General features: G+C 39.4%; 4 protein-coding genes across 5 annotated transcripts in view; 1 reads left to right on the forward strand and 3 right to left on the reverse strand.

Moving 5' to 3' along the window:
- Window positions 1–7,598: 7,598 nt before the first annotated feature.
- LOC131313290 (glutamate receptor 2.7-like) lies at window positions 7,599–24,274 on the reverse strand. The gene is made up of 4 exons (XM_058341526.1): window positions 23,880–24,274; window positions 9,407–9,713; window positions 8,369–8,739; window positions 7,599–8,240 (listed from the first exon to the last, which is right to left on the reverse strand). The coding sequence occupies exons 1-4, from the start codon at window positions 24,213–24,215 to the stop codon at window positions 7,812–7,814; spliced, it is 1,443 nt and encodes a 480-aa protein (XP_058197509.1). The 5' UTR covers window positions 24,216–24,274; the 3' UTR covers window positions 7,599–7,811.
- LOC131313285 (uncharacterized) lies at window positions 11,538–16,076 on the forward strand. 2 transcript variants are annotated; one of them, XM_058341517.1, is made up of 14 exons: window positions 11,538–11,586; window positions 11,985–12,070; window positions 12,160–12,765; window positions 12,876–13,010; window positions 13,107–13,994; window positions 14,091–14,147; window positions 14,243–14,352; window positions 14,433–14,517; window positions 14,966–15,061; window positions 15,138–15,242; window positions 15,323–15,460; window positions 15,535–15,644; window positions 15,733–15,799; window positions 15,879–16,076. In XM_058341517.1, the coding sequence occupies exons 1-14, from the start codon at window positions 11,574–11,576 to the stop codon at window positions 16,023–16,025; spliced, it is 2,643 nt and encodes an 880-aa protein (XP_058197500.1). In that variant the 5' UTR covers window positions 11,538–11,573; the 3' UTR covers window positions 16,026–16,076. The 2 variants fall into 2 exon arrangements, with proteins under 2 accessions (XP_058197500.1, XP_058197501.1); XM_058341518.1 differs by having other exon boundaries at window positions 14,246–14,352.
- LOC131313287 (protein FAR1-RELATED SEQUENCE 5-like) lies at window positions 19,098–21,701 on the reverse strand. Its single transcript, XM_058341521.1, has 2 exons — window positions 19,493–21,701; window positions 19,098–19,376 (listed from the first exon to the last, which is right to left on the reverse strand). The coding sequence occupies exons 1-2, from the start codon at window positions 21,667–21,669 to the stop codon at window positions 19,250–19,252; spliced, it is 2,304 nt and encodes a 767-aa protein (XP_058197504.1). The 5' UTR covers window positions 21,670–21,701; the 3' UTR covers window positions 19,098–19,249.
- Window positions 24,275–70,029: 45,755 nt separating the features above from the next.
- The window catches only part of LOC131314068 (glutamate receptor 2.7-like), a 5,396-nt gene continuing 3,336 nt past the window's right edge, over window positions 70,030–72,089 (reverse strand). The window contains exons 2-4 of the mRNA XM_058342562.1: window positions 71,606–71,912; window positions 70,559–70,929; window positions 70,030–70,413 (exon numbers count right to left, since the gene is read on the reverse strand). Of these exons, the coding sequence (XP_058198545.1) occupies window positions 70,030–70,413; window positions 70,559–70,929; window positions 71,606–71,912 (1,062 nt within the window). The remainder of the gene's footprint in view (window positions 70,414–70,558; window positions 70,930–71,605; window positions 71,913–72,089) is intronic.

Genomic DNA, 72,089 nt, shown 5'->3' on the forward strand with positions numbered 1-72,089 from the left:
GCAATCGTATGACTCCCCCACCCTTTATTACAACCTTTTCCTCAAGGTTGGGTAGCAAATAGCAATAAACTCTGGAAATCTCTCTCCTTCTGTGAGTCATAAGGCTCCCAAACTAGCATCCTCTACTGGAAGATTGGCCCACTAGACTAAAACATCAACATCTGATCGGTTCTTCCGCTTGATAAGCATCTTGAAGAAGAGATTAGGTTTAACGAATAACAAAAAAAAAAAAGACGAATAGGCACATTGCTGTCTATTTATACCGTGAGTGGTATTTGCCATGGGTGTGCCGAGTGGGCTAAAGAAAAAGGGTGAGAGGGCAGCCCCTTTGGGGAGTACTTGCCGGGTATACCCACACCGCACCTCACGTGAGAGGAGAATAGATGAGGTGAGAGGAGAATAGATATATGTGAGGAAAAATCACATACAAGTATACAACCCACACATGCATATAACACACACTCACGCGCACCGCACCTCTCTTTCTCGCACAAGAACTCTATCGCACTTGCCACACGCAAACCCCTAAAATTTTGCACAAGTGAAACCCCTCCTTCCGGCAAAGAGTTCAAATTCGGGAGTTACCATAGTAATTTGGTTTAGGAGCAAAATCAATCTTGCATAAAAATAGGAACTTAGAAACCTAATTTGAAATTCATTGTTGTTGTTGTTGGCTGACTTTGGTTAAATTCATTGGGGTATTGGAACTAGATTTGAGGTGTTCACTTTGGTATCTCAGATTTACGTAAGACGAATAGATATATCTAAAAATTAGTAGAGATTTAGACTTTTAGTGTACTGATTGACCCTAATTTTTTAAAAGAGTATTCTGACTTCTAAAACTAATATGAAACTACCCCAGTTATGGACTTTACCACCTAATGTACTTAGTTTAATTTCGGTTGCAGGATTCTTAACTAACACCAGCATATCATGTGTTCAGGTGAAGTTCTGTGGAGTGAATTGCCGTGTGCTAAGTTAAACCCTATTTTTTGGTGAGTTACGGATACTTTAATTACATGCATTTTTCTAAATTATTGGAATGAAAAGTCATTGCTTAATTTTGTTGAAAAGTGTGAAACTCGAGCCTCTTACTTCGTTTAATTGATGTTAATAATTGGGAGTACATGTGATTCTAGCTAGTCTGTCACATTGTACTCGATTTTAGCTCCCATTAATTCCCCAAAATGCTATGGGTACTGACCCATTGCGTACAAATTATGTACAAATGGCCGGCGTGTGCGGGAGGCTATAGGATCCCACACGAATGATTTGAACCGTTCAATGATTCTAAAATACTTTTTCAAGTGGTCTCATAAAAAGTTGGCTCTATTCAATATCCGTAAGTGCTTCATCGGACATTTCAAATTTTCAATCAGAAGTTGGAATTCGGAATTCTTAATAAAAATTGAAAAATTGGATCAAAAACTTACATGTATCCTTTTTTACGAGACTAGTCGAACAAATATTTTAAATTCATGGTATGCTTTCGGATTATCCGGGTGGGACCATTAATTAATAAAGGGTCGCACGCACCATAAGTACATGATATTTATCCTATGGGACGTCAGTACCCATAGTCGATCTTAATTCCTATGTCATCCCTACAACAGGACTACTCTCTCCATCCGAAATTGTTGGTCATTCTTCCTTTTATTAGATGTCCCAAAATAAATGTTTATTTTGAAAAATCAACATAAAAAGTTGTGCAACATTATTCTTTCACCATTTCTTTTCTAAGTATCATGTCAAAGCATAAAGTAGGGACAAATTGAGAAAGTTAATACCAATTATAATTCCCATCATTCTACCCATAAAAACTAGTTTTTTCAAAACGGGCAAGCAAATTGTGACAGAGGGAGTATTATAATTAAGAGATGGAATTCATGAGCACGTTATTGGGATTCTACTCAGGCTCTGAATGATCCCTTGTAAAACTAGTTGCTCGGCTAAATAAACCAAACGGCTTATTTTTTTGTCCTTATTCAATTTTTTTTCCGCATTTGTTAGTTTTTCGTCAATTTTTTGTGGGTTATTGATTCTTCTTAACGAGAGGAATCTAAAAAGTAAAAAATTATGATCGAAACATAAATTTTTTGAATAAAAACAAAAATAAGCCAATTTTTTCATCTTTATTCAAAATAATTTAGGTTTCGATCATAATTTTGTACTTTTTAGATTCCTCTTGTCATGACGAAGTAATAATCCACAAAAAGTTGACAAAAAACTAACAAATACAAAAAAAAAATTAATAAAGACAAAAAAAAAATTCATTTCGCTTATTTAGCCGAACAACCCTTGGTATTTTCGTTTTTATTAAAAAAAAATTTGATTATAATTTTTTACTTTTTAGATTCCTTTCGTCATGATAAAATAATAATTCTCAAAAAATTGATAAAAATTAACAAATACAAAAAATAAAAATTGAATAAGAACAAAAAAAAAAGTCAAATGGATTATTTATCCGAATGAGATAAGATAAAGTAGACAAAGAATACAAAAGCTAATATCATAAACGACTAGGTTTGTGGACAACAAGTCAATCAAAGCCCGGGTAGTCAAGATGACTACGGACCGACATAGCTAGACTGGGCACGGGCCGGGAGACTACCATGGGCTGGCCTGTTGCAGGTATCTCGTGCATCCATCTAACTAGAATGGGTCACAAGCACGAATTTGATCAGATTGGGTTCATAAAAATTTGATCAAATACCGAACATGATCATGACTTTCAATATTAATTAAACTCGATGTTTTTTTCTATAGACAACAAAATTTTTATTAAAAACTTGATAAAGAGTACATCGAGATGAGACCAAATACTAGCCACAGAGGATATGACATAGTACAAAGCCATGGAAAGGAAACAAAATAAAATAAAAATACATCCAATGGGAAAATTGATTGAGGCATAATGAAACTCGATGTTGATAGGTACTAAGTCTTGAAATCTAATTTTCTTCTTTTTCTGTGATTTCCTTTTGCTCTTCTTGTTAAATAAATAGAGTCACACATCGCTTGGAAGTAGAATAGGTGATCACTTAATAACATTTGAGACCTTTTTACTTATTGTCAATTGATTTTGCGATGGATGTAAAGTTTCTACATGATATCAGAGCGGGTCCCCTTCCACTTCACATTTTATAAAATTCATAATTCACACCCCATGATGATAGACCAGCAAAAATATTGTACGATGATAGGACTTATAAAATTCACAATTCACACCCCACAATAACAGACCAGCAAAAATGCTATACGATAATAGAATCCAAAAAGTGGTCACACATGACAGACCTCAAATACGGCTGCACGTGATGAGAGATGTTAAGGAAATAGAGTTTCCACATCGCTTGAGAGTGAAATGGGTGATCACTAAATAACATTTGGGACCTCTCCATTCATTGCAAATTAATTTTGAGGTGGATGTAAAGTTTCTACACTTCTTTCCTTTCCACCCCATCCATGGCTTGCATTCATTTCTTCACCTCTCCGCCGAGCCTAATCAAAATCAAATCCATTATCACCTAACCAGCTCAGGATATATAGAACCAAGGCTCTAGATCTAGCGCTGATATTTTGTGGCTTAAAAAGAAAGAGAAGAAGTAGATGGCTTCGAGGGGATCAATATCCTCTAAACCAGAAGGCATGCAAAATCTTATTGATTGCTTACCCATAGCCATACGGCATCTACATTATACAAGTAAAAGGAGCTAGTTGCGAGGAAAGGAGATAACAAAATTACTGGAATAAAATGTGAGAAAACATATGCCCCTAAAATTCTGAAAATCAAGACAATACCAAGTTGGATAGCAATCGTATGATTCCCCCGCCCTCTATTACGTACAACCTTTTCCTCAAGGTTGGGAAGCAAATCTCTCCTTCAACGAGTCATAACTCAAAAGGCTCCCAAACTGGCTAGCATCCTCGGCTGGAAGATGTTGGAGTTTTTCAAAATAAAATTGAATTTTAGTTTGGAATTTTTGGAAAGTACTGAGTGAGATTTTTGTGAAAGGTTGCTACACATTTTCACATGAGTTGTGACTTTTTGTAAATGATTGTAACACCCATTAAATTGGGGTGTGTACGTTTGGAAAAAATTGTAATTGTTAGGAAGGGATGTGAGTCATGAGGTGCCTCAAAGAGGCATGATCCTTCCTAATTATTTGTTTAAAGGGTGCCTACTAATAGGCATGTTCTTTCCATTAATTGTCTTCAATAGACATGACCATTTCTTATGGTTGTTTACTAGAGACACAACATTTCACACAATGGTGCTTATAAGTCTATAAATAGGCTATTTGTAAAGTCAGTCGATAGATCGAAAAATTTCATATTGAATTGCTCTCTCTCTCTACACATTCTCTTCCTAGAATGGCAAACCGATATTCTATTATTCCACATAAATAAAATATCAGTCCTTGGTTCTCTTACATTCGCTTAGCGGATATTCTGTTTGTCTTTGTTTGTGCAAACGCAGACAGAAAAAACCTAGAGTTTGGATTTGATTTATCTTGAAGACGGATTTGCTGTAACCTGGTGCACACCTTCTGGTGAGGGCAAATACTGTCTTTAGGAAAAGCATTCTCCTAACGCGACTCGAATGGTTTCTATCGTTTCCAAATCTTGAAGAGACGACCCCATCACTTTCATCATTTTAAAGACTGGATTTCCAACACAAATTGGCCCAGTACTAGACTAAAACATCAACATCTGCTCGGTTCTTCCGCTTGATAAGCATCTTGAAGAAGACGAATAGGCACATTGCTGTCTATTTATACTGCGAGTAGTATTTGCCATGGGTGTGCCGAGTGAGCTAAAGAAAAAGGGTGAGAGGGCAGCCCCCTTGGGGGTACTTGCCGGGTACACGGGCCATGAGGGGAGAGACGAATAGATGTGAGGAAAAATCACATACAACCCACACATGCATACAACACACACACAGTACTCCTGCGCAATGCACCTCTCTTTCTCGCACAAAAACTCTATCACACTCGCCACACCCAAACCCCTAAAAGTTCACACAAGTGAAACTCTTCCTCCCGGTAAAGAGTTCGAATTCAGGAGTTGCCATCGTAATTTGGTTTAGGAGCAAAATCAATCCTGCATAAAAATAGGATCGTAGAAACCTAATTTGAAATTCCTTGTTGTTGTTGTTGACTGACTTTAGTTAAATTCATTGGGGTATTGGAAATAGATTTGAGGTTTTCACTTTGGTATCTCAGATTTACGTAAGAGGAAGAGCTATATCTAAAAATTAATAGAGTTATAGACTTTTAGTGTACTAATTGACCCTAATTGTTTAAAAGAGTATTCTGATTTCTAAAACTAATACTCCCTCATTTTCTTTTTAAGTGTCTTGTATTCCATTTTGGATAATTCCTAAATAAGTGTCCTTTTGTAAAGTTAGTGGATAAAAGTTGGTATATTTTCTATTTTGCCCCTAAAAGTAAATTCTTTTTTGAAAAGTTGATGAGTAAAAGTATAATGATGATGTGTCCATCGAGGGTAAGTGTGGAAAGTAATATTTTGGAGGAACAATTATGTTGACTCCTAAAACTGCGTGAAAGTCAAATTGAAACATTTCAAAATGGACGGAAAGAGTATGAAACTACCCCAGTTGTGGACTTTACCACCTAATGTACCTAGTTTAATTTCGGATGTAGGATGCTTAACTAACACCAGCATATCATGTGTTTAGGTGCAAGTTATGTGGAGTGAATTGCCGTGTGCCTTCAACGCAACTTTTTGGTGAGCTACGCATGCCTTAATTACATGCAGTTTTCTAAATTTTTGGAATAAAAATGTCATTGCCTGATTTTGTTGAAAAGAGTGAAACTTGAGCATCTTACTTGGTTTAATTGATGTTGATAATTGGGAGTACATGTGATGGCTTGTTCATAAATTTTACATGTGTTACTATTAAAATTAGACTATGGCAATGTATTTTGAAAACTTGAATCTTCTTTGTTATTGGTGCATGCTTGTAATAGTATGGTTCGTTCAAACGGTATTCTGAGCACTAGGGGACATTTAAAGAAACTAGTGACATGAGGTTATAAGGTACGTTGGAGATGCAGCGAGGCACCACTGGTTAATGATATCATACCACTCTTCAATGTGGTCGCTGCCCAACTGACTGGCAACATATACCGTTGAATTATATTATTGCTTGAATGTGCAAAAGTGAAAGAGAAATGAAAAATTTATCTCCTGGACCAAAGGAATGAGTGTTGGGATTAAAATGCATGTTACTAGAAATTCAATGAAAATATTTGAATGTGTGTGTGTTGTTTTACTCATGAACTGTTATATGATATGAAGTATTTCCATGGTCAATTTTAGTATATGTATCTCACCCGAGTTGACTTATGCAAAACGTTTTACATTTTTCCAAGAAAAAGCATGTCTAGCCATCGACTCATCAATGCTCGTCGGTGCTATGTAGACAACCATAAGTAGCCTAATGGTTTGTAATTATTATACTTGTACACTTAAAAGCTCTTATACTTGTACACTTAAAAGCTCTGTGACTAATTATGTTATTTATTGTACACTTCTGCATACCCTTTCTAGCATCATCGTCATTTTAAAACATGCATATACTCAAAAAGTATGGGGTGGGGAAAATGCCATGACAATAACTTTCATCTCCCAATTTTGCCCTCCACCAGTCACTCTCTCTCTCTCTCTCTCTCTCTCTCTCTCTCTCTCTCTCCTAATATTGTGTTTGCCAGAGGAAAACCCAGTTGTAGATGGTGAAGCCAAAGTAAGAGACCAGGACAGGGAGGTTTGAGGGCCTCTGTCACTCCAAGACCCACCCGACTTCTCATCCCTCTTCTCTCGCTACAAATGTGCCAACAACGTCACTCCCATTCCCCTCTTATCACAGAAGACAAATTGCTTGATGGGAAGATCAATTGGTAGGGGTATTGCTTGATTCCAAGATCTCCGATGGCAAAGAAGGCGGCAATGATTTGGTCTTGTTCAACGAAATTTGCTCCGGTGAACACACACACACACACACACACACACACACAGAGAGAGAGAGAGAGAGAGAGAGAGAGAGAGAGAGGAGTAGGTTTGCCATAAGAAAAGAGAGGTTTGATGTCATGTCTCTGACGTCGAAAGTAAAATTAGGAAAGTTCTGTCGGTTTGATAATTGATGTAGTGATGTAGGATGAAGAGAATTCTTTTAGAAAAAGTGAAGGAGAGAGACGATGTTAGCTCAAGAGGCAAGGGTTTAAGGGTAAGACACTAATAAAATTTGTAGCATTAACAAAGCCACTCGTGGCATTATCAGTGCCCTGCTAGAAATTCCTAAACTAGAATATGAGAAGGCCTTCAGCGGCTTAACACCCACTTGGCCGGTCATTACTTCCAGGGTCGGTTTTGGATTGTGACAAGAGGCATGCACAAAAAGAGAGAGATATCGACGTAGTGGCAGTTTCACATTAAAACATTCACACGATACTCACGGAGAAATCCTCTCCCCAGAACATTTATGAACAGGATAATATTTGCTCCTTGATTTCCAACAGCCAAGTAAAATGGCTGTGTCCTTTAATTGCCATTGACAATAAAATAAGCAGAAGATGAGAGCCTCCCAAAGACGTCCATATGCCCATACGCGTTAAAATATGCAAAATATCCAACATGTATAGTTTTCAAGTTGAATCTCAGCTTTGATGGATACAAAGGAATTTGCAGTACAAAATAGATGTCTACTATAACGGCTTTTTAGTCTTTGAGATGACAGATAGCATTGTTCATTACAAGGTTACAGTACTCTCTACCGGACACAATCCGCGTTAGATCATTTCAGTTTCAAGCCCTACTCGACGGGAGGATGGAGATCTCCATGGACTTCTAATTTCGGCATTCATCAAGTAACGTGCAACTCTAACCGTCTTGACTGAAACGCTCTCATTACTTGCATTCACATCAGCCACTTGAGATGAGTGATGATGGCAGTAGTTCCTCAGTAAGTGCCCAAGGAATAGGAGAAAACAAACAGACGAAATGCCAACAGAAAAGAGGAATAGGCCCCAGAAGCTTCGGAGGCTCAAGCTATCAACGTTCTCCTCCGTCGTACTCTCTGTCATATTCTGATAAGATTTTAAACACACTTTGTTGGGAGTTAACCACTTATCTTCTAGCTTTTTCAGAGTCCCGTCCTCTGAGAGTTCGAGAATGGCTTCCGATATATTAACAACTAACAAAGAACCTTTTTGGAATATCTGCAGAGAAACATGAATGAAGATATATTTGTATTAGAGGTTTGTGCATGTTCCTATTTGTAGTCATCAAGTACTATGAAATAAAAGGAAAAGAAAAAGAAAAACACTAGTGCATGTTCAATACTCACAAAGCCAAATCCTCCAAATTTGTATGTGGTTCCAATGATGGTAAATTTCCTGCAATGTCTATTGACAAAAACTTCGGCATAAGGGATCTCAAGAAACGCTGTCGAGATATTGTCGGCCTCAAACTCTCGCAGATACTCATCCCCATCGCTGATGAGACTTACATTCTTGTAGTTAAGCACATCTCGAACGTAATTGTGCATGAATGTATTTTTATCACAACCGACTTTTGATGGAGACCAGAGTTTTGGTCGGAGTCTTGAGATTGTGAGCATCGACGTGAGGTTAGCAGTGTAGCTTTGGGTTAAGACCAATGCCAGAAAAAGCCACACCACCACCACAATCCGAGCATAGTTGCTTTGAATCTTCTCCCCTGCATAATTAACATGGTAAACTTTTCTTTCCGAGCATAGTTACCCCGGTTCTGCCAACTAAAAGAAGTATTTATTTTTTAAATTAAAGGTGATATATTGTGAGAGAATAATCTGTCTCGTAAAACAGAAAATAAATACTTACAAATAAAAACCTTAACAGAATGGAGTGGTTTAGTTAAAAACGGTATCCATAACAAATTTTTTCCTCCCTCTGCCCCTTTTTTAGAAGTTCTCTACATTTTTGCGTGCCATTTTCAATAGCTTACATCTCTCGACGTATATTATATTTATGTTTTTAAAATCATTGTTTTATAAAAATATGGTGAAAGTACACAGAGAACCCCCCTCAACTATCACTTTTTCTCACGGAGAGCCACTAACATTTAAACCGCCCACATTACAAATAAATTTTTTTATAACCGAATTTCTTTGGTCAGCTTGCGCGCACTTCGACTAACATTTAAAACCGCTCATATTACATAATTTTAATAATATACATTGCGAGTTATAGGCAATTGAAAATGGGTCGCAAAACAATAATGGACATTTAAAAAGGAACGGAGAGAGTAATAAATTGATGGTATGTTACCGTTGATTGGATATGCGTAAACTCGTATGTTTACGCTACACGCGTATAGAAATTAATCTCGTTATATATGTACTTACTGTGAGCAAGGAAGAGTGAAGAGAAGGTGAACCAAAGAGCATTTCCGAGTTGATCATTCCACGGACCACTGAAATCTGGATTGGACCGATGTTCGACGAACCAAACTATAAGCATAGTGTAGACCAAAACAGCCGCTGTAGCCAACCACATTCCCAGAGTGAAAGGCTCCAGGAAAATCCACGCCTTCGGGCTGGGCTTCACCGGCACTACCATTGACACGCCCGACTCTGTAAACGGTACGGTGAATTCCACTTTCTTCGATCGTTTTGCTAATATTGTTATATCACCTACGGCAGCGCAATAAGTCTTCCATGTTTATAGGAGAAATCTTCAATACACACCCCTTTAAGGTGCATATCATATGCACCTATTGTGTGGTCCATATTGTGCCACCTCATTAAAAATTACCTGCTGAACCGGTCATTCATAACATTTTAGGCCTATCGTAACTTTTATACCAAAAATTCGTAACTTTTGATTCATAACCTTTTAGTGTATATCGTAACTTTTACGAATGAATCGTAACTTTTTAGCAACAGATTCGTAACATTTTTAGAATCGTAACATTTTCAGTTCGTAACATTTTCACTACGGAATCGTAACATTTTAGTCTATTTCATAACTTTTCTAAAATCAATTGTGCAATCAATTACTCAATCAAAATTTTTTTTTAACGGTAGTTAATCAAATATGTAATCTATTATGTGAATGTTCAATTCCATAATCGATTAGACTTTATAATTGATTTTTCAATTGATTAGACATTATAATCAAATATATAGTAATTGATTACATATTCGATTGGACATCATAATCGAATATGTAATCAATTCAATTATGTTCAATTATGTAATCGATTAGACAATCTAATCAATTTTATAATTGAATTGAGTACGATTGGATAACAATGTGAAGTCTATTACTCAATCAATTTGCTAATTGATGGGCCTCAGTAAGTTCTCTAATCAATTGCGAAATAAGTTAAAAACAACATTGCAATAGATTGAAAAATCAATTGTTCTGAATAACACAAATAACTGATTACATGATAGATTATATTTCTCTGCGGTTTCAATTACGTAATTGATTGGTATTGATAACTCTTGTAATCGATTACATTATCAAATACGAGTATTAGTTATTTGTAATTCGGATGGTTGCACTAATTCACAAAACATTAGTAGTTCTATTGACCAAAAAATAAATAGCACGGCCTAAATATTATTGTCTTTTACACATAACCTAAAATGTATTGGTAAATTTATCTCGTCACCATCACTCTTTTGATCACCCATATTAACTTTTTTGTTAGTATTTCCTACTTATTAATACAGATGATCGACTTCTCTATTCCTTTTAGTTAGACTATTTATGTGAAAGTTTACTATGCAATTAAAAATATTGTGAAAAATATTAAACATCATAGTATTTCAAAAAAATTCAAAAAAAATGGCTACAAATATGAAACACTTTAAAAATCGTGTAAAAAATGCCTTGACTTTTTATTAGATTATGATAATGATAATATCTTTTTCTTTTAGTAATTATCGAGAACCTATTTTAAAGAAGTAAATTATTTTCACTTGAAATAATTTTAGCTTCAAATTTTTTAAAAATTAAAATAATTATTTTTAACATAAATTAATTCTCAAAAATAAAATAGGGCCTAATTTTTCTTTCAGCCCAAACTTATGGCCCAACTGTTACTTAAAATTTAAACCTCAAGTGCACTGAGTTATGGTAACCCCTCGCACTCCTTAAGAAAAAATTAAAATAAATCTTTTCGTTGCAGACAAAATTGTCGTCGGGTGAACGCTCCCCCGAAATACGCTAACGGCAGGAGCACTCGCTGCCTTGCAGCGCCATTTTCATCAGACGAAGAACTCTACGGAGAATTTGCCTCGTCGGAGTTCGCCTCGCCGTTTCCCTCAACAGTCATCAACTGATCTGCCCTATTCCCAGATTTGTCGGGTAGACTATAACTCTAACCCACGATATTGGTTTGCTTCGTCCATCATCATCGGAATCAGTGATTCCGTTCAACGAAGGTCTCTCTCTCTTCTCTCTCGCTGTGTATCAGTACACGAATACAGACTAATGTTTGATAAATTTTTCTCAAATTTTACGTATATTTTACAGACTAATTTTGTGCATGTCAGTACACACATGACTCCTAATGGTTATGTTACTTTACGACTTCATTATGGGGTGAAGTAATGAATAATAGTTATTACAATGGTGGAGAGGTGGGCATCTCTGAGTAGACCTGGATAAGTTGTCTTATTTCGAATGTTTGGATGTTTTAAATGAAATTGGGTGTCCTGACAACTCTCCTATATATCAAAAGCTTGAAGCTTCCACCAATATATGAGAATGGAACAATGATTAAGATAAATTCTGATGTAGCTATGAGAGATATGTTTGCAATGTTTGCTAAGAATGAGGTCATATATGTATACATTCACTGTCCCACAATGTTTGATTATGAAAATAACACTATTGAAAATGACACTAGTGCAGAACATAAAGTAGATGGTCCATATCGGGCCATGACTGGTGGGTCAATGGATATACAAGGAGGTAACCCTCTGGGTGATGATGAAAGTTTTGATCATGATGAACGTAAGAAGGTTCAAGGTTCACCAACTCCAAAACATAAAAAGGTAATTTTTTTGCAAGGATTTGTTATAACACGTTACCCGTTGAGTCAATTTTTTCTTTGAAGTGTTCTTTTTATTGTGTTTTTGTTCAGGATTATATTCAAGCCCGCATATCCCTACGTTCAATTGTGAAGATAATAAGCAAATTAAGCCTTGAACAAAGTGAGGCTATTAGGGAGATTGGATTGGGTGGCCTACTGGGGTTGAGATGTATGAAACAAGATCACATCTTGACTCGATGGTTAATTAAAAACTTCGATCCCGAAAGTTCTTCAATGGATGTTCATGGACAACAACTTCTACTTACACCGGTTGAGGTTCATAATGTATTGGGTATACAATGTGAGGGTAAGGACGTACAGCTCAAAGGGTCAAGGGAAGGATTTATGGATCTCTGTAAAATGGTTGGAGTAGTTCAAGGCTCTATTCCTTTGAAGGGATTGAAAGACTATCTAAAGGAAACAAAAAGTGTTGGAGATGATTTCAAGATGAAATTTGTCCTCTACGTGTTAGGTGCGTTCTTATGTCCAACAACAAAACCTGCGCTCAAGAAATCCTATCTCCATGCTATTAAAAATGTCGAAGCCATGAAGGAGTGTAATTGGGCAAAGCTAACCCTTGACTTCCTTATTGGCAGCGTTAGAAAATGCAAGCAGAAAGGTCATCTAAGGGCAAACGGATGCTTGCTTCTTTTAGTGGTATGGTACTAAAATCTTTTCCAACTCTGTGTTTGTAGAGTATAATTAGTTTCATTGTATAAATCGTTATGAGTTATGATAATAACACTAAATTTCTACTTGTTTGGTAGTTGTTTTTCTTAGATCATGTTACGACGAAGGAGACATGCACACCTTGTCCACGATCAACTCCTTCCTTGGCTCATTGGGGGGATGTAGAAATAAGTGGTACTATGAGTCTGCTTGGAGATTACCAAAACAAGAAGGTATTTCACTCTTAGTTCAATTTTGGTTTGTAGGTTTTTCACTTTGTAGGTTGTTGATTTTCCATTCTAACTTGTTTATGGTATTTTGAAAATTAGGTGTATATGAAGTTCACCCATATTGAAAAACAGAACCAAGCATCTCCTGAGAACACAAATTTTGAAGAACAGAACCAAGAATCTTCAAATGACAAAGGTTTTGAAGAACATAAGCAACCATCTCCAAAGACCACATGCATCTGTAATGATAGTCGGATAGCAAAAGTTGAGTTTGAGCTGGCTGAGTTCAAGAAAAGCTTCGATCAATATCGTTATGACGACAATCGGATGACAAAAGTTGAGAAAGAGATGACAGAAATGAAGATGATATTCATTGAAAATCATTGTGATGGCGATCGGATGGCAAAAGTGGAGATTGAGCTCGTTGGGATGAAGTCACTTTTAACTCAAATGGTCAATAAAGTTTCTGGAAAAGAAACTGTTTCACTCCAACCGGTAGAAGTGAACCTTGCGCCCAAAAAAAAGCCTGATGTCACTATATCCATCGACACTAATGAAAGTTGTCTTCCATTCCAACCGGTGGAGGAAGTGAATGTGAAGTCCCTCGTTAAAAAGCAACCCGCCCAAGGTCTGAAAAGAGCAAGAACTTCTGGAATGACGGATTTGAATACAATTTCTGCCGGTGTAGATGTTGAAATTGTTGATCCAATTGCAAGTCGAAAAAATCCACGCATTAAAAAGCCAACCAAACAACTTCGAAGGTGTTCTTCACGACTTGTCGAATTTGATTCATTTTCTCAAAATGGTATTGGTCGTCCACAAACTCGACCTTCCAATGAGTTGAAGCGAAGTCAATATTTGTGCTCACCTTATATCCCTTTGGATATCGGGATGAAAAGGATGAAAGGCAATAAAAAGGCTACCATAACGAAGGTAAATATGGATGAAGAATCTGAGCTTGATTCAGACGACGTCAAATGCCAAAAGGTAAACTATGTACATTTGTTAGTGATGTTTAATTTGAAATGATTAGAAATGATGTTTGTTGGTACTTACTCGCTGCTCATTGCAATTTCTTATCAGATTAGCACTGCACTGGATTTACTTTGTGCAACATTTAATGGTCCCTCCATTCCTAAGGTTAATTCTTTCTTGATGTTATTACCCACTATGAGCCCCTTAATAGAATTTACCTAACCTTGTTTTGCCTTTGTTTTGTTCCACCTTATTTTAAGAAGTCACTTCCACAGCCAAAGCCAATACCTCCACATCCTCTATCATCAGATGAGAAGGTCCTTGTGGCATATTGTTTTGATAAAGAACTAGATCGAGACCTCTCCTTCAGGTAAAATATGTTATTATTTATGCAGAATCTTGGATGTGCCATTACAATTTTTCTTTATTCCTGATTGATAATTGCTGCAGTGAAACTATTGTGAGTTTTGCGATAGATCTTGCTACCCGTCGAGATTTGTGTTCATTAAAGCCGGGAGTTTGGTTAGACAGTTCTGTACGAGTTTACTTTTTCATGTTTGCATATGAAATTCCACTTTACAATATTGTTTCCTACACCTTATCAATATTCACTACTAGAAAATTTTCAATAGGTGACGAAAGAAGTGGTGACGAAATTTACTATTTTACTATAGCTGACGAAAAAGAAAAAAATTCGTCACCAAAAGTTACTATAGGTGACGAAAAATTTATTTTTTGTCGCCAAAAGTGACTTTTGGAGACAAGCTATAGGTGACGAAATTTACTATTTCAATCGTCACCTATAGGTTGTCTCCGAAAGTCACTTTTGGTGACGAAAAACAAATTTTTCGTCACCTATAGTAACTTTTGATGACGAAAATTTTGTTGTTTCGTCATCTATAGTAAAATAGTAAATTTCGTCACCACCTTTTTCGTCACCTATCGAAAATTTTCTAGTAGTGATTTCTTTGCATGCTATGTAGATTATTACTCTTGTGGCAGTGCAACTAACAAGTGTGCAGAAGAAGAGACATCAAGATAAGTGTCACACAACTTGGTACTTGCCAACTTACATTTCGGTGAGTTATTTTTCAGAGGTTGTTTACCATTTTGGCATTGAAGGTATTGGTTTATCACTTTCACATATGTATGTAGCAAAGGATTATTAATGACGAAGTCAGTGAAGATGAGTACCCACCTTTAGCACAGTGCTATTTCGGTGAGACTAAATATACTGGAGAAATTCATGCTTGTCAGGAGGTAATCTATCAATCAAAATGAGTTTTTTTCCCCCCTTATTATCATGCATGACCCTTCTTTGTTTGTCTTGTGATTGGAAGATATATATTCCAATGAACGATGCGAACACACATTGGTTCTGTTTAAAGTTGGATATGGTATACCAAAAGATATATCTACTTGACTCCCTGCCAACTTGCAGAGATAACAGTGAACGAAAACAAATGGCAATAAAACTGGTGAGTGATTTATTACATTATTTATTTTAACTAGTATCCTTGGGTTTTTTGTCTAACTAGGCATCCACATACAGGTTCATGCTCTGCATTTGATGCTTCAAACAAAATATGGGCACTTTTATGTTGCTGACGTGACTATGTTTGATTGGATTACACTTGAAGATCCTCCTATCCAAGATAACTCGTATTGATAATGCTCCTTGTTCATTTTTTAAGTAGGCCTATTGCTTATGATTTTTGCTAACGTATAACCTACATCAATGTTCATGAAGATATGATTGCGGGATGTTTGTCATAAAGCATATGCAGGGCATCCCATTGCCAAATGGTGTACAAGGGGTGAGATATTTGTAAAAATAAAATTGTTCATAGTCATGAATGCTTAAATAGTTAAATCTTTATTTTGAATGTTTAATAGTTTGATCCTCTAGAAAGGCTAAGGTTGCTGGTTGACTTGGTGAGAGATCCAAATAACTTGAAGTGGCCAGAGATTTCTGTTAGAATTGAAAAGTATAAGCTAAGGTGGGTATCCTCCACATTATATTCCTTAGTCCCGATAATGTAATCACACTAACAATATATAATTTTGGTCAGGGACAATTTAATTCTGGAGTGAAGTTCAATGTTTGTTTGGCAAAGACATCTACGAGGTTGTTTGGCGAAGACATCTACGAGGGACCATTCGTTATGCACAATGTCAGAATGTTATGTAGCAAAAACTTAAATTGTAAATGGTCAGTTATGTTTTTTGGTAGGTAATTGCTGGGTGGCATTGGCACGTGGTGCTCCAAGTTCATTGTGATTTGTTTACAGGCCAAAACGTTTATGTCTGTAGTTAGCCCAACTATATTGGATGTGTCATGAACTGGTGATTATTGCCGAGATTGGTCCAAGTGCAAAGCAATAATTTTTCGTTTCTGAAATTAGATAAATTGAAATGTTTGAAAGCACTCCAAGATTTTCCATCATTTTTCACATACGATTCTGTCAAGCAAAAATATACAACGTTTTCGGGAATCAGAACCCAGAAAACAAAAAAAAAACATGACAGAAAGAAGACTCTAAATTTGCTTTAGATCTTGTTCATGACAGGAAGAGCTGCTCACTGTGCAATCAAATCCCCACATGCTAGTCCACAGAGTCACAGAGGAAGACAACAAGCTTGGGGTAGGACAACCGATTCCTGGAGGGCACCCCGCGTCATTCACGAACGTCGACCTCTACGCAGCAGAAAAAGAGCTTTACTTGGGCTCAAAATACCAAGTCAAGGACACCCCAAATCCATGGCGAACATGGAGAAATCATGGAGAACATGGAGAAATCTCTATTAACGTTATTCTTGCCTCTCTCTCCCGTTGCCAAAACATAAGATAGCCTAAAATAATGTTTCTAGCGAGTATTTATACTTAGGGCCCTAAATATTACATAAAACGCTTAAAAATAAATGGAGAACGTCGGTCCCGATGGTCTGGACCAAGGCACAGCTCGTCCAGACCAAGGCTGTTGTGAACTGGGATTTTGCTCAGGAGGTTCTGGTCTGGACCAGAGATTGGTCGTCCAGACCAGCAGTGCTGCGAGCTGGGAAAGTGATCGTGGAGCTCTAGTCTGGACCAGAGCGACGTTGGTCCGGACCAAGCTCGCTGCAACTCAGTTTTGACTCCTTTTCTTCTCGGTTTTCACTCTTTGCTCCTTGTCGCATCTAGCAGCCTCCAATTTGCTACTTTTCACCTCCAATGGTCTACAAGACCTGCTAGCACGAATTCGAACACAAAACGTATTAAATAACAACGGAAAGGACATGCAAAGCGTAAATTAAAGGGATTGAAATGGGTGCTTTTCATTTTGCATTCTGCAACTTTTGGCAGCTGCAAGAAAGCAAAAATGCCAAATACACAGTGGAAACAATAACTCGCACATGGGGGTTGAACCCTTGGAATTTCTAAACTGCAGAAAACCAACTTCACAAATAGAACTTTAAGACACCAGATCCATTCTTAACAGGTTATTGCCAGGAGAAAAATAACTAGAAAGACATCTAAACTGCAGAAAACCTATCCAAGCAAGGAAGAACTTTACAAAAAGTGGCAGGAATAACATCTAAACTGCATCTTAACAGGACCTATAAAATGATCAAAATACCTAAACCATCCAAAAGAAGGTTGCAAAAACATTGAAAACATAAAGGAATAATAAAAAAACTTAGATGTTCAACAATTTGTATCCGTTTATTCATCTCCATCTTCATTGTTATCTGTATCTTCGCTATCATCTCCACATTCACCCTCGGTTCCATCTTCTTCCTTCTCGGTCCCATCATCACTCTCCGCCTCATTTTTGCCCCCAGTCCCATCTTCACTCTCTGCTCCATCTTCGCTCTCATCAGTGCTTGAATCATTTTCACAGTGAAGGAGGGCTTTTCGCATCTCCTTCACCTCTGCCTTGAACTTGTTCATATCCTTCTTGTGGTCTGACTGCATTTTTTTTATCAAGGCTAGTGCCTCATCCAATCGCGCTGCAATGCTCTCCAAAGAAGCGGGATCAGTGCCTGCACGATGTTTCCTACTCTGGCCCTGTGTCTTACCCAGGGTGCCACGTGCTATTGCATTCATCTGAGGCTTCCAGCTATCTCCCTCTATACCATCTCGAACAGGCACATCATTCTCAAGCAAAATTTCCGTTATCAGTAGACCATAAGGTAGTGCAGCAGTTGCATGCTCTGCCTTGGAAGCCACCTCCACAACCTTCCAAATAATCTTTCCCACATCAATAGGGTCCTTCTTAATTATCTTGTATAACATTCTTGCTTTCTCCAAGTTGAATGCATTCTTGACTCCTCTAGGATCCAGATTGTACCACACCATGACGTGGAGCACCGAGACATCTGGTTTGAGAAAACGCACACACCACTCATCTGTTGGTTTAATCCCGTTGATGTACAACACCTTCGCAATTTCAAGCTTATCTGGGAGCCTGACGCCGGACAAGAAGGGATATTGCCTTTCGTCATACGGGTTAGGGCGATCAATCTTTAAGAACTCTGCAATAGAATCCGCTGAAAACTCCACCTTCACCCCCCTCAAAACAGACACCATCTTGTGGTTGATTGTGTCATACGGTCTAATAATTCCGTGGAAGAACTCACGGACCATGTCCACATTTGCCTGTCCTTTTTGTTTCATTAAGTTCTCAAGGTTGGAGTCTATGATCAAATTAGGAATACCTGTCCGAGCCAATTTATCCGTGTCAACAAACCTCTCAACAGTCACAGCCCTTGATCTGAACCTTCCTAGGTCAAGTGGGGCATCAATTGTTTTAATCTTCTTCTGCTTCTTCTTACTAACTATTGCCTTTCTTTTGGTTGGCATCTTTGATTACCTGTGTGATGAACTGAACAAAGCAAAAAAAGAATTTACTAGCCAAAAAATTTAACTACACATCCAATGCCACCAAGAGGGCTATTAAACAAACATTCATATAATCACAGAACCGTACACATAAGATAATCAAATTGTTAAAGGCTTATATACCCATGAGTAGCAAGACTTTTAAGACTAGTATTGAAACCAAGTACCACTAGCATCCACTGAAACATTGAACATGGGAAAATGATTCTAAATGAAACACAAAAAATGAAAAAAAAAAGAAAGAAAGAAAGAAAGATAAAGAAACTCAGTTCCCAAAATTGTTAAGGCTTAGTTCCCTAAAATTCTGCCTAAAGTTCCTCCAATTCAAACCAACTTAGATCAACGACTACGGACTTATGCATTGCTAGTTCCCTGCCCTGTTTTGTCAACGTCCGTCTTCATCCTGATGGGGGAATAACTCTGGATTTGTGAATGCAGAAAAGTGCTCTTCGCAACCCTCCCTCTCCTTCGCTTTTACTTTTTTACAAGTTCGCTTCGTGTGGCCAATGCTCCTGCGTTACCAAACAAAGAGCTTTGCACTTAGAAGTAGTGAAGCTATAAAAAAAAAAAAAAAACTGCTCAAGTAGTGACATAAAGCATCATAATCTTTGCTACTAAAACACCACACCTGCAGTTCCCACATTTTCTTGCTGTGGGGAGTTTACTGGCAGAAGAGGGTCCCCCAGGATTGCCTTTTGTCTTGACTACCTTGGGGTCCCGAATCCCAAATAGTTTGGTGGCACTATTTTTTTCCTCGCCCTTATCCGCATTTCTCAGTTCCCAGCGCTTCTTCATCTCGGACATCATTTGGAAACCTGCTTCCCTCGCCTCCATAAAATCTTTGTCCGTGTGCGACGCATAATAGGACAATAAATTGAATGATGAGCTCAATATGCCATATCGTGTGGTTTGTGTCAGTAGGTTGGGAATTTTGGTGAGACTAGGTTGTGGATTGCTTGACCTAGCACTCCTAGTCCACCTCTGAACCACACAACTCATAGGGATAGATACAAGTTGTTGAAATTTCATGACAGTAATTATGTGGCAGCAAGGTATCCCAAATGACTCAAGTTTCATGCAAGGGCATTTTATGCTGCCATCGAATGGATGAAACTCAACTCTCCACTTATTTTCAGTTGCGTACTGTTCTAGAATATAGATATAATGATCCTCCTCTTCAAGTTGTTGCTTCACATAAAACTTGGCCTCTAGCTCCATTTCCGCCCGAAACTTTAAAAAAATCTTCCTCGTATACAACTCTGCTGCATTTTTCTCAAGTTTCTTTAATTGCGTTGTCAACACCGGGAAACTGTTCTCTGTTACACCCTCCGCGGCTGCCTCATTAACACGCATTCGAGCAATGGCCCTATCATAATGCCAAACAAATTCATATAGTCTAAGCCTCACTTTTAGGAACCTATTAAAATAAGCGTGCATGCCTTCGCAACGCTGACTGCTGCTCATACCGGCAAAGAAATGTCCACGAAGATAAGACTCAGCCCACTTATGACGATTGCGATAGACCTCTACCACCCAACTATTGTTTTCAATATTGTATTGTTTGACCAAGACAGCCCAAGCCTTGTCAAACTCATCCCTATCACATTCTAATGACTTCAACCGCTTGAAATCCTCATGAAATTTGGGTTTGTGGACATTTGACACAGCATTTCGTTGTAGATGCCAAGTACACAAGCGATGCTTAGCGTTTGGAATGACAGTTATGATGGCTTGACGCATAGCTTTATCACCATCTGTCACCACTGAGATGGGTTTTTTACCATCCATGGCCTCCATTAATGTTTCTAAAACCCACATGTATGTTTCTGTAGTCTCATTTGGTAATAGAGCACAACCAAATATGATTGACATGTAATGGTTACTCACGCCGCAAAGCATTACAAATGGCTTTTTGTATGCATTTGTCCTATAAGTAGTGTCAAAAACAAGTACATCACCGAATGCAACATAGTCTAGGCGAGACCTTGAATCAGCCCAAAACAGTTTGTCTAAACAATTTTCATGATCGACGTCATACTTGTAAAAAAACATTGGGTCGTCTAGAGCTTTAGCAGATAAGTATCCCAAGATAACCTCTGCATCCCCATCCTTGAGTTCTACTTTTCGGTCAGCTTGAACAGTATTATGCAAATCTTTTCGAACAAAACCCACCTTATCGAAACCACCAGACTGAATGGTCATAAGGTCCATTATCTGGCCAGTGCTAATGCCGACATTACGCATAGCTTTTGTTTGGGCTTTGTCAGCACTTGTTACAGACCTATGTGACCAAAGAAAAGGGACACAGTGGGGTGCGACCAAGGGATGGTTGTGTTCGCTTACAAAGTGAGTCACTATATATTCTCTCATTTTCACATCATAGCGCACACGAAAGACAGCTTTACATCCAACCCTAGTTTCTGCCCTTGGTGCTCTCAATCTATCAACATGCTCCAAGTATTTCTTTGCACGTACTCCTTGCCTAGAGCATACCCATTTTCTACTCACCACCACATTCTCCCTACGTACCTTTTTTCTATCCTTTCGGATGCTAAACCCCATTACCTTAGCATAGGCATTGTAAAAAGCATGCGCATTTTCCTCAGAATCAAACTTCATTTTGAAAACATCCCTTGCAGTGAGCATATTCAAACCTTCTAATCCTATTTGGGAATCTAAACCTTGTTTCCCATTAACACAACCATCTTCAATTGAGTCTCCTAGATCATCTTCTTCTTCAGGAAATTTATTCATATCATTTTTCACATTGACATCTTTGCTCGTACGACTTGAGGATTGATCCATCAAACCTAAACAAAAAAAACCCACAAGTGACAATGTTTAGAATGGTTACTTTTTTGATGATTTGGGTGGGGGAGAGTTTCTCATCTATTGCAATTCAAATAATTTTATCCTAACCATGATCTATACCAATTGAAACAAATTGAATTTGACTTCAGTAACTCTATTGCCCTTTGGGTTTTCTATTATAGAGCAGCAACTTGATTGGTTCCTCTTGAACATACCAATAAAAGGTTAGACACCAAATAGACCAAAGTAATACCACCATCATGTATTACATGTATTTGGTTTTCACGTGTGCGTTTGGTACTTGAATGAATATCAAAATTGCAAGAAGCATTATGTCAAACACAAAAAAGTCAGTCAATTGTAACTCCAGCAATTTTACAACTAACCAAACTTTCTTTTTTTCAGGAATTAATGCAAACACTGAATGAAGACAATTGTATGCAAGTAATCCTCACTTTTAATTTACTACTATTTTTTTGTTCATTTTGAACTCTACAATTATTATTTCACAATACTCAGTCAATCTAATTGGCATTTTATCGAATAGTTTGTGAGCATTACATGTAACTTCTATGCATTCAGTAACCCGACAACTAGAACCTTCCAAAAAATCTATTTAACCTTCTTTCATAAACAAATTTATACCCAAATCACTGAATCCATGTACAGATATACATGTATGCACACACATTCAGTAGCCCAACAACTAGAACCTCCCATAATCTGTTTAGGCTTCCGTCACAAACAAATATACGTTCAAATCTCTGAATACATGCACAGATACACGCGTATACACACACATGTATATGTATGTGTACAGAGAGAGAGAGAGAGAGAGAGAGAGAGAGAGAGAGAGAGATTATATTCATACCTGAGAGAAGCGACGATGATGGACAAGGAGGAGTGACCACGACTGACGAACTGGGATGAGGGAGGGCGAACGGCGGACTAATAGGTCTGGTTTCGTCGAAGGAAAAGAAAGAGATACGCTGGTTGGGAAAAAAGTGAGAGACGGGATTTTCTTTCCATTTTGGTTAATTTACAAGGTTTACCTGTTGCACTGGTAACAAGTTTTTTGTTATTAACCTATCGTAACATTTTAAAGGGTCCAGATCATTTCTCAAGCATCTAATGGTAATCAAAAAGGGTGCATATGATACACACCCAAATAAAGGGTGTGTATTGTAGCACTTCTCATGTTTATATGCACATGTACACAGAGCATGTGTTAAAAAAGAAATTAAAGGAACCAGAAATGTATAATGAAGAAGTAATTCAGTCCTACTTGATCTGTAGCACATCATTTTCGATAGTTTTTCTTCTTTGATAATTGGATCTCCAAGCTAGACCTCAACTAATTCTGGACTCTTGAATGTAGTTAATGACCGGGCAGATGCTAAAGTGGTCCAAAAGTTTTGAATGTTTGGCTTTCGAGAGATTTGAACATGCGAGAATAACAAGCACTTGGGGTTCGTTCTAGAAATTTTTTTGGGTAACTCATTCTCAATAAATAGTTACTAATAGAGAGATTTGTTAGCAAAGAATCTCTTATATGAAATGTCACTGACCCAGTATTTTGAATGGATTACTCTATAAACATTCCTGGATCTATAACTTATAACCAAACTGAAAAAGGAACATAAAAGAGAAGTGCTACAATACCGGGTATAGTGAGTGTTTACAAAAATTTATTTTTGCTGATTTTGAGTTTCCAGATTTTCAAAATCACCAAAAATTCTAGATATAGATTCTCGGATTTTACAGATTTTGAAAACCTAAAAAATAAATGAAATTCTCATCGTTCCAAAGCTTGATTTTGGTAACTTTTGGAGCTTTTCAGATAAAATTTTACATATTAAGTTATATAAAAGCTGATTTTCAGCTTTTTGAAGTAAACATAACTAGTTTTTACTGTAACTTAATCATAATTTCACAGTTATGGTAAACACGTTATCTGCTTCTACTAAAATCTAAAATATGCAGCAGAATCCGAAGCTAAAATCTAAGATCTGTATCTACAGCTATCGCAAACATGTCCATAATCTCCTTATTTGCATAATATTTTGCATAGAAGTTCATAACATTTTAACAAAAATTCGAACCATCAAGATTATTGAAACTCATTACATATGCATATCAGTATTACTCATTCAAGGTTGATATTATGAAAACTATGTTCAAATGGTCGAAGAGAGATAGATTACCTTGTTGGCTACACTATCAACTAATTCATCATACGTCCCATTGAACTCCACAAATTTATAACGCCATTCCCAACCCAATATCCTTCGAACCTCTTGAAAAACTTCAATGCAAAAACCGGAGTAATCCCTCTCGTCTCGATTCTTAGAATTACTTATCTTCACAAAGTTTTCAAAAGAGGCTCTGCCTGGAACTCCAATTATCAATGTGTCATTATTCTGTTCTGTACAATCAGCTTCAACAACAGAGACTTGAGAGAGAGTAAGAAGGAATGATATGAACAGTACTAGTATTGGGATGAACAAGGTTGGTTTTCTGGTAGAGCGGAGGGAAGGCATTTTGGGATTCCAAATAATTGCAAGTGTCGTACGTAACTTAACTTGTGAGTTGATTATTGGCCTTGTGCTTCTTCATTTATATAGGGGTTTGGAAATTCCGAAGAGTGATATCCTCTGTACTGAAATTCTCTGTATCTCTCTAACGAAATGCATTGCCAGTCGTTGGATCACATCAAATTTTTTACGAAAAAAATCTAGCACAATCTAAAGACCCAAAATACATGGGAACAGAGATACAGTTAACTTCGGTGGCACAAAGGATCGAGGATGGAAAATTCTTGGTGGATTCTTAGGACTTAAGGAATCTGAAATTCTACCTGTATGAAAGTTCAAATTCTAATTAATGCTCGAGAACAAAAGTCGATGACTTTGAGTCAAGAAGACTTTAGCAGTATGCCCCGGGGGGACAAAAAAACAAAAATAGAAAATCTCCGATGAGTGTCACATTTCATTTTACCCCCTTCATCGAGAAAATCTTTCGCATTGCCCTCTTAATCCATCATTTAGCTTCTCTTAGCACTTTTAATTTGTTACTCTTCCGTCCAGATTTGCACGTGAAACTGCAATATGACATGAATATATGTCTAATTCAACACTGAAATGCCCCCTTCTTCTTTTTTTCCCAAACGATAACAAATGATATTATTATAACTCCCATGAAAGATTACATCAAGATGAAAACTCGTTCTTAGACAAATGACTAAGTAACCAAGACTTGGGAATTCATTCCACAGACTATACCTCAAACCAAATAAATCTTTTCCTGCGAAAACAAGAAACAACCCAATTAGGAGAATCCCAATCGAGAGAAAGGCTAATGGCAAGAAACCGGAGAGAAAAACCTCCACAAAAGGAAGAAGAATAAGCAAAAAATCGCAAACCAACAAGAAAATAAAAAACCTCGCCATCATCATCCACCAACAAAGATCTCCAACTCCGCCGATCCAATCATGCACAAAAAGCTCTGCACCCACAGTCGCACATCTGAACCGCACTATCAGACTAGTCATTGGCAAACAGCGAATATGGAGGAGGTCCGACAGTAGAGGAACCGGGAAGGCCAAAGCACCGGGAGGCGTGAGGGGAGGATGAGGGTGGAGAGTGATGAAAGGAGGGGAAAATAGATTCCGATCGGAGGCCGACGGAGAGAAAAACTCCATAAGGAAGATCGCCCCCTCTCCCGCCGCCCATGTTAGGCAGTGCCGGCCCTGACCTTTGGGTTGCTCAAGCCCGATCTTCCGCTTGGTTGCCCACTAGTGTTAAGTATAATAAAAAAAAAATTGACATACAAGCAAAAAAAAAAAAAAATTTGACATACAAGCAAAAAAAAAAAAAAAAGAACAAAAACAAGATTATATTGTCCATTTAGCTTGAATTGCATCACCCGAGTATAATGCTTTATGATTAATACGATCCTATTCAAAGAAAATAACTTCTCTTTACATTTTTTGAAGCAAATTCTTCAATTATTATTAAATCATCATACTTTAACTTATCCAAGTACTTATTTTCAATTAATATCATAGCCAATCCACTTAATCTCTCCTGTGACATATTAGTCTAAAGATAAGTTTTTATCAACTTCAACTTTGAAAATATCCTCTCAGCCAAAGCAACTATGATCGGAATAGTCAACAAAATCTGATAAGCAATCCAAATCATTTGGAAACTGCCATCTTTCCAATAAGACTTTATAAAATCAAGGATGTCCATCGATTTTGTTACTTCTATCGGCAATATTGTTTTCAAATGTCTAAGTTTTTTTGAATAACTCCTTCCCGTGAATATCAACATGTTAATTATATTCCAAGAAACTTTATAGTTTAGTGTGATGCTCCATCAATTGCTCTTGATAAGCACCCGTTAATGCAATGCAGGGTGCGCTAGTATCTAGTTTTAGTTAATTTCATTGCTTAATTAGTTGCTTCTTAATTGCGTTTACTCATAAGGTATGTTGTTAGTGCTTTCAGGTAAATCATGTGAATAATGCATATTTTGACATCATCCATGGCCCGAGTGCGTCCAAGTATCCGAGGAACCAATGAAGACCCTGTCGGCCCCTGAAAATCTAAGTACGGAAAAATCACTTTTCGAAAAAATATCGATTTTCGAGATAAAAAATGGCGGTAATTGATCCTTGAATTTTTCTAAGAGCAACTTCAAAATTGCAAGGTTTTATTCAAAGGTTAAGGTCATGTTTTGAGCCATTTATTCGATAGAAAAGGGTGCTGTTTTCTGTTTTACACTAAAAGCTGGGGGTCAACATTTTGATTGGATTGAAATCGCAAAATTCTGATAATGCCATTGTTTCCAAATGGGGGGTACTTCCTTATTTTCATTAAATAAATTAAAGTAAAGAAAAGGTAAAAGAAAGGTTTAAAATGCAATATTTACTTAAGTTTAGAGAATGAAAATAAGATGCTGTGGAGATTTGCCCGAGCAGAAGCTGGATGGCCAAGGCAGAAGATGATTTGCCCGAGCAGAACCTGTCATTGCCCGAGCAAGAGGAAGGCAGCCAAGGCAGAATTCTGAGCTATTGAGATCGGCATCGATGGGAAGAATGGAGATCCATCGATGCCGAAGCACTTAAGAAAATCTGAGCTATGGACCTCGGCATCGATGTAAGGTTTCAAGGTCCATCGATGCCGAGCATGTTAGCAGAGCACCCTAAGGCCGTTGCCATCGATGCCGAGGGGCTTAGAGGTGGATTTTCGGAGCATCTTGGAAATATTCCAGGCGCGGATCACCCAGAGTATAAAAGCTTATGTCATTGTTTTGTAAAAACAAGTAGATAGATTCAAGTAGACTTAGATTCGCTTACCTAATTTTAGATCTAGATTCAAATTGTTCTTGTTGTTCTTGAGTGTTCTTCATTTTTCAGTTTTGAATATTTCAATTTCTGTCCTTAATTGTTACTTTTTGTTATTGTTGCCTTTATTAAAGTTGTTTATCTTCTCCCGATCTATCTTAATCTCTAATTTTCTTCTAGTGTTGCTTTTCAATTATGCTAAGTAGTTTTTTGCTTGCTTTTATCTCTCTAGATATGAATGAGTAGTTTTAAGGGTTAGGTCATGAGGTGATTAGCACCTCATGGCTCGGGCGAAAATTGCATTTTGCACCCAATAAAGTTTTAAGCTTTGATTTGAAAATTGATGTGGGGTTCGGGTTTGTTTGTCAAATTACCGAGGTGTTAACCTCTTTGATCATGTGTAGGTGGGAGCTTCGTCTACCCACCACACATGATGCTTAGAGCTCTTTCGCACGAGATATTTGCCAAATGAATTCTAGAGCTAGCTTGATTCCCAAATCATTTTATTTTCCAATTTGAGAACTTTAACCAAGTTTCTTAAATTGTGTAATTGGGTGACGAGTGTGATTTAGCTCGGGTCTTGGGTGTTAATAATTCCTAAACCTATCCTATCTTTTCTCTAGTTAATTCCTTTTTAATTTAGCCCTTTTATTTCCACCGTTTAAAGTAAAACAAAGTTGGCTGTCTAAAAGCCGAAAGCCCTTACTTGCATCTACAAATCCGAGCAAGCCATATAATTATTCCCTTGGATACGATCCCGGATTTCCGGTTTATTATGCTTCAACAGACGTTTTAGGTCCTACGCTTGGGGCGTTATTCCATTACATCGGAGCAAACGAAGCAGCTCTTCAGCAACACTCTTGAATTTCACGTTAAACAAAAATCCAACGATTGCTTCATAAAGTTCAATTTGCTCAAACCGGTCCTTAAGTGATGCAAGAGCTTGATATATGATGCGGAGGAAATAAGAAAATTTTAAACGATCTTCCAATGATAGACTTTTATTGGCATCATCTCCCACATCCTCATCAAATTGCTTCTTTCTTAATTTGAAGAACTCTTCTTCTTTTTTTTTTTTGCTAATACCGGTTCAAAACAAAGTAGTGTACGAATATGAAATGAATCAGATTTCATACTTATTTTTTCTTATGAATCCGCATTGTTCTTAACTTCTTCACAGAATCAGAGTAAGGGTTTACACCAGGTAAATTTGGGGGCAAATTAGAGTAAGGGTTTCGCACAATCCCGTCCCTTCTCGTTTTGGTTATAGCGTCCCTTTTCTTTTTTTTCTTCTTATTTGATAGACCTCCTAATTTTCTCTCTTAATAATTTGCCCTCCTAATTTTTTTTTATCTGTTATTTACCCTAGGTATAGAAAACCTCTCTTTGCCCTCCCAATTTTCTTAAGTATCATAATTTTTTTAAAGTGGGTGGAAACCATACATATTTACTTTTTTTTAAAAATTTGTACCAAAATTTTTTGGATGATGCCCCTAAATATATTTTTTGCTGGATTTCTAATTTTTTTTTTATACATACAATTAATTTTTTTTTTGTTGCCCCTTGCCGGGGGGTTGCTTGAGCCGGCCGGCTTGCGGGGCTTACCCCCTGGCCGGCCCTGATGTTAGGGTGGAAGCCCTAGGGGAAGGGAAGGAAGAAACAAAGAGGTACGATGGCTCATGGAGTACTATTATAAATACCCTTTTGATTCTTCTTCTTTAGGTACCTCCTTTTAATACAAGGAACATGCTGCTTCGATCTGTTGGCAAATTTTTTGACAACTAGGGCCTAGCTACTATTGAGCCCCATTGTGATGATCGAACTCGTTTCGAATCTTGGCGAGAGCCTTGCAAGTAACTATTGTATTCAATAAAAAAATTCAAAGTTGGGGAAGATCAGAGCTGGACAGGGACTAAGCCACAAACGTACACGGAGTTTATATTCTTTCGATTAATTACAAATTTAGAGTTAAATAAGACAGCAATTGTATTTTGGTGCCCACGGAATCATTTAATGTTTCGTCAAAAGCTTTAACTACAAGCGGTCCGGAACCACTAGTAGTTGTATTGACAGCTTCTGGGAGTTTTCCACACGCTTGAGTATCGGATTTCCCCACTCCTCGTCGACAAGATATGTGGCTCTGAATAATTTCCATGCACACTATCTTCCAAATTAATGTTCCCTCATCATCAACGAATTCCAATTCTTTCATTACTACTTCTCGGATTCTAGCTAGTCTGTCACATTGTACTCGATTTTAGCTCCCATTAATTTCCCAAAATGCTATGGGTACCGAACCATTGCGTACAGATTACGCACAGATGGCGTGTGCGAGCAGCTATAGAATTCCATACGGATGATTCGAACGGTTTAATAAGTTTTAAATACTTTTTCAAATGTACTCGTAAGATATTAGCTCAATTCAATTATCTGTAAGCGCTTCATTGAGCAATTCAATTTTTCAATCAGAAGTTAGGATTAGAAATTTTGAATAAAAATTGAAAGATTGGATCGATTACTTAAAAGTATCCAAATAACTGGATTTTTTTTACGGGACTAGTCGAACAAACATTTTTAAATTTATGAAACGGTTTCGGAACATCCGTGTGGAACCATTAATAAAGGGTCCAACGCACCATATGTACATAATATGTATCCTATATATGGGTCGGTACCCATAGTCGTCGGTCTTAATTTCTCTGTCTCCCTACGTACAACAGGACTTTGAAAGCCAGAATTAATTAAGAGATGAAAATCACGAGGACATTATTGGATTCTGAATTTTCCCTTGTAAAACTAAGAGTAGACACAGAATCCAGCTTTGATATCGTACGTGAAAGACTAGGTTTGTGGAGAACAAGTCAATCAAAGCCCCGGTAGTCAAGATGACTACGGACCGACATATAGCTAGTCTGGGCACGGGAGACTACCATGGGCTGGCCTGTTACAGGTATTCTCGTGCATCCATCCAGCTAGAAACGGGTCACAAGTACGATTTTGAGCTCGGGTTTTAAAAATTTTAACCAAATACCGAACATAATTGTTAGGATCAAAACACACACGCACACGATTCACAAGTATAAAACAGTAAAGAAATCGACACAGCAATATACGTGATTCTCCAAATCCGGGTACGTCCCTGGGAGCGAGAGAGCATTCTTTTATTAATGATCACAGTACATAGAGTTTTACAATAGATAATATTTATACCTCCTCTATTTCTATCCTTGTAACACCGTACCGTACCTGATTGAGGAATTTAGTCCAACTCTCTACTAAATTTTAGATATAGCTATTCCTCTTACGTGTTACTATCAAAATTAGACCATGACAATATATTTTGAAAACTTGAATCTTCTTTGTTACTGGTACATGCTTGTAATAGTATGGTTCATTCGAACGGTGTCCCGAGCTGTAACGCCCCGATTTTTCGGGAGCAAAATAAAATAATTCTTTAAAAAAATTTTGGTAAATAAATAAAATTTTCCAAAATAAAGGTTTAGCTATTACAATCTCAAGATAAATTTACTGAATCAAAATACAATAACTTCAAAGCCGACTCTAGGCTTGATATGGATTCCAAGCATTCTTGATCTTTTTTCTGATATTCTTTCCGTGTCGAACTGCACCATCGTTGAATCCCCTCTATTGAATCCTGTACCCTCTAGCAAATTGATCGCTGAAGCAATCGATTTACCGTGAGTGATAAATCACCCAGTAGAATAATTTGATCCAACTACCCCTCTTACTTTACAGTTAGCAAGCAAACAGGATCAAAATGATGTGAAGAAGTAAAACATAGATTTTTCAAATAAGCCAGTTCATTACTATCCATTAACTTATCGTGTGATCTAAGATCTCATCCACGAGATCTTTCCTCCCCAACCGCTAGCCATGCTCGATCCCATGAGATCGCTTCCTTTTGCTGTCGCAGATACACCTAAGTTATATACCGAGTATGCACCCCAATAACTACAACAAAGGATAAGCTTATCATGCCTAAATCATGACTAGGGTTCGCCTATCTTATATACTACTTCGCATATCACTTCACAATCATCACTGGACTCCCGCCAGTTCCAATCTAATCACATCCCAAAATCACGATTGCAGGCAATCTCTAGAAAGAAACACTTTCCAATTCATCCATTACCTAGCATCATCTAGGTGAATTCTATTTGCATACCACCTCATGTCTCTAGGGTCTAATCTAGCATTCAAATCAAGTATCGGTGCAATATACAATTAAATCAAATAATAGTTAAAACAAATAATAAGCAATGCAATCACACAACTTTTTATGAATGGGCCGTTGTCTTTAATCTTGTATGGTCAAGAAGTAAATATTATTAACAGAAATCTTTATTAATAAAGAAAAATAATTTTGTACAATTACTAGTAAGTCTAGGCTTATTTTTTATGAATTTATATTTTAACATATTAGTGATAATATAACGATGGGGTCGAACTGGACAATTAAGTAACCTAAGGGCCTAATTGTTTTAAGTCTATAACTCAATTGGGCCAAATTTCTATACTAAACAACCTCAAGGGTGTAACTGCAATAAGATAACCAATTACATTTAATGATCTGGGCTGAAACATTACATTTAAAAAGAGCAGGGGGATAAGTGTAATTATAGTGTCAATTTTTCTAAAACTTCCAGCGGTGAACAGTTCCAAAGGAAAAGAAAAAAAAAACATGATCAGCAAGCACGGCTACAAACAGTGCGCAGGGTTTTTTTTGTTTTTTTTTTGCGAAAAATTTGGGTTTCGTTTGTTGAATTCCAATCTCGATTCTTTTCTGTTCTAGTCATAAAAACTAACATCTTAGCACATTAATATACTTAGGGAGAGATAGGGGTAGTAATTAATCTACCTCAATTTCAGCTGAGACGCTAAATACGATTTCCGAACGGTTCCGAACTCACAGAAAAGATTACAGCGGCTAGAAATTTCAGGGACTATTCTGGGTGAGTGGGGGATGGGGAGTATCGTGGTGTGCCCTAGGGTCGAAGTGACGGGATATTTATAGGAGAATTTTGAAGAGGGTGATAAGATTGTATTAATGAAAATTCTATCTCTTGAGCCTTTGAGATGGACGAGATAAGCACGAATATATGATCAGGGAGAAAGTAGAGACTGAGTAGGAAAGGGAGAGACGGAAAGAGTGTGCATGCATGCATGCATGCAAATTGAAAAAAAAAAAAAAGATAAGATAATTATATTTGTATATATCTATTAAGGAAAAGAATTTTATTATTACAATAATACTTTTTAAATGATATTATTAGTGATAAAAATTACGAGTTGTTACACGAGCACTAGGGAACATTTAAACAAACTAGTGACGTGAGGTTATAAGGTTGGAGATGTAGCCAGGCATCACTGAGTATTGATATCATACCACTGTTTAATGGGGTCGCTCCCCAACCGACTAGCAACTATTATTGCTTGAATGTGCAAAAGTGAAAGAGAAATGAAAAATTCATCTCCTGGACCAAAGGAATGAGCGTATGAACTGAAATGGCATGTTACTAGAAATTTAAAGAAAATATTTGAATGTTACTTTACTCATGAACTGTTATATAATGTGAAGTATTTTCATGGTCAAACTTGTAATTTGGTATACGTATCTCACCCCAAGCATTGACTTATGCGAAACCTTTTACATTTTTCCAAGAAAATGGCATGTCTAGCCATTGACTTATCAATGCTCGTTGGTGTTATGTGGACAACAATAAGTTGCCAAATGGTTTGTAATTATTATACTTTTCCATTTAAAAGCTCTGGAGTTAATTATGTTATTTATTCTACGTTTCCACATATTTTTATTTGTATGGTTAAAAATGACAATGATGTTAAAATTTCCTAAACTAGAGTATAAGCAGGCCTTTGGCAGCTTAACACCTACTTGGCCGATCACGATTTTTAGGATCGGTTTTGGGTCATGACAAGAGGCATGCACGAAAAGAGACAGAGATATTGAAGAAAAGAGCTTATTGTGAAGAAGAAATAAATGATGAGCTAAACTGGTTTTATCCACACTTAGAGAGAGTGTTATCTACGAGTTGAAATTCATTATAAAGGGGGTAGTACACTCGTATTTATACCCTTGTGTGAATTTATCTTTTTGTGAGTGATTTTAAAGAACAAAAAATATTTGAGGGTTAGGTGTTACTAGCACCGGCATTAAAACTAGTTGAGTTAGGTATGACTACCACCACTACAAGAAAAAGTATGTTTAGTGACGAAAAAGTCGCGACAAAATTTAATTTCGTCGCTAAATGAGTATATTTGACGACAAAAAAATAAATTCGTCACTATTTTGATAACTTCCTTGACGAAATTATTTTGTCACCAATTATAACTATTTAGCGACGAAAAAGATATTTTTGTCACCAAAGGCTCCTATTTGGCGACGAAATAAAATTTTAGTCACCAAAAGAGTAAAAAAGGAGACGAAATTATTTTTTGTCGCCAAAGATAACTATTCGGTGACGGAAAAAATATTTTGTCGCCAAATGAACCAATTTGGCGACGAAAAATATTTTCGTCTTCTTTTTACGTTTTCAGTGACGAAAAATTTATCCTTTGGTGACGAAATTTATGAATTACGCTTTGTCACCAAATATATTTCGGGCATAACTCTTTGCTCAGAACTCCGATTGAGATAATTTAAATTGGGTTTGAACAATAACATAAAGAGCTACGATTTTCATGTTTATTAAAATTGCTAATTTTAATGTTTAATAGTTCAAAATGCCGTTCAAAATATATTTTAATGTTCAATGTATGTGTTATATATTAGATATTTCAAACATATGTTGAAAAGTTTATGTGGTGTAGTTGGTTAAAGCTTGCGTGCAAAACTTAGGAGACTCGGGTTCGAAACCCCGCAGGAGCAAGAAAGTAAGATTTTTTTCACATATAAGAATGTCTTTCGCGACGAAAAATTTCGTCACCGATGGGTCACCTTTGACAAACCAAAGGGAATAATTTGTGACGAAATTTTTTGTCATCAAAAAAGCACAATAGGTGACGAAGAAAATTTCGTCACCAAGTCATTTTTCCGTGACGAAATTTTTCGTCACCAAAAGGCACTATAGGTGATGAAAAATAGATTTCGTCACCAGGTAGGAATCCTCGACAATCTTTAGTCGACAAATTTTTTTTCGTCACCTATATTATTTGTAACGAAAAACATACAATTTGCGACGATTTTCATTCGTCACCCAATGCAATTTTTCTTGTAGTGTGCACCCTAATCAAAATTAGTCTGAGCGATTGAGAATAAATTGCTCGTTGTAGAGGTTGTTTAACACCCACAAAGCTAGAATAATTGTAACTATTGGAGATAGTGCACCAAATCTCGAGTTGGACAATTGGAGAGTAGACTAAATCGTGAAGTTGCGGACTGAACCACTATAAATCCTTGTGTTCAATTTCTTTGTACCCTAATCTTTTACTTTCAATTTTGCATATCAATATTGCATGAGCAAAATGGTACTCCCTCCGTATTTTTTGAAATGTTCATTACGGTTATGCCTACCATTTTCAAGTGTCTGTATATCTTAATGTATATTGCTAAAAATATGCAATATAGATCTTGTTTGATAGATATCAATTATTTCTGCAAGACAATGAATTTAAAAACATAAAACATAATATACGTCGTGAGATATAAACCATTGACAATAGCACGCAGAATCGTAATGGACTCTTGAAAAAGGGACAGAAGGAGTATATCATTGAAATCAAAATTGTGATTGAATAGCCTGTATAATTAATAGTTGATTAGTTCCATATATTAAAGTCCTAAGAAATCTGTCAATTAGTTGTTTGCAGATGCTATAATTCTGTTTTTGAGCTTGCTCCAATTATTCAGTTACTGTGCTATTTACTACTTCGAACCTGGACCAACAATGGCTTTGTTGTTCATCACAAGTTACAATGTCCACCGGACCCCATCCAAATTATATTTAGCACATATCAGTTTCAGGCACTACCCGATCGGAGGGAGGAGATCTCCATGGACTTCCAATCTCTACATTCATGAAGTATCGTGCAATTCTAACCGTCTTGATCGAAACACTCTCATTATTTGCATTCACGTCAACCACTTGAGATGAATGATGACGACAGTAGTCCCTGAGTAAGTGCCCAAGGAATAGAAGAAAACAAACAAAGGAAGTGGCAGCTGAGAAGAGGAATAGGCCCCAAAAGCTTTGGAGGCTCAAGCTATCAATGTTTTCGGTCGTAGTTTCGAATTCTAAACACTCTTGGTTGGGAGTTAAACCATTACTCCTTTAGCCTTTTAAGTGTCCTGTCCTCTGAGAGTTGGAGAATGGCTTTCGAGACATCAGCAGTTAATGGAGAACCTTTTTGGAATTCTGCACAGGAACACGAATGAAGATAAATATTTGTATTAGCACATGTTTGAGGCGGGGAAAAAAAATACTTGTATAATTGTATTAGAAGTTTGAGTGGCTGCATTATGCATGCAGGTGTTGGCTTGTTGTGATGTTTTTGCTCTTGTCCTTTTTATTTCTCGTTTCATTTACATTTAATTAACAGAAAAAATCACCATAGAAAAGAGGTGAATTTTCCTAAGACCAAGTTCTTAGAGTCATCAAGTTCTTCGGAATGAGGAGGTTGCCTAGATGGCCAATGCTGTGAGGCCGTGAGGGTGAAACTCCCGTAAGTATATGGTTGCGAGTTCGAATCCCACTTGCTGGTAGTAGTCCTTGTGAATCAGATGTTGTGTGTTGGGCACCATTTGTCCAGCTAGCACCTTGGTGTGGTTGTGGTGGCAAACTAACCTACCATGGGTATGGGTTACTCTAGTTAGCTTATTAGCTCTTTCAATGGATGGTACTGACTAACTGACTGAATATGCTTTGGTGGTTGGAAGCTCTTCTTCCCTTATAGGGCTGCAACTCTAATCTCTCCTCCCAACCTTTCAACTTAGCCCAAAAAAGAAAAAAAAGAAAAAGGAAAAAGAAGTGTAAAGAAGACAAGTGTTCAGTACTCACAAAGCCAAATCCTCCAAATCTATATGTGGTTCCAATGATGGTAAATTTCCTGCAATATCTATTGACAAAAACTTTTGCATAAGGGATCTCGAGAAAGGCTACCGAGATATTGCCCGTCTCGAACGTCCTGAGATACTGATCTCCGTCACTGATGAGACTTACATTCTTGTAGTTAAGCACTTCTTCAACGTATCTCCACATGAATGCATTTTCGTCACACCCGACTTTTGCATGGGACAGTAGTTTCGATCGGAGTCGCGAAATCGTAAGCATTGACGTGAGGCTGGCGGTGTAACTTTGCGTTAACACCAACGCCAGAAAAAGCCACACCACTACCACAATCCGAGCATAGTTGCTCGTAATTTTCTCCCCTGCACAATTAGAATAGAACTTCATCTTTTTATAACTCAATTGTTCGACTAGCTTATGATGCACCTTGACTATTTCTGAGGCATAATACTATCGTCCACTACTGGTAAGACATTTACCCTTTTTCACTCATAATTTCAATTTTTAGGGATGCCCCTAATTATTAATTATTTAAAAATAAAAGGCTTATCTACTTATTTGGTCCTTACAAAATTGGCTCGGTTTCAATTTCGTCCTTGTTAAATTTTTCGTTTCAATTTTACCCTTACAGATTCTACCCGATTTCAATGGTACCCTTCCCATTAAAATTGGATGAAAAATGCTCGTGTGGCAAATGATTTTGGTGCTTGGGGGACTTATTTTACACATCATCCTCTACGTCAGCAGTAGCCAAAAAAAAAAAACCCATTTGCACATTCTCCCCCAAATCGGATGCCCCAAACACCATTGACAACCACTATTGAAGCCAGCGACCACCACCGACACCACCCCTGTTACGAGACCACTCTTCTTTCTCTGCATCTCTCTTTTTCTCTCGAAAATTGAATCTTCTTGTAGGTTCCACCTAAATCAAAATCCCCACAGAAATGAAATCAGAATCATACCAGGAAAGCACTCTAATCGTCGAATACCTCACTCACGGATTTTGGGAAAATTATTGGGTAGTCCCGGACTACCGGCTCACCCAACCCATGTGGTACTTCCCAACAATCAGAGGTTGCCATCTCAAATTAGGTGTTCTTCATAGATTCTGAAATCATTCAAATGACCCATACAGGCACATTACAAAGAAGGGCTGAAGCCCTAATTTCCACAAGTTCAGAATTTTTCTAGGAAAAAAATAACAGAGAAACCATCGTTTTCTTGTAAGTCCAAGAAACCCTTGTTTGAGTGGAGTCATCTCATTCAACCACATCTGGTTGCTTGTGCCTCATTCTCCGGAAAATTATTCGCCTAGTATTGTAGCTATTTCTTTGACAGAAACGACCCATATTCCGGCATTCCTCGGTCGGCAACGAAGTCATCTCCTTCGACCAAATCTGGTCGTCATCATCCACCCAGATCAATGTAGTTGATGACGCCATGACGGTATCAACTTCATGAATCGTGAGAGAGAATGAGGAGATGAGAGGGGAGAAGAGGAGACTCGGTGGTTGTCAATGGTGTTTGGGGTGTCCAATTTGGGGGAGAGAGAAATGGGTGTTGCAGAGGGGGAGAGATGGGAGGTGCAAATGGGGTTTTTTTTTGGCTGCTGCTGACATGGAGGATGATGTGTAAAATAAGCCCCCCAAGCATCAAAACCGTTGGGCACACAGGCATTTTTCATCCAAATTTAACGGGAAGGGTAACATTGAAATTGGGTAGAATTAATTTGTAAGGGTAAAATTGAAACAAAAAATTTAACAAGGACGAAATTGAAACCGAGCCAATTTTGTAAGGACCAAATAAGTAGATAAACCAAAATAAAACGATTCACGACAGAGGTTTCTTCCTCGAAAAAGATAAAATCGAGCATACCATTAATTCAAAAACTATCTCACAAACACCCAGTTTGGATTCATACAGAAGAAAGAAAGAATCATTTGAAAATACTAAGAGCAGTACTAGTAACGCAGCCATCCGAATTTAGGTTTAGACCATTTCAAAAGGGAAATGATATTGACACTCCAAAAATTGATGCAGGCACTCCAAAATCAATGTAATTCCAAAGTCACTTTCCTTTGTTTTTTGGAGTGTCTGCATCAATTTTTGGAGTGCCAATATCATATCCCTTCAAAAAAGAAAAGAAAAAGAGCCGTAGGTATTTTCGGAGTCGCCTTATGCATGACAGTCCCATGAATACATGGTTTGGAACCCACGTGCATGGTAAGACATCTTAATAATTTCTGTTTAGAATCGTCGTGTGCAAAAATTTGATTGGGTTCCCAATTTTTGTCTAGTGCATCTTGTCAACAAGTTGAAGTATAAAGAGAAAAGATTATCGCACGAAAAGTTTCTTTGATAAATTTTTGGAGAAGTAAGAAGTTGAAATATTTCATGTTTTGTCGATGTTGTCATGTTCGTTGTCAACTTGAAACCTATTGGAATGTGGGACAAGAATATTTTGAAGGTCAAGCAGAGTGGAGCACATTCTTGAAGTTCGTATTCGAAAAAATTAATTTTAAGTACAAAATTGATGCGGATAAGTGCCAACGTGTGAAGTTATTTCGAGCAACGAAAATTCAAGATCGAGTTCTTTTGAAGAAAATGAGACTGATGTAAGACAAGATCATAAGATATTTTTAAATTTTGGAAACTTTTATTTAGGAACAATATTATTAGAAAATAATATTTGTGCAGCCTGTTTTGCACGTTTCTTATGTTTTTATTTCCTAGTTTTTGGTGGGATTTATTATTTCCTTGGAGGTTTTATTTTCTTTTTTATTATGGTCTTGGTTCTAAGTAATTATTTTGCTTGGTCTTCACTCTAAGTAGTTACCTTATTTGTTAATACTGGTATAAATTGGGGTGGAAAGTTATACAATTATTCAACTTTTCATCAATAAAATTATGAGTGTATCTCTTTCTTCTTGTGGACTCAAGAACTCGTTCGTGGACTCGAACATTTATCTCCTTTAGATTAGTATGCAACTAATCTCTCGTGAATTCCGCTGCATCATTACATGTTAGGGCTCGTGTTATCATGCTGGTCTGCCTTTTATGATCGCTGTGTATTCTTTTTGCATCTTTTTGAGCTTCGTAACTCCTTGCCATCTCTCTTTCTTTGCGGTTTTGGGTTGTCACATATATAATTGTCTTTGGTATATAGGTGCATGTCAACCTAGTTTTATACTCATGGGGATTTAATGCCCTTTTTTCCCATTATCCTCTTAATACGTGTTTGTACTTTGCCTTCATTGGTTAACAAAATCTTTCTTTGCTGAGCACCAAAAAAAAGAAAAGAACCGAAGGAGTCCGGTCAAAACTAGGAAAACAACTCTGTATATAACAAAGCGCAAAATTTTGTCAATCAAAACAATAACCCTAGAGTACATCCTCATCTTATTTAAAACAACAGCTAACTACTGATAAAAAAGGTTAAAATGCATAACTAAGATGGGAATCAATTCTGGTTTTTTTACAGAAAGGGGAATCAATTAATTACTAGAGGCCAATCTGTCCATCATCGATTTCAGATTATTCACTAAATAGTAAATACTCACATATTTTTTGTAGTAATTAAAAATGCTCCAACAATGTTTACTATCATGGCTTTATAGTTTTTTGAGATAAAAATTATTGTTGATCATTATATACCATAACTCCGTTAATGTTAAAGCTGAACTGACTATAATACCCTTGTAACTTGTTCCTCTTTTTTTTTTCAGTCTTTTCTTGGCAAAAAAAAAAAAAAAATTGAAAGTAGAGGAAGAGGAGAACTCTTTTCTTGTTATGAGCAGGAACTTCAGCATCAATTGCTTATTTTGCCATCAGCTTTTATCAATTATAATTACAATCACAATCATCAACATCCCAAAACGTAATCAATTGCGAAGTATTTTCCGACTGCAAACATCTGACACTTGGTACATCACCGACCGACCCCATTCAACTCCGTCAGCAGCTAATTGCAGCTCCCATCACCACCACTTACATACCCAGCCCTACTGAATCGAAAATGAAACAGAAAGCAATGCAAAAATCCCTAATTTAAAACCCCTAATATCTTAATTACTCAAAATTGCATTTTTTATACGAAACCCTCAAAATATTTACGGGTTGGAAAACTAATGCACCATAGTTTGAGGGAGGAGAAGATGAAGTTAGGTGGGCTGACCATTAGAGATGAGGTGGTTGGAGTTGAGAATTTCCACCAGCGTCGTTGCAGTTGAGAATCGTCTGCATCGAAGTAATCCACCGGCTGGGAAAGTTTGAAAGGAAAGCTGGGTTCGGCGGTGCGTCTGCGTCCATGTCGGAGTCGTTGGGCAAACCGTCGACGACTTGGCGAGGAGAAAGAGAAGGAAAGCTTTACGTTCCTTTTACAGTTGATTAATGGAGTGGATACAGTTCTGGCTATAGTTAAGGTAAGGAAGTGGATAAACAAAAGGAAGCCATCGGCGGTGGGCCGGAGTAAACCTGGATAGAGTTTTGGGTACGTTTAAGATGAGAGAAGGATAATATGTCCTAATTACAATTGATTTTGACTATTCTTCTTATTATTTTTCTTTCCCACTTTCAAACCATGCCTGTGTAGTCCAGTTTCTGTTAATTTAGATAGAAAATGTAACGGTTGCAATTTACTCCAAAACCACAGAGAGGCGATTTGGTCATTAATAATTCTCAGGGAGGTCATCTGCCAAAAGGCCAAACCACAAGGAGGTAATACATTTTTTGCCAAAAAAAAAAATTATGACATAAAATTGCTCATAAAAATTATGACATAAAAAAAATTATATTAATCTTGTAGAACTTCCTCTTATCAGAAGAACCACACAAAAGTAATACTACCATTTAGTATATCAAAGCAAACTTGCAGGGCTAGCTGATGATTTCCACCTTCGGAGAGAAGGCGAAATTTTGAAAAATTATTATTTTCTTGTACTGTGTTTTTTTTTTTTCCATTCCGATTGATGGGTGTATAATGATACGTTATCAGTTTCAGTGGTGAGTTATTGGCGTCACTGGAGAAGAAAAAACGAAAACGTTGGTGTTTTGTTGTTTTCGCCAGCGGAGAAAAGAAGTTTCTCGACGGTAAAATTGCTCTTGATTTTCTTTTTAAACTTTCTTTTACTGATAATCCGAACAATAATAAATATGGTGATCAAAAGAGTAACAAAGCTAACCAAGGTAAAGTAGTAGTTATACCTTTTTCAAACCTAGATATAGTCAAAGATAGTACGTATTTGAGAATTTATTCCATAATTTTCTCAATCAGGGGTGATGTTTTGCATATTTATTGGATAAGAGTACACCAGTTCAATGGTGGACGCGATAGCATACATGTTTGACACGAGTGCTCTGATGTTAAATGCGTATAGAATTTGTTATCTACTTAAATAAGACAGGAAAGGGCAGGAGACTCTTTCTATAACTAGAAGGATGATGCTGTGGTGTCTCAACTTTTGTCGGAGGGACACCGTATACCCTCTATAACGTAATCACTTGAAGGCATAACACTAACTAATCGAAGGCATAACACTTTTTAAAATGACATAATTTTATTATTATTGTTATTGTTATATAAGGACATAACACTTTTTAAAAAATGACATAATATAACCACTCGAAAGCATAAATTTTTTCATAAATGGCGTAAAATTTTTACTATTATGGTGTCCCCCGAAAATGACATAACATAACTATTTGAATGCATAACATTAATCATTTAGCAGAACTGGGGACACCTTAAAAAGGGGACACCAATAGTTTTTCCCTAACTAGAATAGAGAAACCATTTATACAAATAAACAAGGAAATAGAAGTAGGTTACGTGAACATTGATCCTATGGCATTACGCAACTGCCGAGTCAACAGTCCACCTAGGTCGGATTGAAGTTCTTGGGAAATGAAACTTCCGGAGAATGTTTTGTTTTTCGTTTTTTTCTGCGAGATGTTAAGATATTAGTTGTTACACTGGGAGTTGAGCAACTTGAGCAACTCCTCCATGAGGACTCGAACTCAAAACCTCATCTTGAAAAGAAGAGTAATGAACCAACAGTATTAGAGAGGCATTTACGGTTGAAAGTGTTTACATATGGAGCAGGAATCACGGATAGGTGATCGCATCCATCCATTTTATTATAAATGGATTGGTTGAACTTGAAAGTGTTTAGATATGGAGCAGGAATGGCGGGTTAGGCAATCACATCCGTCCGTTTAATTATGAAACAGATTAGCAATAAGGGTTGCTGCATTATGTGCCAGCAAGGATATTGGTGGGTCTGTTAAGGAAATAGAGTTTCATTTTGCTTGGAAGTGAAATGGATGATCACTTAATAACTATTCAAAAGTACTACTCGAACTCAATTTCGGTTACTTAGTAGTGTGTGTTATTCGAGCATGAGCCTCCTGTAGAAGTAATGATAGTCTAAGTTAACCCTAAGACCACTACTACATGCTTTACGGTCATCAAGTTCTTTGGAAAATTAAAAGGCAAAACAAACGCAAAAAAAGGAAAAAAACAAAACAACTAGTGTTCAGTACTCACAAAGCCAAATCCTTCAAATCTCTGTGTCATTCGAATGCCGGTAAAATCCCGCAATGTTTGTTAATGAAAACTTGGGCATAAGGGCCCTCGAGAAATGCTGCCGTGATCTTGCCAGTCTTGAACTGGCTTAGATACCCGGCCATCTTCGTCCTTGATAGTAATTGCATTCTTGTAGTCAAGCTTTTCTTGAACGTATATTTAATTATGAATGTATTTTCATCACAACCGACTTTTGCTCGGGACCAGATTTTCGGTCGGAATTGTGACATTGTGAGCATTGTCGTGAGGTTAGAGCCATAGCTTTGCATCAAGACCAACGCCAGAAAAAGCCATGCCACCACCACAACCCGAGCATAGTTGCTCTGAATCCTCTCCCCTGCACAATTCAAATATTAAACTTTTCTTGTTGCACAATTTAGTTTGTCGTTCTTTTTTCATGATCAACTATATATCTATATACATGAGTGAAGAATTTACCCATAATACTTCTATAAAATGATTAGAATGGACAAGAGTTTGGGACACACCATAAGTATGATAGACGTGTGATTGGGCTTAAAACTCTTGTGAGTTTGGTGCAATTTATGGTGCATATGTAGCCTTGCATATTGGAATATAAATTAATATTTGCATACATAAATATACTTTTAGGAAGCGTTCATGCATAAGGATTGATGAGGTGTGAATATTTTTTTCCAAACCACATGCACTAGAAGAAATTTGAGTTTTAGCTAGTGGCGACCAGAATTTGTCATTAAATAATAAAATGTCATCACTAGAGAGTTTAGTGGCACTAAAAATATTGTCACTAAAAGCATGTACCTAAAAGTATAGGAAAAATCTATAATACAAACCCCTTAAAATGGTATACCATATGCACATATGTTATAGTTCATTCACAACATTTTAGTGTATTTTGTAACTTTTGTTCTAGAATTCATAACATTTCAGCAATACGATTCGTAACATTTTCATTATGATTCATAACATTTTGGTGTGTCTCGTAACTTTTATACGATTTGTAACTTTTTAGCAATACGATTCGTAATATTTTCTTCATAATTCATAACATTTTTTGGGGTGCATATGATACACACCCAAATAAGGGGTGTGTATTACAATCTTTCCCAAAAGTATATAGTGACATGAATTTATAATTTTTGAATTGACACCAGTATGTGATAAAATAAAAAATAAAAAATTATCACTATAAGTTACTCCTTTTCTCTTTCTTTCATTCGTTTAACCGTATGTAGTAATCAACCAAGAGTTATTTGCAATTATTATTCTTAACCCTAAGTAAATTACTGGGGCCATTTGTTTTTATCCCAAGTTTTAGTCAAAAATGGTATCCATTTCGTTAGTGTTTTGAATGAATTGATGGCGTGTTATCTTTGATTGGATGTGCATAAACCCCTATTATATGTGTTTACGTTACATGTGTTTCTTGAATTTAATCAATCTCATTATATATATATATATATATATATATATATATATATATATGGGTGGTTACATGGACAACTATTTAGACACCTAAAAAAACACCTCATAGTTCCTGATCAAATTTTAATGATCCGAGCCGCTCAATGTAATCAGAACATGATTTCAAGAGTACTCATGAAAAATTAGCAAAAAAAAAGACCGGAAATGGCTTGATCTGAACAGCTTTTAGCTTAGATTTAATGAACGGTTCAATTAAAAACTGCTCAAAACAAGCACTTCCCGGTCATTTTTTTTGCTAATTTCTCATAGCCACCCTTAAAATCACATTCTACACATATTAAACGGTTCGGATCATAAAAATTTGATCAGGAATTATGAAATTGAGATTTGGGGTGTTTTTTTAGGTGTCTAAATAGTTGTCCGCGGAACCGTCCCGTATATATATATATATATATACATACAGTTATTTTAAAATAAGGAGGAAGGACCTCCCCATTTCTCCCATTTTTCAATCGAATTTCGATGATCCGAGCCGCTCAATGTGTTCAGAACGTGATTTTAAGGGTATTCGCGAGAAATCGGCAAAAAAAAAGACCAGGAAGGGCTTGATTTGAGCAGTTTTTATTTGAACCGTTTGGTAAAAACATAACAAAAACTGCTTGGATGAAGTCCTTCCTGATTTTTTTTTTTTTTGCTGATTTCTCGCGGGTACCCTTAAAATCACGCTCTGAACACATTGAGCGGCTCGAATCATCAAAATTTGATCGGGAAAGGGAGGTCCTTATTTTATTAAAATGAAGTGGTCCTTAGGAGAAGGGGACTATATATATATATATATATATATATATATATATATATATATATACTAGTGAATACCCGTGCCTGAAGGCACGGCGCAACGCATTTTGAATATAATTAAAATGAATTACGAAACTATTGACCACTCTTGCCAACGAAGCTGATTTATATAAGAAGATTTGTTTTCTTAAATTAGGTCCATGCCCGTGCCTAAAGCCACGGCTCAAACGATCGCACACACAAGTAGACATTGGACTCATGTGCAATATATCAACCCTTGTCCAACGAACCCAACTACGCAAAAAAAAAAAAACAAACAAAAAAAACCAAGCATATTCATAGGAATTTCCCGTGCTTAAAGCCGCAACGTGACATAATAGCAAGTTTGCAACTATCCAAAATTACAAATGGGCCAGACACAGACAAACCACAACAAAGTAAAAAAATGGTCCTGCCGCCTCAGACATGAGAGCAAAAAAAAAAAATTGGTCATGCCGCCTAAGATATGAACATCAAGAAAAAAATCAGTCCCATTGCCTGAGATGATTGAAATAGATACCTCAGAACCGATAATATGATATTGTTGTGGCTTTCCTACATTCACCCAATATGACTCCCTAGCAACCCCTTGGCTCTTGGAAAGCCCCTTAGTGCCAAATGTGATTGCTCTGTCCAAAATGAAATAGATTAATTTGTCCCTCAATTGAAAATTAATACAAATACAATTGCACAGTCACGTTGAACACCTTAAATAGTAAAAGAGTTCAAATATCACAATTTTCGTTAGGATTTCTAAGGAGCAAGCAAACAAATAATTTTAGGAGATAAGCAATATGTACCAACCGATACATGACAAAGCAACACATACTCAAATGAGAAACAGGTCCAACCTTTCAACTTTGCATATCTAACACAAAATAGAAGTCAAGATCACTGACCCTCTTTTCCCTTGCCAAAGTCATTGAGAGTCCACCTTCTGAGAGGCTTTTAATGTCAGTCATTGAGAGTCCACCTTAAATCCTAGTGCATGCCCGTGCCTGAAGGCATGGCTCGAATGATCAGCACATGCAAATAAATACTGGACTCACGTGCAATATTTCAACCACTGTCCAACAAATTCAACTATGCAAAAAACAATGACCCAAGCATATTCATGAAATCGCCCGTGCCTAAAGGCATGACGGGGATATATTCTTGTAACTCATAAGTATAGGCTAGTACTTAACTCCCGGAAACAATGCCAAATTTAAAGCCATCTAATTCATGAGTGTAGTACTAAAAGGATGTAAAGATTCAACTTGGCACATTGATCACGATGACGCCTCACAATTTTGTACATGAATCAACCAACCTAAGATAGTTTCAATTCATGATTGAAGAAAGATAAACAACTAACATGCAACACCTACAAATTCCAATAGAGAACATAATTAAATGAAAGGGTCAACTTGACAAAGCTACAAAAGGGTCAATAAGCAAACACCAAATATTCTATTGTGACTGAAGCCTCAAGGTACATCTCCTCTCCATTTTGAAGCCAACAATTGAACCTACACGATTCTAGCTTTAAGTAACAAATAGATCCCTGAGGAACAATCTTGATAAGTTAACTACATCATGTAGCCACAATGATACCCAAAAACACTTGCTCATATAGGAGAAACTCACACCATAAAGGTGACAATCATATCTTTTCTGCAAAGTATGTTGTTAAGTGTGAAGTTCATTTGTTGTGGTTTGTCGCTGTTGTGCTGTTGCTCTTGTTACTCTTTGGTCTCAAATTTGGCCGTCACTTTTGCTGCTAATGGACTTCCATATGGTGTCACTTTCTGCTGCTATTGAGCTCTTCCGTGCTCATTTCTACTACTATTATTGCCTTCTTTGGTGGCAAGTTCTGATGCTGTTCTTATTGCCTTAAGAGGTGTTTTAAGCTGCAGTTTGAAGGTATCAAATAGTTTTCTTCAGCTGCTGAAATTTCCATGAAAGGAATCTAACCAATGAGGTGGTTTACAAACAAAGGGACATAAGGATTAAAAAATCATCAATATCTGAAAAAACTCATGCATAACCGAGAAAGTCAATCATAATTCAAAATATATAAGAGCAAACCCAAAATAATACATATTTTCCCAGTCTCCGCATGTTACTAAAACGTAGAATGCTCGGCACAATTCTACGTCTTAAACCAATGAAGTATTTTGACACATGGTACGTATTTCGTTTGGCAACCATATTGTTTCAAGTTAAATGTAAAAAAATGCTACCAGATTAATGGCAATAGATGAGAATCCAGACTCAACCTTGAAAGGAGAATTCGGACCCCTAAATTCTTGTTCCATCTTCCTCCGGATCTTCTTCGATAGAAACCAGTTTATTATTAGATCGAAATGTGCCAAACAATCAGCTTGAATCGCAACAAAATGAACCGACTGACTTAATGGCACTATTTGATTGGTGATCATAACCACCAACAGAGAGTAGAGAATAGAATCATTTATCGATGTGTACTCAAAGCTAAGAACCAGATGCACTCAAAGCTAAAAAAAAATAGAGCAATGATCAATTGTATATAAAAGTCAATGTGACACTCGATTCCCATCCACAGCTTCGGGAATTATGTTCAATGGTGTCAATCTGTACTTATGAGTAATAAGGCAATAGAGAAATTTAAGAGGAAAACCAATGGTAATAGCATGAGGTAAAAGAAACCAAAGCAAACTACCAAAAATTAAAAGTAAACTTCACATCTAAAACCTCTCAAACAAATGAAATGACAGACTTACCAATACAATGGTGTCCGGCCACACCATTTCTTTCTCCATTTCCTAAAACGCGAGGATTCCAATTCCCATTGTCTTTGCTAATAGAAGAAAACTGTAGGCACAAACTGGTTAGAATAACCTAACCAAAGTACACAAACGAAGAAACTTGTAGCCAACGAACAAACATTAATACTTGAGGACAATACTCTAGTTTACAATTTACTAATCACAGTAAATTGTAGAAAACAAAATAGAATGACTATAGCTTCCCACAACCAATTCTACTTAGGCTCCAAATAACATTCTGCCTTGCTTGTGCCTTCATGAGAGTATTGGTACAATTATGGGTTTTTCTAAGGAACTTTTTTTTTTTTTTTTTTTGTCGGCAATATTCTAAGAAACTTTAAAGTCTTCTTTATAATCTTGTTTATTGCTTGTAGAGAGATAATGGGGCTACAAAGTACATGTATGGGTTCAATTTGGCCCTTGACTGAAAGCCACAATCCAGATTACCTTCGATTTCAAAATTTTCGGGTGCAAGAAAATATAACCACCATGTGGTCATATAAACTCTCTATGTTCATCAACTTCTAACCACCGTGTGGTCAATTTCAGGAATTGCTTCCATTGTGGACTTTTGCCAAACACGTGGTGAGCAAATAACAATAAAATTCTAAAACCCAAAATCGTTTAAACATTCAGTAGATCCAAACGTTGAGATACGGAGATAGGTATTATATTACCTCAATTGTCGCCGGTTTGGACCCTAGAATTAGGGCTTGGATCGTCGGAGAAGTAAGCAGCAGATGACAGTGGTGAGGCGAGGACGAAAAAGAACACGCGTGAGGGAGAGAGAGAACACTGTTCAAAATAAATCATTACGAACAGATTTGTTAGTTGGTAATCACAAAACCCACCCACACACATACACACACAGAACACTGAGAGCCTCGAACGGTGATAGTTCCAGTGGTGACTTGTCACGCTGGTCGGTGGTGCTAGGAGAGCGATCGAAGGGACAGAGTCGATAGAGGGAGAGGGGGTCTGAGGGAGATTGGGAGCGTGAGGTTATAGAGTAATGGTACAGGCGTACAGCTAGGGTTTCAAAAAGTCTACATTTCAAAGTTTGAAAATCAAATTAAAATTTTGTCAAAATTCAATTTATGATAGCCCTTGGATGGATTAGGTATTTACCAAAATGCCCTTTGTAGGATGAATGGTAGAGATTTATGTAGGTATGAGGATAAATCTAGAGCATTAGTTGTCTTCTGGATTCAAACACAGCTCTGTTTTATTATATAGATATACACACACACTTACTGTGAGCGAGGAAGAGTGAAGTAAAGGTGAACCAGAGAGCAATTCCAAGTTGATCATACCCCAGACCCTTGAAATCTGGATTGGACCGATGTTCGATGAACCAAACTGTGAACATAGTGTAGACCAACACAACGCCTATAGTCAACCACGTCCCCGAGGTGAAAGGCGCGAGAAATGTCCACAACTTTGGAGGTCTCAACGGAACTACCAACGTTAAGCCCGATTCCGTAAATGGTACGGTGAATTCCACGTCCTCCCAACGATCGGCCAGTATTGTTATGTCGCCTACCGCTGCGCTATAAGTCTTCCATTTGGTAGTTAATCCACATGTTGAAAAGGATATGTTAAAACATTCAAAAGTATGGAAACAAAAATATATACCGAAGAATTTATGTCATTACCCTTTTTTTAAATTGGCCAAGTTTAATTTTATTTATTCTCTCCAAGCACCTAAGTACACCCTCAGATTACTTTAGTCATAGTTTTCGGCACATACTTCTCGATCCATCAATATTTTACTGAGAAGTTTTTTTCGTAAAGCTTCTATAATATATTTGTCACACTGTGACACCAATTCATTTTTTTTTTTTTGTAAATGTGCTTTTCGATCTTAACTTGTAGCAAAACTAAAAAAAGGCATGTAAAAGAGAAGTGTTACCATACACATTTATTCCTAGTGGTGTGTACGGTTTGTGCCTCCTAATCTTTTTTTTTTTTTTGAAATCAGTCAATTCATTAAATCATACCCGAAGGCAAAGATTACATTACAATAACAGGAGTGCACCAAACAACCTAATCTGAGACACGAGTACTGCATTAAGCACAATAGGCTACAGACTCAAGGACACCTTGCAAAAGCACCCGGCACAAGTGTCGGCCTAAGAATCCCGTCCGGGACTAGGCAGAGAGATACCAAAACGGGATCCCAGCACAAACCATTAAACATTAAGCCCAAATGTAATCACACAACAACAGAATACAAGCGAAAACAAATATCTGCTCCCAAGGACATGCCTCAAGGGCCGTCGGCCGGAACTGGACCGGGAAACCCAATCCAGAGCTATGGAGTCCTCTGGGGAGGATCCGAGGCAAACCTCCGCTGTCACGCAAGGCTCCGGGCGTGACGGCCGAGGCAACGCCGGTGAAGAACTCCGGCAGGCCCAACACGCCCACGGCGGCCAAAGACCAATTACTTCCTCTCGCTCTGGACCTGTTGTTGACCACCAACCAAAACAAAGGGAAACAGCCAACTAAACAAACCGGAACAGATCTCGGAAAACCCCAACACAGCCACCACCTGCCACCACTGCCGCTGCCGGGAGAAACCCCAATATCCATCCACGAATGCTGTTGAACCACCGCAACCCTCTACTCGGCTGGACCACCCAAACCCTAACTAAAATTATTCACACAAAGAGATTATTTACCCACCACCACAGCCACACTAGATGCGGGGGAGACCCGAATCGGTACACAACCGGACTGGGAAACCAGCCGGTAGAAGAGACGGAGGACCGCCGGAAAACCTAACTCCACAAACCTCACCTTATTGAACTCCTCCATCGACCACTAGCTGCCAGATCTGCTTCCACCACGAGGACGGAACGAAAAGACCCACCGCCATGGCCGGAGTCCCCGCCGGACTCGACAACTGGAAAGCTGAACCGGAGTAGTGGAAACAGTAGAGAAGAGAGAAAGGAGGGGGGAGATTAGGAAAAAAAGGGGAGGAAGGAGGGAAATGAGGGGGGCGGCAGCCCCTCCCCCCAAACGAAACCCTCGGTGGTGAAAAGGTTTAGAGACAGAGAGAGCAGATAAGGTTTTAGAGAGAGAGATCTGTTTAATTAAAGTTTTTGTCTCCTAATCTCATTCCCTATAGTTTTGCAGAAAAATTCCTAACATCAAGACGTAGAATCATTAAATAGGAATGCTATAAATTCAAAGTGATGTTATGAATTTCAATGCAAACCTTTTGGTAAATATATTTAATTTACGAAAGCAATGAAACACAAAAGGCACACAGAAGTATCTCTTAGCCAATTGGATTCTACCGTCCAGATTTGGACCTCAAAACCCAATATGACATGCATATATGTGTAATTCTGTAAGGTCTATATTTTTGGCAAATTCCATGACAAAATCATATTTTAATTTGTATCCCTTATTACTAAATTCAATATGACCGGATTGCCTTACAGAGGCTGGCTTCTCAGTATATCATCTGTGGGGGGAAGCTGTATCGAAGGTCGCACTGCGGAATGCACAAGCTCTGTGTCAACGGCGTCGAGGCAACAAAGATAATGGAGGAGGTCCACGAAGGAGTCTGCGGACCTCACATGAGCGGCGTCATGCTCGCTAGGAAAATCCTCAGGCAGGGTTATTACTGGTCTACAATGGAGACGCAGTGCATCGACTATGTCCGGCGCTGTTACAAATGTCAAATCCACGCGAACTTGCAGCATGTCCCTCCGTCTAAGTTATATGGCATGACTTCTCCATGGCCGTTCTCTGTTTGGGGCATCGATGTAATCGGGATGATCAGACCGTCTGCTTCAAACGGCCACAAGTTCATACTAGTGGCGATAGACTATTTCACCAAATGGGTCGAGGCTGAGTCTTACAAGACACTGACAACGGTTCAGGTTGCTCAGTTCATTCGAAAGAACATCATTTACCGGTACGGGGTTCCTCAGGCATTCGTATCAGATAACGGAAGTCATTTCAAGGGGAGGGTTCTGGAGCTCTTCGAGGAATTTGGCATCGAGATCCACCATTCAACGACCTATCGCCCGCAAACAAATGGGGCGGTCGAAGCTGCGAACAAGAATGTCGAGATGATCATCAAGAAGACTGCCGAGTCTGCAAGGGATTGGCACGAGCAGCTGCCTCTCGCCCTCTGGGGGTACCGAACATCTATTCGCACTTCAACTGGTGCAACTCCTTTCTCTTTAGTCTATGGGATGGAGGCAGTACTTCCCATCGAGCTCGAGGTACCGTCGCTGAGAATCATGGTCGAAAGCGGTCTTGAGGAATCCGACTGGTTAAGCGGAAGGTTTATCGAGTTGATGTTGTTTGATGAGAGAAGACTCCGGGCTTTGTATCATGTTCAGGGGTATCAACGTCGAATTGCCCGTGCATTCAACAAAAAGGTGAAGTCCAGGGGCTTGGTCGAGGGAGACATGGTCACAAAGGAGATCCGGGCTCCAGTGTTTGATCCCTGCGAGAAATTCAGGCCGAAGCGATCCGGGCCGTACATCATCAAGACCATCCTATCCGGGGGTGCTGCTAAGCTCATCGACCTCGACGGCAATGAATTCAACACCCTGGTCAACCTGGATCAGCTCAAGTGTTATTTTCCCTGAGAGATGCTCGTTGGATCGAAAACCACAAGGGTGGGCGATTCCAAGCAAAAGTTAGAGCAGCCTGCTAGACTGAAAACCTAAGGAGGCGGTTCTAGGCAAAAATAAATAGGCAAAAATCGAAAGCTCGCTAGACCGAAAACCTGAAAAGGCGGTGCTAGGCAAAAGTTAGAGCGTAAAAGGAGAGGTAAAATACACGAGTGAACCTTAGCCTGAACTACGTTCTGACCTGATTCCCTGAAAAAGGGATACGTAGGCAATCTCACCTTGAGATTCGGTCACATTCCATCAAAATTTCGATCCAGGTTCGACATTTTTGGTCCACATCGCAGTTTGAGGAGGTCGAGCACGAGTCAAAGGCTGCACTGAAGCGAATCAGAAAGGGGAAACCCGTTGTTTTTCAACTTTATTGCAAATTACTACTTCTAATACATAAGCTGAGCATAAAAGCCTTAAAAACAGTTGAAGCATGAAAAACAGAACAAAATGCTTAAGAAGCCTAACGGCTCGCAGTTTATTCTACGCATAGCAAAGTGGCCCGGAGTCCGTCAATATTTTCCCTTGCATTCACATCTGCTCTCAGCCACTGTCTGTAGCGGCTCCTCAGCCCTGTTGAAAAATCTGGCATCTCAGCCTGAAGGGCTCTAAGGCCCCAGCGCCGTTGGTAACCATTGAGTGTTTGAGCGTTGAAATTCGGGACACGGAAATCCCCAATGCTGATGCGGTGGTTCTCTTGAGAAGCACCCAACTGTCGAAAAACACAGCCGGGGATGTAGAAAGTGAAGCTCGACAGGCCCGCGATCACCACCCTGTCGAACCCATCAGAGCGGATGGCCATGTCCGGGAGATCCAACCAGGGGCACCTCCAGGCAATCTCGCCAGGCTGCATTTGCTGTATGAACTCGTACCAGCCTTCTGTGTCCATGTCAGGGTAGCGCATCTCCCTCTGATGAATCCTCTTCGGAAAGAGATTCCAACCCGCCACCGGAGGGTGCAGTAGATTTAATTTGTCCGACAACCACAACTGCATGAGAGGAAAAGACAAGTAAGAAGCCAGATAAAACCTGAGCGAAAAGACAAGTAAGGAGCTAGGGAGCAGCCTAAGCCGAGCGTCGAGGTAAAATGAGAACGTGAGAAAAACCGGAAAAAGGTGAGCTGAGTGAGATTACCTGAAGCAAAAGAGGGCTGCCGCTGAAAACGGCCGACTGGCCCGTATACACCAAATCCAAACCCAAGAGAGTTTCGGCCAGGACCAAAGGGATCACATTCCTCCGCGCCCCCATCTGTGCAGCAACGCTCACCAGTGAAGAGCTGACCTGCCCGTCGGCCGGCACGAGCAAATAGGCGGCAAGCAAGCAGATTACCAAGGCAAAGCGACGGCGCGCCTGGGCGTCATCACTATCCAATTCGCCATCCGGGCTGTACATTTCAATCAACCGCAGGGTATTCATTTGGCCACCCTCGAGGATAGTATTCGCCAGGCCCCGGGAAATATTGAGTGAACTGGCCAACAGTTTAGGCATGCTCGCTTGGTAAGGCGGGACAACAAGCGTGGGGGACGAGAATGTCCGAAGGTACGCCTGAAATTCCTCGACAGTCGGGCACATCTCGTCGTCGCCAAAGCGAAAGACATGGACGTCCGGGTCCCAGAATCTGAGAGCAGCCTGCAAGAGCGCTGGGTGGAGTGGCACATGTCGAAGAAAGCGGAACGAGGCGAGGCCGTGGTATTGAAAATTGAGCCAGTCAACGCTTAGAAATTGCGCTAACCAGGGCCTAAGTAAAGTCGGGAAGGGGTTATTCATGGCAAATGTTGAAGTATACTGGGGAAAAGGGGAGCCAGTGCAGTCCTGAAGACTACAATACTTATGCCTCTGCTTTATAGGCCTTGGCCTTGGCCTTTCATCACCAATAAGCCACCAAAGCTTCATGCTAGCTTCCAAACCTACCCTCTGCAAAGGACACTGCCCCCTGAGAACCCATAAACCGTGTGCAAACCGTGTGGGAGTAAAAACAAAGTGGCCCCTGAAAAAGGACAGTGGGTCAGTCAAGTGGATCTGGCGTTCAAGAACCTGGCGTACGCCAGTTATAAACTGGCGTGTCCGTGTCCCCCACTTACTGGCGTACGGGCCTCAACTTCTGGCGTGCGCCAGTAGGTTTCACCAGAAACCAGTTTGCAGCAGCTACTGCCTCCGCATGTTCGTTTTTTATTCCGGGGTTGGTTTTTGCCATTTGAGGATTCATACAAGTCACAAACATCATTTAAGGCTATGGCCGCGCATCGGATTCTAAAAGCCATGCCCGATAAAGATTTCGGACCCCCGGTGGCCCGTGTCAAGCTAAAATCAAGGATACGGATGGCCAAAACTCGTTTCCGGGGCTCTTGCCAAGTTTTGTCATACCATACATGTTACATAGGCCTTGTGTGACTGTGTGGGGGTGTCGGTTTCAGTCCGGGACCATATCGAGTCATCTTTGGCGTCTTATGTCCATTTTTGCGACATTTTTAGCTTTTTCTTAGTATTTCTCTTGCACCGGGGCAATTTTACCGGTTTTAATGGCTCGTGCAAGTCATTGTACATCTATGTTACCTTTCAAAAGGGTCAGTTTCTTTCCCCGGGGAGAATCTTGGAGTTTGGCCTACCGGCGCCCAAAACTCCCGTATCCCCCGCGTGTCTGGGATACGTGTCGTATCCTAGGACTTTTCTATCCATCTTCTCTTCGAGCAAAGTCAATTATGTGCGTATGCAAGTGTTTGTTGTCGACTCAAAGTATTCATCAATGCATGTTAGATATTAGCGGATGTTTTGTTCTTTTCCTTTACCAAGTCTCACCAAAGTAATGGGAAAACGATGAAACATAAAATGCATATGTTATATACTGCTGTGTCGAAGCTAGCGGTGGAAATGTATCAAGTATCAAACGGCACAACGGCCCGGGCAGAGCTAAATGTATCAGGGCACACTCGCCCACAAAATCAAGAGGCACGCAGGCCCCATCCAAAATGTCGAAGTATCAAAGTATCTATCCAAAAGTGGCAAGTACTGGCAAAACAAACTAAGGCTCGGTGGTAGCCCTCAGTCATCAAAAAGGTCTTCCTCGTCGTCGTCGTCCTCGCTGTCCTCTACCTCCCGAGGGTCTATCCGGAACCTCGGATCGCTCGCCGAGTCGGAGCCGCTGCTAAGGGACGTCCCCTCTTCCTCTTCTTCCTCTGCCTCTTCCTCTTCTCTCCTTTTCTTCTGCGAGGGTCCCTCGGCAGGCTTCTTCTCTGCAGGCCTTTTCCTCAGCTCCCGGCGGAACTGGAGCTCCCCGCTGGCCGGAGTAATTTGCACTCCCCGTTCCACCCTTGCCGCTGGCCGGGAGGAGCTCGAAGCTGCCTTCTTTGCTGGGGGAGGCCGCATGCTTTTCCTCCTAGGAGCCGCCCTAGCGTGTCCCTGCATAGTCATTCAATTCAGTTAACATACATTGTGCATATTGTATATATTGAAATGCTGAGTGCAGGAAATGTCAAAAGCAATCCTGATCAAAAGTAAAAGGAAAAGTTATACCTGAGGATGCTCAACGGGAGCTGGAACTGGTGGTGGGTACTCCAACTGCAAAGAGGCGCCGCCGGCTATCCTGTGGAACTCTTTCTCCATGGCCTTCATCAGGCGAGCTGCCTCCCGTACCCATTCTATCGGAGCCTATGACAGATTTCGGGACAGAGTCAGAATGCAAACCAAGTGTACATACTGAAAACAAATACGGGAACTACAAAAGGGTAAAAGAATGTCTTACCGGCCCTGTGATCTCTGCAGGGTCTGTCTTGGCGGGCTCGAACCGAACTACAGCCTCCTCTCCTACCGTGTCCCGCACAGCTAGGGTCCAAGAAAGCCGAGGCAGCCCCGTCGCTGTGGCATAGTCGCTCCTCTCTCTCGGCTGGGCTGTCCTGCTCTCCCGGCTCCGCCTCTCCTCGCTAGCCTCAAGCGCCTCGCTCTGCACGGCAACATGCTCCAGCACTCCAAGCGGCCTAGCCAAGCGCTGCCTCCGGTAGACAGCATAGTCACGCCCAGGCCTCAGAAAGGCAGCAAGTCCGGCCGGAACAGTGAAACGCCTCAGCTCGGCCAGCGTGTACTTATCCGTGTGAGAAGCGTGAGGAGGCAGTGGCCCAGGCACCTGGTACTCAAGAGAGCCCAGTGACTGCCGTGTCACCCGGTCACCCAAGTACCACCGCCACCCGAAAGCAGACTCCAACAACACCCGGCTTGCTGTCACCACCCTGCTCTGTGCTAGGTACTCAGGCTCAGGCTCAGCGCTACTCCACGGGTTCCAATCCACCTGCAGGACAATGGCACAGATCTTAAAGTATCAGTGACAGCATTAAAGCAATTCTAAAGGGCAGGATGATCAGTTTGGCATGTTACATACCTGAGTACCCGACAGCTAGTCCAAGTACGACCGGAAGGCTAGGAGGCTCCCTTTCGACTTCTTCTTGCCGCTGTACATGGGACCCCAGATCATGGCACGAGGGAGCATCCTCAGATTCGGGCACTTGTTCTCCGGCGGGTACATCTTCAGCACTTCATAGGCCCACAGCTGCAAATGGTCAGGCAATCAAAGTGTCAGAATACAGTTCATAGGCAAATTAAAGACAAGTGCAAGAAAGAGAAAGCATGGAAATGAAATACAAGCTGTGTTTATTACCTCCCACACTCTCCAGTAGCCGGCCGTCGCCTTCTTTCCGCGCGAGAACTCTCCCATGAAACTATAGCAGGCACCCAGAGCTGCTCCTCCCCAGTCAAACCTCGAAGCTGCGCCTAAGTCATGGAGGGCCGGTAAGTAGGATAGGTGCACCGTGGATCGCTTGTTCGGGTACAATGTGGCCCCGAACAAGTACAGCAAGTAGGCCCTCGCCATCTGTTCCGCCTCCAAGTCTGACTCCGGCTCCCTCCCATGCAATTACCGCTTAAACTGGTCATAATGGACGGTCTCCGCCTCACCCGCCGGCGCCTGCCCCAAAAACCACGCCAGAGCCGCGGGATCCCTGTAAATCTCTGAGTCAAACGGGATAGGCTCTCCACCCACCCTCAAGCCTGTGAGCGCTGCAAAGTCAGACGGGGTCACCGTCATCTCCCCAATCGGCAAGTGGAAGGTATTTGAGGAATCCCACCACCTCTCGGCCAATGCTGTCAGCAGAGCGTGGTCGCTCTTCACGGCCGTCAGAGTGAGGATAAACGGCCGGAACCTTGCAGCGTCAACCAAGGCCCTGACACGCTCGGGCAAGCTCCTATACAACTCAAGCGAACTCGCCGAACCTCCGTGGCCCCGAGTGCTGGCCGCCCCCCTCTGCACAACAAAGACAGACAGCAGAAAGAATTTCATCAATAAATTGCAAACCACACAGTTAGTCGAATTCGGAATTTCAAAAGTAACTCTACAGGCGAAACAGGTATCATCAAGGTCGAACAAAACTACCGGGCAATTGTATTCTCCTGTCCAGTTCTGCTATCAGTCGAATCAGTTCCAAGGTATTTCTTAGTCAGGTTCCGAGCTACGGGGCCTCTCTTTTCTCAAGGTACATCTCTTAGTCGATTGCACGAGTTTTCAGTTTATCAATATGGTCGATTCAAGCTATTGGGCACGCCATCCGGGCGTCCGTCATGTCATGGCAATCTACTTAGTCGAATTCAAGTTCAAAGGACAGTCTTATTGATCAAAGCCACTTATGGTCGATTCTAGTTTGGCACTAACCATTTCCTCAAAGTTATTGGGCATCCTACAAGTCGATTCAACTACTTCAAGTGTTCTATCATTCAAGTTAAGTTTCAAAAGTCGAGGTACGCTATTCGAGGTTCTACTTCCTCCGTCAAGTTACAGTTCAGGGTTATAGTCAACATGCATTACGAACTAAGCTACGACAGTTCAAAACTACCTTTGGATTCAAATGACAAGACATGCATATCAAAGGAAAAGTTCAAAGGAATACCTGCGCCCAGTTCACGGACAGGTGTCTCTGAGGGTCTCTCAGAACAAGCTCTGCGTCGTAGCTCTCCCTCAAAGGTGCGAGGCTCTCGACCCCGGACGGGATAAACACGTGTGGCTCGGGCAGAACGAACGTGGCCGCGTCAAACCTAGCGCGGGGTGCCAGCCGTATGGACTCTGCAAGCGTCACCGCTCGCTCAAAGGACCACACCTCCCCCTGAGCCTCCTCTGCTGCCCCGGTCTCGCTCACAAAGGCCTCCTCTTCGGCCCTGGCCCTCTCGGCCTCCCCCCTCAGGCGCTCCTCCTCCTGCGCTCTCTCCACTTGCCGGGCCCTATCCTCTCGTGCTGCCAGCACTGCAGCCACTACCCCCGGGTTCTCACGGAGCAACCGGCCGAGTTCTTCCTCGGACACAAACTCGGCAAAGTCCCCCCGAGTAATGGGTACGTGCACTGAGGACCCTGCTGCAGGCCTGAACTCCACCTCCCCCATGGGTACCTCTCCGGACACTCCCTCCTCAACCACAGGACCCTTGCCCCTCGCCGGATCTCTCACCGGTGTCTCCGGTCGGCCACCATCATCACCACCACCATGGCTGCTGCTGCCGCCGGCCCCTGCCGATCCCAAGCCCGTGATCACCACACCTTCTATACCACTCCGTGGGTCCAATCGCCGAACGTAGGGACCCACTGCACCAGCAGAACCTGGCGTACGCCCCCCTTCGCTTGGCGTACGCCGCCCATCGCCACCGCCAACTTCTACTGCATGGCCACCACCGCCGTCGTCGCCGCCTGCACTATCTGCGCCAATGCTCGACGAAGCCCCTACCGACGTTTGATCGTCGATTCGTGACCTTGGGGCCTCGATTTCGGCCCTTGTGTGGCTTCTTCCTTCTCCGGCACCACCATTGCCGCCACCTTCACCGGATTCTGCCATAAATGGGGTGGGCTAAGTGAATAATGGATGAGATGAAAGATTGAGTGAGAGTATGATGGGTTGAGAGAGTTTTTGAGAGTTTAGAGTTCAAAACGGAACGAATGGCGGTTTTCTGCACTGGTTCGGCATCTCATACGACGTATGGGATGATTGGGCCGGGTCTGGGCTCGGATCTCTGAGGTTCGTGGCGTACGCCAGTTGTATGTACCGTACGACAGTACTTTGTGGGCCTCAGGCCCAATCCATTTCCCATGCTGAAATTCGTCCTCAAGTGAAAGCCCGACTTGTTCTGGGAAGCTCTGGACCCATCCCCAGGCAGAGGCTCGTCCAATTTCAAATCAACGACGATCTATCCGTCCAATTTCAAATCAACGACGATCCACTCGTCCAATTTCAAATCAACGACGATCTATCCGTCCAATTTCAAATCAACGACGATCCACTCGTCCAATTTCAAATCAACGACGATCTATCCGTTCAATTTCAAATCAACGACGATCCACTCGTCCAATTTCAAATCAACGACGATCTATCCGTCCAATTTCAAATCAACGACGATCCACTCGTCCAATTTCAAATCAACGACGATCTATCCGTCTAATTTCAAATCAACGACGATCCACTCGTCCAAATTCAAATCAACGACGATCCACTCGTCCAATTTCAAATCAACGACGATCCACTCGTCCAATTTCAAATCAACGACGATCTATCCGTCCAAATTCAAATCAACGACGATCCACTCGTCCAAATCAACGACGATCTATCCGTCCAATTTCAAATCAACGACGATCCACTCGTCCAATTTCAAATCAACGACGATCCATCCGTCCAATTTCAAATCAACGACGATCCACTCGTTCAGTTTCAAATCAACGACGATCCACTCGTCCAATTTCAAATCAACGACGATCTATCCGTCCAAATTCAAATCAACGACGATCCACTCGTCCAATTTCAAATCAACGACGATCTATCCGTCCAATTTCAAATCAACGACGATCCACTCGTCCAATTTCAAATCAACGATGATCTATCCGTCCACTCGTCCAATTTCAAATCAACGATGATCCACTCGTCCAGTTTCAAATCAACGACGATCTACTCGTCCAGTTTCAAATCAACGACGATCCACTCGTCCAATTTCAAGTCAACGACGATCTATCCGTCCAATTATCTGCTTTCCCGAGCAGAGTCGATGCTTTTGCAAAAAGGGATCATTCCCCAGGAGAGTCCACATTCCGTGATCAGGCTGTCAAAGACAGCGAAACAACGGTCTATCCGCCCCTACGTCGAATCAAACAGGTTCTTCAAAATTCTTGCATTCTGGATAGCCTTGAAAGAGGGTGTCTAGAAAACCTTTGACGTTACTTATCTCCAGTCAATGGTGCATCAAGTGCCGTCAAAGGAGGGCTTCTGTAGACACCCCATTCTGGACTGTCCAGATAACGTTATTTGTCGATCGTTTATTTCCCCAATGATGATCTTAGTCGAAAATAGTTTAAGGACAAAGGTGTGGTTGAGCTTTGAGCGTCCAGAACCTCTCTCAAAACCCCTTTCAAACCCTTCAAACCAGAGCCAAATAGCCCCAGCAAAACCCAATCGGCATACGCCAGCGTCCTAAAGGCGTACGCCAGTCATCTGCCACGTGTCAGTCATCGACCAGTGGCCCATTTTTTACTGGCGCACGCCAGTTAATACTGGCGCACGCCAGTCAAACCCAGTCAAATCAACTTTATTTAGCCACTTGGGCGGGACTTTTGTGCCACCCTGACGTCGGCCACAGTGGCCCCTGATGATTATATCGGCCAGGCCCGCTCCCCCTCTCTCCTACACCCCCCATCAAGCCAAGTCCCATGCATTTAATGCATGGAAGGCTCCCTTCCTCTTCCAACCAGCCAAACAAGGCCTTGGTCATTTGCAAGGGGTTAGCATCATTAAGAAGCAAAAAAGCTCCCCTCTCCTCTCTTCTTGCTTCTCTTCTTATTCTTCCATTGAAAGAGAAAGAAAGGAAGCCTACTTCCATATACCTCCACTGATATCCAGTCACCATACAACATTCATCTTCAACCTCTAGGTTCTAAACCACCTTCAAACTTCAACACTCAAAAAGGTATACCACCTTTGCATCCCTTTCTGTTTTCGGCCCCTGAGGGGAACCAGCAAGGCCCAGGCTAGTAAACAATACTAGTCCTGGCCTTGAACTGGTAAAAATATAACAATCGTATCAGATGGAACATGGCGCACGCTAGTAATTCTATGCCGTACGCCAGTCATGGCAGTACGAGCACAACTGGCATGGGGATCATGGATCGTCATTCCTTTTGTTTTATCTTTCTGTCAATCACCCCTGCATGCTAAATAACCAGTTTATTGCTTCCTGTATGTTTAGAACTGTTTAGATATAAAGGTTATTGCTTATTCTTTATCTGTTTGGAAGGCCTCTGGGATCCTTCTGGTCATGTTCCAGAGCCCAGATGATGTAAAAGCCAAGCACTGGATTAGGGTCAAACGTGCGTACGGCAGTCCATGACTGGCGTACGGCAGTTAAAGCTAAGATCCAGTGGCTGGCCCTTGCATCTTAGTTTAGTCTTGGCCTCTTTCCTGTCCTCACTCTGTTTAGGGGGTTTTCTGTCTTTTTCCTTCTTGTTGGCTTCAAGCCATTCCATCTGTCTGTAAATGTATATATCCTGCTTATTTTACTGCATAGTTTGTCCTGGGTGTGCGCTGGTCCTTTTCCAGAGCCCAGAGGATTGCAAACAAGGACTGTGAAACCAGATGAGTGGAGTACGCCAGTCTCCATGTGGCGTGCGCAGGTCGTATCAACATGCAGTGGCTCAGCCAGTGCATGCTGGTAGAACCTGCTCACGCCCTTGCGGGGCAGCGTACTGCACTTTGTCCAGTTTGCTCAGTGCTTGTTCTCAATTTATATTTTAGCATTGCAATCAAGCCATCCACAAGCATTTTTGTCACATAAATCACAACTTGTTAAAGTTTTAACCCCCCATTAACTGCTCCCCCGCCCTAACTGGCTAAAAAATGATCAAATGAGAGAAAAAATGCAAGCGCTTTTACAAAATGCCCGAGTAGAGACCGATCTCCGGATTGGGCGAGAGGGGAGCCATAAAACCCTTCCCCTCTCGTAACCTGGCTCCCGAACCTCAGATATCGAAGGTGACGACGGACCGGTCCAAGCCTTTTCAAAATCAAACAAACGTGGCAAACGTTTTCGAGTTCGGTTCCTTGGGTATTCTTACCACTAAAACCCGAGTGGCGACTCTGAATCGAGGCGTTTCGCCGCGCTTTTCCAACAAAAAAAAGGGGCCGCACCCGATTTTACGAATAAAATTTTCGGGGGCGCGTGCCCACACTACTATAGCCTTTATGGCGATACTCCAACTATGCTAACGGAAAACCAATGGCAATGATACGTTCGACGAGTCGTACGATACGATCTTTCAAACTTAGGAATGATTTTAAGATATTCTGATTTTCAGCAGAGCAGTCCGTGTTCAAAAATTTGTTAAAAATAACATACTCAATATTTTTCAACGATTCCAACGCCAAAACATCACCAACTTACCCATCTTGAAAACCTATAAGGACCCATAGCCAATAGGGTCGTTTAACCATAGCTAAACAATAAAAAACACTGCTCAGTGAGCTGCCCAGATTTTCAGATTACAGGGCAATCTTCTAAAAATCGAGTTCTTAATATTTTTGAGCGATATAGTTGCGCGATTGAACGAAGTACAAAAGATGAGAAGGAACCCTAGTCAGATTCGCACTCAACATATGGCTAAACAGGCATTTACTGAAGCAATACGAATCTGTCACGCATCAACGTGACAGATTAATACATCTCCACTCAAATAATCATAACTTTCGGTGTACTGAGAGTTTTAAGGCGATTCCAGTGGCAATACAAAGCTGACTTCATAACCTCGAAATCGATATAAAGTTTGCATAAATCGGACATAACCTCGAAATCGATATAAAGTTTGCATAAATCGGACATCAGACGAGAAAGTTACAGCCATTTGAAGTGTGGCGCAAACCGAAAACGAGCAGAAACAGCAGAAACCGAGACAGATTCGTAACCAGAATTCTAAAATCCACCGTTAATTCAATTCTCAACGGTTTCGAGTGATTCTAGTGGCATTAGAACGGGCTATAAGTCTACTCTATTTCATATGAAGGAATCAAAATTCAATCCTAAGCTTAAGAAGGCATAAAACCCCCAAAACAAAGACCCTATTCTGCAGATTTTTAAAAATGGAAGAAACAACTTCAAATAATGAAACAAAGCACGATCTAGGTAAATAAACACCGTATAAACACATAATAAGAGTAAGAAATCCCTACCTCATGGGTTTTGAGCAAAACCCAACCCTTTGACCAAGTCAACCGAGCTCCCACGTGGCCCGATCAAGATTTTTCTTGGATATTCGGAAAGCCCGTGCTCCGTATAGCAACTTTAATTCTTGAACTTCATCCGGAATCACACTCTAAGGTGTTGAGATCGAAGAGAGAAGAGAGGGAGAGTTTTCGGATGGAGAGGAGGAGAGAGAGAAAGGGTGAAAATGGGAGAAATGATTCTCCTGGGAAAATTTGTTGGCATGGGAGTAATCCCATGCTCCCACCCCACACACACACGTGCACCTCTTGCACAATTACCCTTATACCCTTTCACGAGCTCGCCACGCTATAAATCCACACCGTCTATCTTGACAAGTCATACGAGTGCAAAAGAAAAATACGGCCTAAAAAATACGGGTCTCTACATCCTAGTTCTAAAATAATGGGTTGCCCCAAGCGTAGGGCTGAGACTGATGTAGCATAATATCCGGTGAGACTAGAGAACTGAATACACAAAGACGATGATGTGTGTTGCTAAAAACTCTGGTTATTAGCTGATTAAACTAGCTCTTAGGTAGCCATCTCTTGTGTTTGATTGTTGAGATTAACTAAACTTAAGAAATTATTTGGTTTGTAAACAATTAAAATGGAGGTACGGTCGTAGGGTTTATAGCACTTGCAACCAGTCCCAAACTTATCTGCTCCATTTGGTGTTCTTAAAAACGTTTGACTTAAGAGAGAAAAAACTACCCCGAAAGATATGAACCTCTATGGGCGCTGTTTACCCATGCACAGCTGAGAACAAGTTATGGTCCCCTGTTCTCTCCTTCACATGGGCTCCGACACTGCCTGAGTTTGTCTAACGGAAGTACTTTACTAACCTAAAATTGCCTTTTCATTTTTATTTCAAAACAGGAACAAAACGTGTCCGACCTAGCCATGGTGTGCTAATCACCCCACGACCCTACCTTATACAACTACTCACTCATTATTAAACAAAAACCGAAAGAAAACATAATCTGAAACATGCTTCTGAAAACGAAATAAACAAAAGATATAAGCTAAATAAGTATCAACGAACAACTTTAATAAAGAACAAAAATTAAAATGAGTTACCGAAGTGAGAGTACTTGAATAAAATGCAAGAAACCTTCGGCAACCTAACGGCGTTGAGAAAGCTTAACTTCCCAAATGCTAGGAAACTTCAACTAGTTCTCAGGTGAATTGAACGAAAGTTCTGAACGATTTCAAAAGTAAGGATGCAAGGGGTTTATATAGGGTGAATTCGCAGAGGAAAAATGTTGAGTGTTCGTTGTGAGATTGCGAAAAAATACAGAAAACACGAAAATCGAGGCGGCGGGGCAAAACGGTGCCGTAGCCTACACACGAAGGCCGGCCTGGCCGGCCTGGCCTTATGAGGAAGCCGGCCCGGCTCCTGCCCAATTTATTTGGGCTCCGGGCAAGCCTCTGGTCCTTGATGCTAGCCTAGTTCGGGTCCGTTTCAATGCGTTCCAGATGATTTCCAACAGCCAAGTAAATGGCTATGTCCTTTAATTGCCATTGACAATAAAATAAGGGGATACTTAAAGAATCATCCTTAGAATCCACTCTCTTTAAGTTTTCATCCTGCTCAATTTTGGCACTTATGTTTTCATCCCCACTCTTTTTTAATCTCAAAAATGCCCTTATATATATATATATAACCGAAAGTTGGGATGAAATCATAAGATTTCAAATTCCAGCAATAAATTGGGCCCATGAATTACTCCTCCCAATATATAACCGAAAGTTGGGATGAAATCATAAGATTTCAAATCCCAACAATAAATTAGGCCCATGAATTACTCCTCCCATCCTTATCTGATCCCCACAAAATGGAAATCCCATTAGAAATTTGAATATTTTTGAAATGGATTTTGGAATCCATAAATGGACATGAGTTTGAACACCTCGTCGGCCATAACCGCCACAAATCTGTCCCCATCCCCACCGCGCATCCTCGTCGATGTCCTCCGCATCCTTGTCACCTTCTCTCGCATCTCCGTCTCTGTACGCTGCATCCATGTCGCCATCCTCCATCCCACCCTCCACCGGAAACAGCTTCTCTAAATCTAGACCGAAGTGGAAGGTCGAGAGGAGAGAGATGGGGCTGGTGGTTTGTTGCGAAGCCACCGGCGGGGCCGTCGTTGAGGAGAAAGAAGTCCCCAAGGCCTCCGGTAAGCGCCATGATTACCAAGCCGAGGTGGGTTTTAACCTCTCTTTTTTTCGTTCCTTTTGGTTTGGATATTTCATGGTTTTGGGTTATTTGGATTTGTGTATGTGTCTGATTGCTTATTCAAGGGGTGTAAACGAGTAGATCCGAGCTTCATTGTGTTCGAGTTTGAAAAAGTTCGTGTTTCGGGTTAACCCACCCATACATTGTTGCCACAGTCGAGTTTTAAAGAGTTCGTGTTGGGTTTGTTGTTTGGAAGCACGTCATGATGTAATTATCTCATGTTTCCCGAATGAATTTGATTCTTAATTGTGCGGGTTATATTTCATGATTTCAATGATAATATTTTAGGAGTATGTCATGTTTGTTAAATCGGTTTCAAGCTAGATTAAGAATGGTCATGAAACGCTGGAATCATGATGGTAATTTAACCATGTTAATACCTGTTTTGATGGTAATTTAATCATGTTTCATGAAATTAAAAATATGACCTTTGTGGATAAGCAATTTAGCATGATCAATACATGCAAAAAATATGGTCAACTTATCATGTTATATACCCCAATACCAGTTTTGATTGAAAATAGTCCATTTTTCATTAAATAAGGTTGCGAACCATAATTTATTGTCAAGTGGTGCAACTTGATGGTCAATTGAAATGGGGATAACAGACAAATCTGTTTCATGGTAAATGATGCAAATAATTTACCATGAAAATTAAAACCGTCATAAATGGAGTGGGGAGAAAAGCAAAATTTGCTTAGACGTAAAACACCATGGATGCATTAATTTTTTTTCTTGATTTGGACAGGCATTTCATGGTGACGGTGCAAATGATTTAGCATGAAATGGACATACTAGAAAAACCCATTTCATGGTAAATGATACAAATACTTTACCATGAAACTAAAACCGGGTTGAACTTAAGATAATGTCCGCACTAAACTACTAAAGGGAACAAGAAATCAATAGGATTTGTTCAAATATTTGAAAATTTGAAAATCTTCCTATCTTCCCCTCTTATATCTCACCTAATTGCATATGCTTCCATATTCATTTAAATCCCACAAATTTAGGAAACAGTAAAAGTAACTCTCTCTCTCTCTCTCTCTCTCTCTCTCTCTCTCTCTATATATATATATATATATATATATATATATATATATTATAAAATAGTGTAAAAGGGTAATTTACATAATGAAAGGATGAAAACATAAGTATAAAAAATGGGCGGGATGAATTCTTACATTATATGGATAAAGATGATGAATATTTAAATATTCCTAAAACAAGCTGAAGATCGATGGGAGCCTCCAAATACGTCCATATTCCCATACGCGTGGCTATCATAATCAAGCACCAATGTTAGAAGAAATTATTACTGTTAAAATATGCAAAATATCCAACATATAGTTTTCAAGTTGTTTCTTAGCTTTGATGGATACAAAGGAATTTGCTGTACAAAATATTGATGTCTACTATAACGGCTTTGTAGTCTTTGAGATGACAGTTAGCATTGTTCATTACAAGGTTACAGTACTCTCCACCGGACACAATCTACGTTTTTAGCTCATTTCAGTTTCAGGCACTACCCAACGGGAGGATGGAGATCTCCATCAACTAAGGGTGCGTGGGTTCGAAACTTGGCAATGACAAGAAAAGATGGCTTAATAGATACAAAAAAAAGATCACGCGTAATGATTTTTCATCTCAGTTTATGGTGGTGTGATCATTTTGAACTTTCATTCACGGTTATATACCGTGATCTAAAGTGACATACAATCACACCCAGAAAAGAAAAATGATCACACCCACACTACAAGAAAAATGAAAATTAGTGACGAAAAAGTGGCGACGAAATTTAATTTTGTCACTAAATGAGTATATTTGGCGACGAAAGAATAAATTCGTCACTATTTTGATAACTTTCGTGACGAAATAATTTCGTCACTAATTATGCCTGTTTAGCGACGAAAAAAATATTTTCGTCACTAAAGCTACCCATTTGGCGATAAAATACATTTTTTGTCGCCGAAAGCTTAAAAAAGGTGACAAAATTATTTTTTGTCGCCAAAGATAATCATTTGGTGACAAAAAATATATTTCGTCGCCAAATGTGAGCAATTTAGTAACGAAATATTTTTTTCGTCACCAAATGCTTAACTTTGGTGACGAAAAATAATTTTGTCACAATTTTAACGCTTTCAGCGACAAAAAATATATTTCGTTGTCAAATGGGTACCTTTCGTGACGAAATTTATGAATTGCGCTTTGTCACTAAATGTATTTCGGACATAACTCTTTACTAAAATCTCCGATTGAGATAATTCAAATTGGGTTTGAACAATAACTCAATTGCCTACAACTTTCATGTTTATCAAAATTGTTAATTTTAATGTTTAAAGGTCCAAAATTACATTCGAAATATATTTTCATGTTAAACATATGTGTTATATATTAGATATTTCAAATATTTATTGAAAAGTGTGTTCAGTGCAGTTGGTTGGAGCTTGCGCGAAAAACTCAAGGGACTCGGGTTCGAAACCCAGCAGGAGCAAGAAAGATGGATTTCTTTTTCCATATGAAAATATCTTTCGCAACGAAAAATTTCGTCACCGATTTCTTATATTAGTGACAAAAAATTTCGTCACCAATGTGACCCATCGGTGACGAATTTTTTCGTCGTCAAAAAGCACAATAAGTGAGGAAAACAATTTCGTCACCAATTATTCACTTTTTAGTGACGAAATATTTCGTCATCAAAAGGCACTATAGGTGACGAAAAATAGATTTCGTCACCAGGTAGGAATCCTCGACAACCTTTAGTCGACAAATTTTTTTTCGTCACCTATATTATTTGTGACGAAAAACATGCAATTTGTGACGATTTTCATTCGTCACCCAATTGAATTTTTCTTGTAGTGCCAAGAGAAACAATCACGGCTTATATCCGTGATAAAAGAGAAACCACTACAAGAAAAATCAAAATTGGTGACGAAAAAGTGGCGACGAAATTTAATTTTGTCACTAAATGAGTATATTTGGCGACGAAAAAATAAATTCTTCACCGTTTTGACATCTTCCGTGACGAAATAATTTTGTCATCAATTATACCTATTTAGCGACGAAAAAAATATTTTCGTCACCAAAAGTACCCATTTGGCGACGAAATACATTTTTCGTCACCAAAAGCTTAAAAAAGGTGACGAAATTATTTTTTGTCGCCAAAGATAATCATTTGGTGACAAAAAATATATTTCGTTGCTAAATGAGACCAATTTAGTAACGAAATATTTTTTTCATCACCAAATGCTTAACTTTGGTGACGAAAAATAACTTCGTCACCATTTTAACGCTTTCAGGGACGAAAAATATATTTCGTCATCAAATGGGTACCTTTCGTGACGAAATTTATAAATTGCGCTTCGTCACTAAATGTATTTCGGACATAACTCTTTACTAAAAACTCCGATTGAGATAATTCAAATTGTGTTTGAACAATAACTCAATTGCCTACAACTTTCATGTTTATCAAAATTACTAATTTTAATGTTTAAAGGTTCAAAATTGCATTCAAAATATATTTTAATGTAAAACATATATGTTATATATTAGATATTTCAAATATTTACTGAAAAGTGTGTGTGGTGCAGTTGGTTAGAGCTTGCGCGAAAAACTCAATAGACTCGGGTTCGAAACCTAGCAGGAGCAAGAAAGAAGGATTTTTTTCCCATATGAAAACGTCTTTTGCAACGAAAATTTTCGTCACCGATGAAACTCATTAGTGAAGAATTTTTTCGTCGCCAAAAGGAATAATTTATGACAAAAAATTTCGTCATCAAAAAGCACAATAAGCGAGGAAAAAAATTTCGTCACAAATTATTCACTTTTTGATGACGAAGTATTTTGTCATCAAAAGACACTATAGGTGACGAAAAATAGATTTCGTCACCAGGTAGGAATCCTCGACAACCTTTAGTCGACAAATTTTTTTTCGTCACCTATATTATTTGTGACGAAAAATAAGCAATTTGTGACGATTTTCATTCGTCACCCAATGTAATTTTTCTTGTAGTGAACGATCACGGCTTATATCCGTGATAAAAGAGAAACGATCACGCCTTTTGGCCATGATTGTTTCTTTCTTTCAATCACGGTTTTATAACTGTGATAAAAGAGAGTGACTTACAATTACACCCAGATCAATCACGGTAGCAAGAGCGTGATGAAAAACTTACAATCACGGCCAATAATTATGGTTTTTATGGTTTATTGTAGTAGCGTAATCTCGGCATTCATCAAGTAACGTGCAACTCTAACCGTCTTGACTAAAACGCTCTCATTACTTGCATTCACATTAGGCACTTGAGATGAGTGATGACGGCAGTAGTTCCTCAGTAAGTGCCCAAGGAATAGAAGAAAACAAACAGAGGAAGTGCCAACAGAGCATAGGAATAGGCCCCAGAAGCTTTGGAGGCTCAAGCTATCAACGTTCTCCTCCGTCGTACTCTCTGTCATATTCTGATAAGAATTTATACACACTTTGTTGGGAGTTAACCACTTATCTTCTAGCCTTTTCAGAGTCCCATCCTCTGAGAGTTCAAGAATGGCTTCCGATACATTAGCATTTAACGAAGAACCTTTTTGGTATATCTGCATAGAAACATGAATGAAGTTGTATTTGTATGAGAGGTTTGTGCATGTTCCTATTTGTAGTCATCAAGTGCTATGAAATAAAAGGAAAAGAAACGCGAAAAAAAAGAAAAAAGAAAAAGACTAGTGCATGTTCAATACTCACAAAGCCAAATCCTCCAAATTTGTATGTGGTTCCAATGATGGTAAATTTCTTACAATGTCTATTGACAAAAACTTTGGCATAGGGGATCTCAAGAAACGCTACTGAGATATTGTCGGCCTCAAACTCCCGCAGATACTCATCCTCGCCGCTCATGAGACGTACATTCTTGAAGTTAAGCACATCTCGAACGTAATTGAGCATGAATTGACTTTTATCACAACCGACTTTTGATGGAGACCAGAGTTTTGGTCGGAGTCTTGAGATTGTGAGCATCGACGTGAGGTTAGCGGTGTAGCTTTGGGTTAAGACCAATGCCAGAAAAAGCCACACCACCACCACAATCCGAGCATAGTTGCTTTGAATCTTCTCCCCTGCACAATTAACATAGTAAACTTTTCTTTCCGAGCATAGTTGCCTCGGTTCCGCAAACCAAAATAAGCATTTATTTTTTAAATTAAAAGTGATGTATTATGAGGGAATAATCTATCTCGTAAAATAGAAAATAAATACTTAAAAATAAAAAACTTTAGCGGAACAAGGCTGTTTAGTTAAAAACGGTATCCAAAACAGATTTCTTAGTGGTTTTTACTCCCTCTGCCCCTTTTTCAGAAGTTCACTACATTTCTGCGTGCTATTTTCAATAGCTTATATCTCTCAACGTATATTTATATTTTATGTTTTTAAGATCATTGTTTTATAAAATAAGGTGAAAGTACATGGAGACTTCCTCAACTATCACTTTTTCTCACGGAGACCCACTAACATTTAAACTGCCAATATTACAAATAATTTTTTTTATAACCGAATATCCGGACCAACTTGTGCGCACCTCGACTAACATTTAAAACTGCTCATATTACATATTTTTAATAATATACGTTGAGAGTTATAGACAATTGAAAATGGGTCGCAGAACAATAGTGGACATTTAAAAAGGAACGGAAAGAGTAATAAATTGATGGTGTGTCACCGTTGATTGGATATGCGTAAACTCGTATGTTTACGTTACACGCGTATAGAAATTAATCTCGTTATATATGTACTTACTGTGAGCAAGGAAGAGTGAAGAGAAGGTGAACCAAAGAGCATTTCCGAGTTGATCATTCCACGGACCACTGAAATCTGGATTGGACCGATGTTCGACGAACCAAACTATAAGCATAGTGTAGACCAAAACAGCCGCTGTAGCCAACCACATTCCCAGAGTGAAAGGCTCCAGGAAAATCCACGCCTTCGGGCTGGGCTTCACCGGCAGTACCATCGACACGCCCGACTCTGTAAACGGTATGGTGAATTCCACTTTCTTCGATCGGTTTGCTAATATTGTTATATCGCCTACGGCAGCGCAATAAGTCTTCCATATTTATATGCACATGTACACAGAGCATGTGTTAAACAAGAAATTAAAGGAACCAGAAATGTATAATGAAGAAGTAATTCAGTCCTACTCTGTAGCACATCATTTTCGATAGTTTTTCTTCTTTGATAACTGTATCTCCAGGCTAGACCTCAACTAATTCGGGACTCTTGT

This window comes from Rhododendron vialii, chromosome 13a (genome assembly GCF_030253575.1).
Source record: "Rhododendron vialii isolate Sample 1 chromosome 13a, ASM3025357v1".
NCBI classification, from domain to species: domain Eukaryota; kingdom Viridiplantae; phylum Streptophyta; class Magnoliopsida; order Ericales; family Ericaceae; genus Rhododendron; species Rhododendron vialii.

What these genes read in the sequence shown, in the direction of transcription:
- LOC131313285 (XM_058341517.1), top strand. An exon ending in CAACTCCAAAACATAAAAAG is followed by an intron (nt 12,071 to 12,159) that starts GTAATTTTTTTG and finishes GTTTTTGTTCAG; the next exon opens with GATTATATTCAAGCCCGCAT. An exon ending in GATGCTTGCTTCTTTTAGTG is followed by an intron (nt 12,766 to 12,875) that starts GTATGGTACTAA and finishes CTTGTTTGGTAG; the next exon opens with TTGTTTTTCTTAGATCATGT.
- LOC131313287 (XM_058341521.1), bottom strand. Translation starts at nt 21,669, where the DNA reads ATGGATCAATCCTCAAGTCGTACGAGCAAAGATGTCAATGTGAAAAAT. An exon ending in AGAAAATGTGGGAACTGCAG is followed by an intron (nt 19,377 to 19,492) that starts GTGTGGTGTTTT and finishes TTGGTAACGCAG; the next exon opens with GAGCATTGGCCACACGAAGC.
- LOC131313290 (XM_058341526.1), bottom strand. Translation starts at nt 24,215, where the DNA reads ATGCCTTCCCTCCGCTCTACCAGAAAACCAACCTTGTTCATCCCAATA. An exon ending in TTGATAGTGTAGCCAACAAG is followed by an intron (nt 9,714 to 23,879) that starts GTAATCTATCTC and finishes TAAACATGGAAG; the next exon opens with ACTTATTGCGCTGCCGTAGG. An exon ending in AATTTGGAGGATTTGGCTTT is followed by an intron (nt 8,241 to 8,368) that starts GTGAGTATTGAA and finishes GTTTCTCTGCAG; the next exon opens with ATATTCCAAAAAGGTTCTTT.